Source organism: Cavia porcellus, unplaced genomic scaffold, assembly GCF_034190915.1.
Source record: "Cavia porcellus strain 051 isolate PalLab524CR breed Dunkin Hartley unplaced genomic scaffold, mCavPor4.1 scaffold_21, whole genome shotgun sequence".
In the NCBI taxonomy this organism is placed as follows: domain Eukaryota; kingdom Metazoa; phylum Chordata; class Mammalia; order Rodentia; family Caviidae; genus Cavia; species Cavia porcellus.
Window position 1 is genome coordinate 6866600 of NW_026947504.1, and position 70052 is coordinate 6936651.

Sequence of the window (70052 nt, forward strand, 5' to 3'; positions counted from 1 at the left end):
ATTATAGGTGAGTGCCACCATGCCCACCACATTAATAGTTTGGATGAAACAGAGAGAAATTTTTCATTGTAAGCTATCTTTTTTGTGTGTGGTACCGGGGATCGAACTCAGGACTTTGCACTTTCCAGGCAGGCACTTATGCTGCTGACCTAAATCCCCAGCCCATGTAAGCTATCTTTTTTCATATCACTTTGTGAAATGTAAGCCTAAGGAAAACAGCCTATTGTTGCTCCAGAATGAGTAAGCTATGTTCTCCCTGTGTTCCAAACTGCCAACTCCCAGGTGATTGTAAAATCAAACACTCCCTGCAGACACATGCGGACAATTTCCCCTGATTCTTCTCAGCCAAGGTTTATTACCATACGAGTCATGGTAAATGTCCCATTGCTAAGAAAAGTCCCTTTCTTTTCTTTCTTTCTTTTTTTTTTTTTTTTTTGAGAGTTGGTCTTACTATGTAGTACAAGCTGGACTTGAACTCACTTATGTAGCTCTGGCTGGCCTCAAACTCATGGCAATACTGTTTTAGCCTCCAGAGTGCCGGGATTACATCTTTTCCTCCTTTTAAAATGACTTCACGGCACATTTGCTTCATTCTACTTATAGGACACAACTTAACAGTGGCATAGGGTAAGGGGATGGGTTTGGTTTATGAAGTCATCTGTCCTTGAGCTGAACCTTCCCAGCGCTCACGCCAAGGCCAGGACCACAGTGATGTCTGTGTACACTGGGGCAGGCCAAGGACATCTATGTTCTTATTTTTCAGTTCTCGCCACTGGAGTTTCACCACGTTCTTCCTTTACAGATTTCAAACTTTGTTACTGGTGATGATGGAACACTTTTAGAGTCCCTTGTTTCTCTCTTCTACAGGCTATTTGGTTGCCTCAAGTCTATTTAATACTCCAGGAGCACAAAAGCAGGCTTACCAGTGTCCCTACAGCCTGGTTTCTCAGAGAGCTCCGCACAGGTGCAGAAAGACACATCCGTGCTTACCCAGGGAAAGAAGCCCCTGATGGTGAACTCAGTCAGGAAGTGTGCCTATCATCCGGCTGGGTGTAGTGAGGCACGCTTGTAATCCCAGCACTCCGAGGCAGGAGGACTACAGTTCGAACCTGGCCTGGGTTACTCAGAAAGACCCTACTGAGAAGAGAGAAGGAAGGAAAGAAAGAAAAATGTGTGGGAACACAGACCTTTAAAAAATTAGGTTACAGGCCAGAAAATTATTTTATTTTATTCTTTTGGTACTGGGACTCAAACTCAGGACCTTGCACTTGCCAGGCAGGTGCTGTGCTGCTGAGCTACATCCCCAGCCCCAGAAAATAATTTTAATGCAAGTAGAAAGGATCAGTCCATCTCTGCATCTGCCTCGCTCTTGCTCCACAGACTCTCTGTCCTGTGATTCTGAGCAGGCGGCCGTGACTGGAATGGCTGTCCTTGTGGGAAGGAGGTTCTTATATGGGAAGCTTGCTCCCAGACTGGAGGAACGCCAGAGTCCTTTAATCAGGGAGCAGACATGAAACAATAAAATAATTTATGTGTGGTTCACTGCCCCCACCAATCTCATTTTTTCCTCCTCAGAGCAGCTGCATCATCCTTGGACCCATAGGGACGCCAAAGTCACTTTTAAAGAACCTGAAAAACAGATAGATAATATTAGAGGAAGGACAGCGGAGGAGGGAGAAGAGTTTGAGTCTTTGAAAGGACCTCCTTTCTGGTTAAAGAACCAGGGCCGCTGGGCCAGGAGCGGGGAGGATGAATTTGGGGATGGAGGGAAGGAAGCAGAAACAGGCACCTTCTCCGCTGAGGGGCAGGCTTTGCTGTTATTCATGTTGATGTTCTTCATGGAAATGAGAGTGATGCTGTGTTTCTCTCCATTGGCAGTGGAGCAGCTGTGTTGGGAAGGGAGTCTGGGTTACAGAGCGCACAGGAAAGACAAGGGAGTCTGGGAACTAGGGAAGGGGGCTCAGCCTCAGATCTCCGTTTCACAGAAATCTGTACTAGGGAGGTGCACCACAGTGAAATGAGAGTGTGCTTTGACACCCTGAAGATGTATTTAAACCCAGTCTTACCTTTCAGATAGCCCCGAACTCCCTGGCTTCTGGGGGTCTGTAAAAATCCAAGGACAGAGACTAGGGTTACATGCTGTAACTCAGAAGAACTTCCCTGCCTTCCCCTCAAAGCCCACCCAAGGGGACCTTCCCAGTCATCAAGGGGCTTAGGTGCCATTCCCTCCATTATCCCAGGCTGGAAGACAGCCTTGGTCCCCCAGCGCAAGGGGAGGGCGCTGCGGATCGAGACAGGTACCTTCAGCATCCTTGTTCTTCCGACATTTAAACCTGAGACTGACCACAGCCACTAGGACAATCACTACCACCACCAGGATGACGATGAAGCTGATGACACCTGAACAGGGTTAAAAATGGCATGAAGAGAAGGCAGTGAGGGGACATCAGGAGGCAGCAACAGTTCATATCCCTGGCTAAGGGCTGCACAGATAGGCTCTGGGAGCAAAGGGAATTCCAGTTTTCTGCTGAACAAATGGCTATCAATGTGCTGTTCCTACCAGGGTGAGCTCCTCACCCAGCTCTACCCTCCCAAAACAACACAGAGGCCAGGCAGACAGAGGCCCACAAGCCTGTAATCCCAGCTGTGCTGGAGCCAAGCCAGGAGGATTGCAAGTTCAAGTCCAGCCTGAGCATTCTAGCAAAACTCCATCTCAAAATAATGCAAAAGGGGGGATGTGACACATGCTAGAGCCCTTGCCTAGCATGTATAAGCCCTGGCTTCCATGTTACATCCTCAGCACTAATAGAGAGAGACACACACACACAGAGACAGAGAGACAGAAAGACAGAGACAGACAGAGAAAATAGATGGAGAGACAGAAGACAGAAGGAGAAAAAGAAACTCAGCAGAGTCAATGGATGAGATTTGAACTTGTATTCCCAGGTCCAGAGTCCAGGTCATTTCCAGGGATTAGGTCTAGGGCTGTAGCCTAGAGGAACAGCTCTTGCCTAGCATGGACGAGGCCCTGAGTTACATCCTAATCATGAAAACATATTCCAGGGTAGGGATTTCTCCTACTCCCACCTTCCCCTCCTCTCTCACCAAAGGCAGCCACAGTGAGCACCGTTTCTGACGTGGGGCTGGGCAGGATGGTCAAGTCTCCCCTTGTCCTCAGGCTCATGGTGATTGCATTGGGAGTAGCATTTTGAGATGATTCTGAAATAGAATGGGGAGTGCTCACTTCAGCAGCATATATACTGAGTAAGAGTGGGGTTTGGCGCATCAGTGAAGGAGACTGACTCAGCCTACAAGAGAAGCTGGGCATAGTGGTACATGCTTGTAATCTGGTACTTGGGAGCCTGAGACAGAAGGATATAACTCTGGGAGTGTTAAAAATCCAAAGCCACAGGATAGCTGAGAGAAAAGGTTAGGCATGTCACAACACTCCTCTTTATTGTGAACACCTCCTCTTGTGCTAGCTCTGCTGTTCCGTAGGTGCCTTTGCCTGCACCTAAAACCAGTGGCCAAGATGGCGGCGGTGGGGGGGTGCAGACCTGTCTCCTGAGCCTGCCCTGAGGAGAGGCTGGGCCTTCCTCTACACTTTCTGCCTCCCTGCTCTTCCTTTTAGGGTTTCCTTGCCCCACCCCTCTTTTTTTCTCCCTTTTATGCTTTTTTCAGTCCTAAGTTCAGACTTGGTTTACCTTTACTGTGCCCAGGCCCAACCTTCTATCTCTATTTTGCTGAAACCTCTGTTTCTCACAAGCCAAGGCACCATTGATGTGGCTCTTAGCTTCAGGCCACTAGCACCTGGGGCTTCTGAGGAGGGGAAGAAGGAACCCACCCAGGCATAACCGAGGATGCTTCACCTCCTATCACCTGCCCTGGGTACTCACCAAGTTCTGATGTGCTCCTCTGCGGCTGGGATTGGGTCAGGCCCAGCAGGGACAGGGCGTGCCCATCCTCGGTGCTTGCCCTAGGTGTTCCAGCCTTACTCGACACCAGAGGGCCAGGTGAGGCCTTCTGTGTAGGTGCTGCGGGTCAGGGAGCATGAGCGACCTGTTCAGGGACTCAGCGGGCACTTGCACAGGGGGGCTCAGTAGCCCCAAATCCTCCTTTTCTTTACTGCTTCCAATTCCGGAAGGGGCTGTTCTTGGCTTACCTCTGGCCCTCTACCCGTTTCTCCACCCTCCACCTTCCACTTCCCTCCAGAGCTAGGCTTCAGAAGCCGCTCCATCTGGGAATGTCCCTGGTCCCCAAGTCAGAGGAGGCTGGCCTCAGCTGCCCCTGTTTGTAAGGACAAGTGTGGAGCTCTTAATGGCTTGTCCCTCTGCCCTGTCTACATTCTCCTGTGAACCATGAGGTCAGCTTCCCCCACACGCTGGGCCCTTCCTGGGTGGCATCTGTAGTCTCACCAGCTGAGTACCTGGGGTTCTGGTGCTGGACAAAAGAAGCTTAGGGGTGCCAGGCTCTGAGGAAGATTTGTTTCCTGCAAAGACAGAAAGAACTGAAGATGAGGCAGGCTTGCTGACACCACACTCCTTTGCCCATCTGAGAACCTTTGGGCTCCAGCCCTTGGCCGGGGGGAAGGGAGGAGGTATGAGCCCCTGCAGGTACCCGCACACACCTGTGGTTGGAGAAGTCGGCTCTGTGACCAGACTCTGACTGCTGAGGGTTCCTGAAACAGATCATGAAGGCTGAGTGGTCCTCTCTCATTGTTCTATGCCCCTCCCTTCTTTCATCCGATATTATCTGGTTTTTCTCCCTACTCCCCCTCGATCCTCAATCATCCGTCTCTCATCTTTCAGGGCATGCCAGAAAACAACCCCTCAGATGAGCCCCTAAGAGCTCTGGCCCAGGCCCAGGCTCCTGAGCTCACGGGCCTAGAGCTTCTCATACCACACTAAACTCCTAGGCCCAAATGCTGGAGTAGGCCCTTGAGTTCCCCCTTACCCTGAGAAGTCGGAGTTGTCATGGGCTGGGAGTTGTGGCCTACAAGAGAAAGCAAAACACACAGACTTGCTTGGGAAGTCTCCTGCCCAGCATCCTAGGCCCTGTGGCTGTTTAAACTCCCCACGCTGGAAAGCAGAAATACTCAGCAGAGGTCAAAAGGAAGTTATGGCGCTGACTTCCTATGAGACTGTGACTCAGGTGCACCATTACCACAGCCTTAGGGTTCCAAGGCCCAGGCCTTTCCAGTCTCTTCGGTCCTCTATGGGTACCACAGCAAAAAATCAGGGAAAGGTTGTTAGTGTCATGTCCACAGAGAGAGGGCCAATGACCTGCTATGTCTGGACAAGATCCCAAGACTCCAAGTCTCTAGATGTATGCTTATCCTATGCCACTGCTGGGCCATTCCTTTTCCTCTGTGAAGATTATCATCCTGGTTCTGCCTTACAGGGAGGGAAGAGGACAATGGGGAGATGAATAAGATACAGTTTGTGTTTGTATGAAGTTATCTCTGCCCCCCCAGCAGGAGGTAGGGGCTCATACTGGAAGCAAGTTCCAAGAACGTGCAAGAGGCGAGGACACTCTGGGAGGAGCTGCCAGTTTACTCTGGCAGGCAGAAGCTAGTGGGAAATGACCACCGTTGGCTAAACCAGCAGAGAATTCAACAAGAATCCCTGCTGGAAGCCCTCATTAGTGGTTCTGTGTGTATATGGCTGTCTCTGGGCCCCTCTGCAGATGTGTGCATGCTTGTGTGTCCCACAGCGTGTGTGGGACCTGAAAGGTCAGGTTGTGTTTGCTCGCTTTCCACACTGAAATCATTCTTGAAACCTGTGAACAATGTGAAGGCAAACAGCGTGGGAAGCGGAGCCGCCCAGCTGGGTCCCCGTGCTTCCACTGGGCTCGACCTCTCCTTGCCAGGGAAGCACTGCACCGTGGCCTGACTGGATGGAGGTGGCTGCGTGCCAGGGACCCACCCCAGCCTGCAGCAGCCGGTGCAGTCTGTTTATTTTCCTTAAACCACTGCCTTCTCCATGGGGTTATCATTCGGATAGTGGAGAATTCATTGTTTGCGAACCCACGCCTGCCCAAGCCCTGGGCCACATTTTTCCAGATGACATCTCTCAGAGCCCCATTTCTTGCAGGTGGAGAGTCCAGAAGAGAGTTAAGGCTTGTAGGAATCCCCAGCCAAAGACGGCCTTTTCCTTCTGGGTACGGCCCTGGGGAAGCCCCTCTCATCCCAGTCATATCCTGAACACTCTTAGTTACTTAGATACCATGGCACAGAAGTATCTAAGTGCCATTAGTGATGGGAAGTCACAATGTACCGCTTTTCTGCATTTATCTAGGGGAAAAACTATCTAGCAGCATGGGAGGATTTCCGAAGTCACAACATCAAGCCTCAGTTGCCTGCCTTCTCTTTGCTTCCGTGACTCCCCCTCCACAACTTGTCACCTGTGAGGATTCTTTGTGAGTAGGAGAGGGATACAGGGAGTAGGTTGGGTTCTTGAACCACTGAGCATATAGACACAAAGAACTGTGGCCACAAGACTTTCTCTGGTCTCTACTTCCTAATCCCGACCTGTTTTATTTCCTTCCCATCTAATCCTCCATTTCCCTGTTTTTAGCAGCATAGTTAAAAATCATAGATTTTAATGAATGAATTAATTTGTGATACTGGGAATTGAACCCAGGATCTTCACACTGAACTTCATCTCCCAGTCCGAGTATCATTTTTTAGATTGAAATCCTAGCTCAGTCACTCAGTGTCTGATTTGGGCTTTAGCTTTTTGTTCCTCAGAATGCAAGTGAGAGGCCAGGGATGCAGTTTAGTGGCAGAGCACGTGTGCTTAGCAGCGACAAGGCTCTGGGGTGGATTTCTAGCACACACGTGCACGCGCGCATGCACACACACACACACAGAGCCAGTATCAGTACTTCACAAATTATGAGGGAAAGAAAATGTGTATAAAAAACTGGGTATGGTGGCTCACGCCTGTAATTCCAGCACTCGGGAGGCTGAGGTGGGAGGATCCTTGTGAGTTGAGACCAGCCTGGGCTACAAAGTGAGCTCAAGGCCAGCACTTAATCCAGTGCAGTCACTGCCAGACATCTTAATTTTTGCCTGATTCTCTTGGATCCCCTGTCTACCCTGACTCTTCATTAGTAGGCCCTTTGTGGGTACAAATATACTCAAATGATCCTCAGTCCACCAACACCGAGACACCAGAGCTCTCCTGTATTCTCTGCTGCTTTAAGCACAGCCTCATAAATCTGTCGCAGAGCACCGGGGGTGAGAACGGCCCAAGGGAAGTTGCTGCCTGTGAGTCACAGAGTCCTGGACTTCTCACGGTTCCCAGAGGCTGCTTCCCAGGGAGAGGTCCCGAGTGCTGGCTGTGCCCTGAGAGCTGTTGCTTCCAAGGCATCTGCCCCCAGCAGTCTTCTCAGCTGACAGCCCGGGCAAGAACTAAGTTATTTGCCCTCCTGGATCAGTCAGGAGTGCTTTGGATCTCATCCGAGGGCCTCCTGTGATTTGAGCTGAAAGTCAGCGTTCAGAATTCCCAAATTAAAGACCACCACTAAGGCCAAGATGCAGGCAGTCTGAGGCCAGAATAGTCTGGAGAGTGACCGTAGTAGCCAGGCCTGCACATCTCCTGCAAAGAGCCTCACATCCAGACAGTGGCTTCCCACCACTGGGGGGGCAACCTTTGTTCACCCTGGAAATCCTCCCACAAATGGGATTAAACATCTCTGTTCAGCCCTGCCTGGAAATTCCCTTCCACTGATTCCCTCCAGGAAGGGCTGTGGGAAGGGATCCTGGATGGGGACCCCTGTGGTGGGTGTCCTGGAGGACCGCGGCAGGCGCCCTCTTACCTCGGAGCATCAGCAAGCCCAGGATGGCCCAGCGCAGCGGCGCGGCTCTGCGGGTGCCCATGTCAGCTGGCTGTGTGGCCGGCGGGCAGCCACTCAGTGCAGGCTCTGTCCATCGCGGGGAAGGGCAGGCGTGCAGGGGCGGGGTGGGGTGGGGGCCGGCTCTCCTGGAGCTTCCTGTCGAAGAATAGAAGGAAACAGATTGGGACCAGCTCCAGGGGCCCTCCACGCAGCCGGGAGGATGTGAGGTCGAGCAGCACCGCTCTGGGCTCCTGTCGGAGTCCCGCGTGGCAGCCTGGTCCATCACTGTCCCCTGGAGGTTGTCCTGGAGCTGCTCTCTGGGACCAGGTCTCCTCTCGCAGGACTGAGCCGAAGCTGCCACCAACCGCCCACGTGCTGTGGAATTCTCCGCATTCCTCTCCCAGGGCTCCATTCCGGGTGGGCCCCAGCGTCTTCCAGGGAGGCCTTGAGCATTGCTGTTTGGGGGGGGGGTGGCATGTTCCGGGCGTCCCTCACTCTGACGCGTCGCTCTCTTGGAGTTCGTGTTACCCGCACCCCTGCACACCCAGTCCTTCGTCTCCCGCGAGCATTTGTCAGCACCCCATGATATCCTTTCCTGTGGCTGCAGGCCAGCACTGTTACTTTTTCCAATACATCTAGGCCAGCTCAGTGCCTGCTGAATATTAAGCCCTCGTGTGTGTTTATTGACGTAAACTCAGAAAATATAAGCACAAACGGGTGTGGTGACCCGTGCCTGTGATCCCTACACTCGGGAGGCTGAGGCAGGAAGATGGCCACCAGTGCAAGGCCAGCTTGGGCTACATAGGGGGACCCTGTCTTTAAAAACCAAAACAAAAGAAAGAAACAAATGTAAGCACATAGGCTCAGTCTTACAAAGAAGCCTTCCTCGTTAATATCAACTGTATCACTTAAATTTTTTAAAATTATATCATAGTTGTGAATTTCTTTCCCAGTGTGTACGCCTTCCAGTCTGTGGCAATATTTGTATTTATATGTGTGGTTGGAATCCTTTTCTCTCTCTCTCTCTCTTTTTTTTTTTTTTTTTTTTTTTTTTGACACAGGGTCTTGCTATTAGTCCAGGCTGGCCTCAAACTCATGGCAATCAGCCTCCTGAGTGTTGCAATTTGAGACAGGTAGCTTTGTGGTTCAGGCTGGCCTTGAACTGACTATATGGTCCAGGGTAGCCTCAAATTTGTGCAGTCCTTCTGCCTAAACCTCCTTAGTGTTGGATTACAGGTGTGTACCACCATGCCTTATTTCTTTTTTATTTTTTAGTAAAAACAAAATTGGGAGGGGATGAGACAGGGTCTCGCTATGCAGTTCAGGCTAGGCTTGAATTCACTGTGTAGCCCAGGAACAAGCCTCCTGCCTTAGTCTCGCCAGTGCTGAGATAACTGACATCTGCCACCACACAACAATATTTTCTCAAAGAATACAAATTCCAGAAAATTGGAAAGTATGTCATACAGAACTTCTCCCACCCCAAATGTTTAAGAATCATACCAAATTGGGCATGGTGGCACAGGCATGTAATCCTAGCACTTGGGAGGCTGAAGTGGGAGGATCATTGTGAGTTCGAGACCAGCCTAGGCTACAAAGTGAGCTCAAAGCCAGCCTAAACTGCATGGTGAGATCCTGTCTCAAAAAGACAAAAATGAATAAATAAATAATCAGCTGAGTATGACAGTATTTTCTTGTGATCACAGCATTAGGGAGGCTGAGGCAGAAAGATTCCAAATTTGAGTCCTACCTGGGAATTTTAATAAGACCCTCCTATATCAAAATAAAAAATTAAACAAGCTGAGGATGTAGCTCAGGGCTGTGTCCAGTCTCTAGGACAGCACCACCACCACACACACACAAAAATCACCAGTAGAGTGTGCCTCACTACTTAGATAAGTTAGTGTGTGTTTCCAACAAAGAAGGACAGTCTCCTACAATACAGCCATCAAAATTAGGAAATTAACATTGCTATATTACCACTATCTAACCCTCAAAGTTTGGCCATTCAAATTCTGGCCACTGTTCCAAGAACGTACTTTATAACAGAAAGATCCTATCCAGAACTTATCACTGAGTGTGTCTTTATCCTTCTTAAATCTTGAAGAGTTCTTCACTTTTGCCGTCATTCTCAGGACCCTGACAGGTACTTTAACAGGGTAATGACTGAGCTATGTCTCCAGCCCCAAGATCTTAATACACTTTTACAAGTTAGAGTTTGGTTATTTTCTAGAATGACCCTCACTCTGAGGTTGTCTGATGTATTCTCATGAGCAGATTTTGGTTTGTTTCTTCGTCAGGAATGTCACAGAAGTAATGCTGCATCCTTTTCTGCATCCCATCAAGTGCTCCATTATTTTGATTTTTCCTGTTACTTACTCACTTAAGGTGATGTCTGCCCTGTATTTTTTCCTGCAGCTACTGTAACAAATTGCCTCACACTGGTGAGTTTAAAGGACAGAAACTTATCATTCATAGGTCTAGAGGCCAGAAGGTGAAATCAAGGTGTCAGTAGGGCCGTGCCGTCTCTGCGGGTTTAGGGGAGACTCTGCTCCTTGCCTCTTGCAGCTCCTGGTGGCGGTCAGCATTCTGTGGTGGGAATTCCTCCTCATTTTGCTCTGTGTGTCCTTCTTCATCACCATTACCTGCAGGCTTCTCTTCTGTGGGTCTCCTCCAATGCTTGCCACTGAGTTAAGGCCCTTCTGGATCACCTAAAACGACTTCCTCATCTCATTATATCTGCAAAGGCTCCTTTTCCACAGAAGATAATGTTCACAGGTTCTGGGGATGAAGATATGGGTGTGTCCTGTGGGGAAGCCAGTCATAGCCAGTTTTTCCCCACCCACCACCCGCCCAGTTTGTTTGAGGTTTTTGGTTTGTTTTTGAGGTTCTGAGAATTGGATCCAGGACCTTTGGTCTGAACAATATACCCGGCTCTTTTTTATTTTTTATTTTGACACAAGTTCTCGGTAAATCACTACGTTGCCCAGGCTGTAGTCAAATTTACAATCTTCCTGTCTAGGCCACTCAGAGTTCTAGAATTTTCTTTCTTTCTTTCTTTCTTTCTTTCTTTCCTTCTTTCTTTCTTTCGTTGCTGCTGTTTTTGAGACAGGATCTTGCTCTGTAGTTCAGGCTGAACTTGAACTCTCTATGTAGCCTAGGCTGGCCTTGAACTCATAGCAATCATCCTGTCTCAACCTCTCCAAAGCTGGGATTATAGACATGTGCCACCATGCTTTTTTAAAAACTAATACATATTTGCAATTAATCTTAGGGAGTATGTCTGAGTTATTTTCTCATTGCTGAGACAAAAATACCTAACAGCCAAGGTTAAAGGTTTATTTAGCTCACTTAAACTTTGTAGAAGTTTTTTTTTTTTTTTTTTTTTTTTTTTTTTGTCTTTTTCCTTTTTATCGGTACCGGGGATCAAACTCATAACTGCCTGCTTGCAAGGGAGGCGATGCCGCTCAGCTAAATCCCCAGCCCCTAAACTTTTGTAGAAGTTTAAATCTATAATCAGCTCGCTCCAGGGCAGGGGGTGTGGCTCCAGGGCAGCCGGGTGTAGCATTACAGAAGAGAAACAGCTCGTGATAGGCAGAAGATAGCAAAACACGCCAGGAGGAAGACAAGCCTCTTTTGTCCCTTATTTTGTATGCAGAATGCTGGGATTGGGATGGTGCCAAACCAATCAGTGGACTGATTTAGTGATCACCCACCCTTAATCCCCAGCGTCATGCACCAGATTCAGCCACCTCTGAAGAAGACCCTCCCATGACGGCATGAGGCGTTGGGGGACATCTAGACCGAAGCCAGAGTGGGTATAGGTACTTAATGTTTCTTATTCCCGTTCCCTCCTCTCCTTTCTCGTTCCTTTTATCTCTGGGTTCCATTTCCATTTGAAAAGATGGATTTTCCTGATTCCTATTGCCTATCTTTTATTTTGGTTTTTAAAAATTATTTAATTCGCTGGGGATTTAGCTCAGCAGCATAAGCGCCTGCCTTGTAAGTGCATGGTTGTGGGTTCAATCCCCAGTACCAATAAAAAATATTAAATTCTTTGGGCTTTTTATAAAAGAAATTTTGCAATATTTAATATTGTATGTCTGATTTATTTCACTTACCATTATGGTTTCAAGGTGCCTCATTTTCCTACACATGACACAAATTTGTCCTTCTTCATTGCAGAGTGGAGCTTCATGGAGTATAAACACCACATTTTCTTTATCCATTCACCTATTAATGGGCACATAGGCTGCTCCCAAGATCTATTTGTTATGAGTTGTATTGCTACAAATATAGGTCTCTTCACTTTTAAATTATGCTTTTGCATTTGTAATAATAGATATTTTGTGGTTAAATACTTAGAAATTAAGTAAATAATTATTTTCTCATCAGTTTTTCCACACATGAATTTGTATGGAGGCTTGTATTCCTGTTCGTAAATGGGTTATAGTGTATTCCAATAATTTATGAATTTGTTCCCCAAATTGTCCCTGTTTTGGCCACCAGGTGCCTCCTAAATCTGGTCTCTGCATCCTTCTGACATAGCTCCACCGTTCTAGTTCTTTCTAACAGGGTGACTGTTCCAGGTTCACGTTCCCCAGCCCTTGGAGAAATGTTCCCTGTTTCTCCAAGGAGACTACATGTCCTTTACTGGCAAATGGTGATTTTTTTCTCTATTTTGTATTATGGCACTGGAATTGAAACCAGGGTCTTCACACTGATCCACATCCCCAGACATTTTTTTTGGTTTTTTAATTTTGTATAAGTTCTCACTAAATTACCCACACTGGACTCAAATTTGTGATCTTCCTGCCTTGACCTCCCAGAATACGAGGATTACAGGCATGAAGAACCCTGCCTGGTGCAGATAGTGTTTAGAAATGGATCTGGATGGTAGATGTGCTCGTGAGTACTCAGAGGTGGCTTCTCCAAGCCCCCTCTCTTAAACCTGGCTTCCATTCTCCTCAGTGTGCGTACTCATGTGACCACCTTCCCAGCAGGAACGGAGCCACCTTCCCTGTGACCATCCTCCGCACATGGCGTTCCGCACCCACTCAGGCTCTCAGACACCAGCCTGGGTGGCTTTAGTATATCAGATAATTGTGTGGCCCTCACATGTGAAATCAATTTTAAAACATTCTCATTACCCACAAAAGAAACCTCACTCCATTTATAGACTTACAGCTTTTTTTAAAGAGAAAAAATTCAAAACAAGATAATTAGAGGGTAAAAATGGCTAAAACATTGCATATTGTTATCTTTAAATTAGGTTACTCAGAACAAAGATATCTGCATTTAATTGTCTAAACAGTATTAGCATAAAACTTTCTTTTCAATGAACTAAGAGAAATTAGTAGTATAACTATCTTAACTATCTCATATATATAATATAATAGATGTTATATGATATACACATAATATATACATATATAATTTCTTTTTTTTTTTTTTCTTTTTCCTTTTCATCGGTACTGGGGATCGAACTCACAACTGCCTGCTTGCAAGGCAGGCACTTATGCCGCTGAGCTAAATCCCCAGCCCCACATATATAATTTCTTTCGGCTTCTCATGCTAGGGAAACAACACAATGTTTATACATGTGACTATGATTTATTTCACTTAGGAGTGTGGTCTCTAGTTGCATCCATTTACTTATAAAAGTCTTAAATTTATCCTTCTTTAGGGCGAGTAGTACTCCATTGTATAAAAATACCATACCTTGGAGGCCAGGGGTTTAGTTCAGCAGTGTAAGTGCCTGCTTGGCAAACATGATGTCATGAGTTCAGTCCCCATGAGTTCAGCCCACCAAAAAAAGAAGTTTTTTTTGAGGGGCTGGGGATTTAGCTCGGCGGCATAAGCACCTGCTTGGCAAGTGCAAGGTCATGAGTTCAATCTCTGATACCACCAAAAAAAATTATTTGATTTGAGCTGGGTGTGGTGGCTCATGCCTGTAATTCCAGCACTCGGGAAGGCTGAGGCAGGAGGATCATTGCAAGTTCGAGACCAGCCTAGGTTACAAAGTGAGCTCAAGGCCAGCCTGAACTGCATAGAGAGACAATGTCTCAAAAAAACAAGCAAACAAAAAAAAAAAACGTTTTTTATCCTTTCTTCAGTTGATGGGCATTTAGGTTGTTTCCAAGATCTGGCTACTATAAACTGTGCTGCTATAAACATGGATGTACATATATTACTGTGGTATGATGCTTTTAATTCTTTTGGGAAGATACTCAGAAGGGGAATAGCTAGGCTGAATGGGGCCTCCAAACCTAGTTTTCTGAGAACTCTCCACACTGATTTCCACAGTAATTGCACCAGTCTGCATTCCCACCAACAATGGAGAAGGGTTCCTTTTCCTTCCCCCACCCCGCAGCCCCTCCAGCATTTGTTACTGGTTGATTTCTTCTTCTTATTTTTTTTTAATCGGTACTGGGGATCAAACTCACAACCGCCTGCTTGCAAGGCAGGTGCTTATGCCGTTGAGCTAAATCCCCAGTCCCCTGTTGATTTCTTGATAATAGCCATTCTTTCGGGGGTGATGTGGAATCTTAGAGTTGTTTTAATTTGCAACTGTCAAAAGACCAGTGATGTTGAACATTTTTTCTTTTTTTTTTTTTGTCTTTTTCATTTTTATTGGTACCAGGGATCGAACTCACGACTGTCTGCTTGCAAGGCAGGCGCTTATGCCGCTGAGCTAAATCCCCAGCCCCTGAACATTTTTTCATATATTTATTGCTGTTTGTATTTCTGTTTCTGAGAAGTATGTATTCATCTCAGATGCTCATTTTTGGACTGAGTCTTTAAATTTGGGAAGTCTGATTTTTTTGTTGAGTTCTTTAAATGTTCTGTAGGCTCTTTACTCTGTTGATGGTTTCTCTTGCTGCAGAAGCTTTTCAGTAGGATGGAATCCCAGTTGTTGATTCTTTGTGACAGTTCCTGTGCAACTGGGTTTTGTTCATAAAGTCTTTTGCCTACACCAGTGCCTTCAAGAGTTTTACCCATTCTATCTTTAAGCAGATTTAATGTTTTTGTTTTAATATTTATATCTTTTTTTTATTTAAAGAGAAAAAAGAAAGGACATAAAAAAAACAAAGCAGTAAAAGGGTACAAGTAATAAGAATATCAAGAAAAAAATATACAGTAAGAAATCACTAGTTTAATAGATTACATATTGTCTTCTTAGAAACAGTTGTCCAAATTACAAAATTAAAGCATATAAAGTGGACATTCATACAGTGATATTGGAGACAGTTCCGTTCAATGATCCAGCAAAAGCTCAGTAATATGGTTTTCCATCCTACATACTCAAACATAGCTGCGATTATATCCCTTAGTCTGCCTTCCTTCCCTCTCTTTTTTACAATAGCAATTACACTTTTTGGGTATACCTTTGATTCATTCCAAGTTTAGTTTATTTATTTATTTATTGTCTTTTTTGAGACGGGGTCTCACTGTGCAGTTCAGGCTGGCTTTGAGCTCACTTTGTAGCCTAGGCTGGTCTCGAACTAGCAATGAAGGGCCCTGGTACCTTCCTCCCCCACTCGGAATGGCCCACAAATGCTTTTCTTTGGGCTCCTTCTGCAGGCACCATACCCTGGCTTCCTTCAGTGGGCACAAGGTAAAGGAGGAAGGGCTGTTCTTTGTCTCCTTCAGGCCAGCAGAGCTATTTGTGCCCTTCCTGGGGATTTGGAAAGGAGGGGCAATCCCCAGTGTCAGGCCCTGGAGGTCAGGGGCCTCCAGCTTCAGGAAGGATTTACGGGCAGACCCCAAAGTCTTTTTATCTTTTGTTCCAGAGCTCAAGTCTCAAAGGCCAGAATTTTGACTGGGTTTGGTGGTACACCTCTATAATTCAACACTCAGAAGGCTGAGGCAAAAGGATTGTTATGAGTTTGAGGCCAACCTGGTTTATAAAGTAAGCTCAAGGCCAGCCTGAACTGCATAGTGAAACTCTTGTCTCAGAAAGTCAAAAAGACAAACAAGCAAACAGAGCTTTTGTTCTCTGTGAAATAAGAGCAGATTCTGGCTGGGTATGGTGGTGCACGCTTACAGTTCCACCACTCAGGAGGCTGAGGCAGGATTATCCCAAGGTCAAAGCCACCCTTGGCTACACAATGAATTCCAGTTTGGCCTGAATTACATAACAAGACCCTATCTAAAAAAATACATAAGTAAGTGCAGATTTTGATCATCTGAGCCGTCTGTATGCACCCTAATGGGCCTCATGATAACAAAATCCAGAAAGTGCTGGGTGTGGTTGTGCAGACCTAGAATCTTAGCACTCAGGAAGCTGAGTCAGGAGGATTACCAGTTCAAGTCCAGCCTGAGCTACATAGCAAATACAAATTCAGCCTGAACCACATAGTGAGATCCAGAAGAACCACCACCCCCATAAAAAGAAAAAGAAAAAAAAAAAAAAAGAATGCTACTCAAATATAGTGCATTAATACTATTTTCCAAATATATTAACCACCTTTCTGTCTCTGGGACAAAATACTTTACATGCACAATTCAAAGGAAGAAAAGCTTATTTTGGCTCCATTGTGAGTTGCAACATTCAGTCCCTGGTCATCTGGCTCCAGGCAGAAGCATCATGGTGGTATCCGGGAAGCAGAGGACAGGGCACGAGCCCGACAGAAAGGGGCTGGGAACAAGAACACGCCCTTCCGGTCTGACCTCCTAGTGACGGACTTCCTCCAACCAGTCCCACCGCCTAGCAGCACATTTGACTGTGAACTCCCCAGTGGATTAACCCATTGCTGAGGTTAGTGGTCCGTGATCTAATCACCTTCCAAAAGCCCTACATTAAGTTTTGGGGTCATATTTTTGATCCACACGATAACGTAGGAGGAGGGCAACTCAACAGTGAGTGTCAGGCAGTGGTGCACACCTGCAATCCCAGCACTCGGGAGGCTGAGGCAGGAGAATACCTTAAGACAGAGGCCAGCCTGGGCTACTAATGAATTCAAAGCCAGTCTGAGCTATAAGCAAGACACTGTCTCAGGTCACGCGTGGTAGCACACACCTGCAATCCCAGCACTCGGGAGGCTGAGGTGGGAGGATCATTGCAAGTTCAAAAACAGCGTGGGCTACAAAGTGAGCTCACCACCATCCTGAACTGCATAGGGAGGCCAAAAGAGAAAAAAAAAGACACTGTCTCAAAAACAGAACAAAACAACAAACCAGTGAGTGTAGAGATGGGAAAGTGCTTGAGAGAGCGGGGAAGGTAGCCCGCTTGGTGTCAGACATTCTACCCTCCTACCCATTAATTCTCTCTGAGGCCCTTTAGAAGACACATTCAAATTGGTGAGTCAAGGAAAGGGAAAGTGCCCAGTGACTGAGCCACCGCCCAGGACTCAGCGGCCTCCCCGTCCACCCCCTGCTTCCCAGCGCTCCACCGCCCAACACCCATCCTCTTCCATGGCCACCTCCTGCAAGCAGCTCCCACCAAGCAAAGGGACTCTGTCATATGTCCGTATGTCCGCTGTCCAGAACCTCCTCTGTTAACCCCTTTGCTGGTGTAACTAAGAGTAACAACCTGCTTCCCACCAGCATGGAGAAGTATATCCGTTTCAGAGTCCAACAGAGGAAAGACAGGAAGAGCCTCACCACCATCCAAGCAATCGCTGATGATTACAATAAAAAGAGACTGGTGAAGGCGTTTACAAAGAAATTTGCCTGCAGTGATACCATCATCAAGCATCCAGAATAGAGAGACGTGCCCAGCTGCAGATTGAGCAACACAAGAGTGTACGTACTGGTAGAGCCTGGGCTGGCTAAGGATGCTCTGCTGAAAGTTTGTGGCTCATTGAGGCTTAAGTGAGGATTTCCTTGCAATGAGTAAAATGTCCTTTATGTCTCTTGTCAAAGTTTAAAAACCTTACAGCCTGTATATTGTGACCATTTGGGGTTTGCTTTCACTTGGGCTAGTGTCACTGCTTCATGGAATAAACTAAAAACAGCAGAAAGAAACAAAGATAGAGGAATGAGAAAGAAAGAAAAAAAGCTGGGTTTGGTGGCACATGCCTGTAATTCCAGCACTTGGGAGGCTGAGGCAGAAGGATCACTGTGAGTTTGAGGCCAGGCTGGGCTACATAGTGAGACCCTGTCTCTGAAAATCAGAAAGAAAAAAGAGAGAGAGAGAGAAAAGTAACAGAAGGGACCGAAACCAGGCTTTTAGACTCAGGGTCCCAGCGGAGTAGCTGCAGGCACAATGGCACACGTGGCTGGAGGAAGCAGGAGGAAGCAGTGGCTTAAGTCCTGGGCTTGGGGCAGACTCCAGATCCCCTGAGCTAACATCTAAGTAGGCTACAATGAGAGGCAGAGAATGCTTGCAGTCTCCCTTGACAGGGAAGGGCTCGGCAGGGGCTGCAGAGCAGCAGCGGGCCTCTTATATCTAGGGGGGTGGGTGGGTGTCCGCTCAGCAGCCCAGGGACCAGGGCTCAAGTGAGCCTACAAACTTAGTGGGGTCGCTGAAAGTCAGGGTAAGGGCAGCTTGGCCAAGGGAAGACCAGGAGCTGGGACACATCACCTGCTCCACCCCGCCCAGATGGGAGCTCTCGGGGGGCTCCTAGTCTCCAGGCCAGAAGGAAGGTGACAGTGACTACTAAGGGCAGGCTGAGGGCTGGCTCATCCCATGGTGCCACCTGGGACCCAGAATTGTAACAGCTGTGCCCAAAGAAAAGAGTCTGATGGGCATTTTGTGTGGCTGACACTCACAAAGGAAGTCACTTTCAGACAAATGCAGAGAGACACGGGATTATTCTTTGTAAAAACCAAAGAGAGCAAAGACTTGAAGGAAGAAGAGTGCTTTGCATGGGAAAGACAAGCGTCAAATTCCCTCAGGTGGCCATCCCTGGAGTGACAGGAGGCAGGAGAGCAGGGAGTGGGGAGCTTACAGTTTATTTGCAGTATTTTATTTTTGTATTAGTACAATGTTGTTTTCAACATAAACTGACAGTTTTGAGAGGAGGACCCAGAGCCAAAACACAGGTAGGAGCGAGGAGGGCCTGGGCCTGTATAACGGTCTGCAGCCTGCTCTGGGTGGCATTCTGCCCCGGCAGTGCCGCGTGTGGCAGCCAGCCCTCCACAGCCTGACACAAAGAGAAGGGGGCGCCACAGTCTCAGATGCCGCCAAGTCACACAGACCGCAGCCTCTGCCCCCGGAAGGGGATAATTAGGAAGCCATTCCTAACAGTAACTTCTGTGTATCCAGAAGGGTGGCCAACAGAGATGATATTCCTATCACAGAAGCAGGAAGGAGAAGACATTTAAGCGTTTGGGAAGCTTCTTCGAAGCCACGGAATTTTCTTGGACCATCACAGACCTTTAATGTCTGTAGACTGGTGTTAACAAATAGCTATGATGAAACCAAAAGCCCAGACTGAACATGACAAGGCTCTGCTTGAGTATTTAGCAGATATCACTGGTTGTGGACCACTGAATGACCTGCCAAAGTCCTGTGCTGCAGAGCTGAGATACTAAATGGACACAGAAGAGAGAGGTCAAGCAGAGTTTAAATGGTGGGAAAGGGTGCCTTACAAGGAAAGAAAAGCACAGCCATTGAGTTTCTTACCTTGGAAAATAAAATATTTAGAAAAAGAACATCATGTATGTCCATTACATTTATGATCTATAGATTGAATTGCTGAAATGGAGATACAAAAGGAAAAGATTTGGGAAGATATCAAAGAAATTAATAAGGGGAACAAGATGCCATCAAATGAAATGAAAAGTATAGTGAATGCATTCATTGCAAGGAGTCGGTGCTAAACACATTGTAACTTAAACCTTTTTACTTCTTCCCCCTTTTCCTTACATTTTAATTCTTTGTGATAAATGTTTGAGATGGTAGCTATACCAACTACCCTGATCTAATCTCTATACATTATATACATGCATTACAATGTTACACTGTGTCCCATAAATATACAATTATTATATGCCAATTAAAAATAAAAAGCGAAGCGCTAGGTGTGGTGGCTCATGCCTGTAATCCCAGCACTCGGGAGGCTGAGGCAGGAGGATTATTGCGAGTTAGAGACTGGCCTACGGTACAAAGTGAGCTCAAGGCCAGTCTGAACTGCACAGCGAGACCCTGTCTCAAAAAGACAAGAAATAAATAAATAAATAACGAGCCAGACAGTCAGGAGACTGAGGCTGTAGTATTGTGAGTTGAAGGCCAGCCTGGAATCTATAGCAAGGCCCTGTATCAAAATACAAGAAAGAAAATAAAGAAGAAAAAAAGAAAAGAGAAAAGTTTAGTTCTTAACATTTTAGAAATATATAGGGCAAACTACTAAGAGACAGAGCTGGTGGTTGGGTTGTAAAAATTTAGACTCCATATCTAAACACTGCATAGAGAATATGTGATAATCTGTACTGTCCAGTGCAGCTGAGACATTGCATGTGAAGAAGAAAGATCAAAGGCTTGTAGCTTCAGGAAATTGGTGGGAGTGGGAGGGTCAGCTGGTCCTGCCAGGGGCTGCTGGGGGAGCTGGTGGAGGAGGAAGCATGGGCATACAGCCGGCTCCTGCTGCTGGCAGGCAGAGCCGGAGGAAGTGCCAAGGAGGAAGATCAAGGTGTTATCAGAGCTCAGGGCTGGCCCTGGGGAGCCCAGATGTTCCCGGAAGTGCAGGCACGGGAAAGCGGTGAGCCTGTGTGCAGAGGGTGTGTGCCCTGGAGCCCCGCAGACGTGGCAGCTCCTGGTAGGGGCTGAGCTGGGGCAGCCAGTTCTTCTTTGCCCGCTGTCACCCTACAATCTCCGGGGAGCCCTGTACCAGTCCCAGATGATGCACCAGGTAGACTCTTGGCTCCCTCCTTCCTGCCAGGCTGGCCTGCCTGCCTGTAGGGGCCCCTTCCTTTCCCTGACCTGAGTTTCCTTTCTGTTTCTCCCTGTACATCCGGAGCTGCTTCACAGCCTGGCCCCTGCCTTGGGTGCCTGAACCTGCAAGGGAAGGGGAGGGGACTGGGCTTTCCCTGTGCAGGGACAGATGTGGGACATGGGATGGCATGGCAGTGTGGCTGGGGGATAAAGGGAAGGAGTTTGCCCTGAGCAGCCCTTCCTGGCCCCTGGGTGCCTAGGCCATGGGAGAGACAGGCCGGGACTCAGAACTGGGGGGAGCCCCCACCCCTGCGGGACCTTGGGCTGGGGAGGGGGAAGGCAAGGAAGAATGGTTCTTATCCTGCGGTGCCTCGCCAAGTCTGGGGTTACTTTTCAGCTTTTCTTACTTCATTAGTACCCCCCAACTCCCACTCAGCATCTAGCAGGGTAGAGACAACAGTAGGAACCACGTTCCTGAACTTTGGGTGAAGAACTCAAGGATCCCATCAGAGGTAAACGGCGTGGGATCTCCTTAGTATGACCCAGGCAGAACCAAGAAACCACTCTGGGTCTCTTTCTCCCCAGGCCCCCAAGATTTGATCCCAGGCCTGGGAGCTGGAGGATGCGGCTTTGAGATGAGGCACCTCCCGCACCTCACCCCAAGCTTCTGGGCTCCTGTTACCCCTTCATGTTCTCTTCACTGGTACCATCTTCCTGCCTTCCAGTGAGTCAGGAGTGGGGAGCCTAAGAAATGGGGCTAGAGCCTTAGACTGGGGACATGGATCCCTTTTCAGGATTTTAGGCCAGCTATTCACTGCCCAAGACACGGGGCAGCAGCCCCCGCCCCACCCCAGAACACAGGCTCTTTTTAAGGATCTTGCTGGAGACCTGGAAAAGGGGGCGGTGGAAGGGTCCTTGGGAGGCAAAACCTATATACCGGGCTGAAATGAAGTCTCTCTGCCCCTTTCTGAACAAATTTAACATAATACCTTCTCCCCCACCCCTCGGAGACAGGGGTCCGGCTATGTGTAGGGTGTCCTTGAATTTACTATGTAGCACAGGCTAGGAATTTGCAGTGATCTTCCTGCCTCAGCCTCACAATGCTGAGAGTGCGTGAGTTTGCCCACTATACCCAATTTCTGTTTCTATTTTGTCTTCCATTATCTGAATCTTTTTCTCGCCCTTTTCCTCTTTGATTTTTGTTTTGTTTGGTTTGGGGGACATTTTGAGATAGGTGCTTGCTATGAGATTCAGGGTTGTCAGACATGGTAATGCATATAATGAGACCCTGTCTCAAAACAACAACAAAAACAAAATTAAAAAAAAGATTCAGGCTGGGCGTGATGTCACACACCTGTAATCCCAATACTCAGGAGGCTGAGGCAGGAGGATCGTTGTAAGTTCAAGACCAGCCTGAGCTACACAGTGAGCTCAAGGCCAGTCTGAACTGTGTGGTGAGACCCTGTCTCCAAAAGAAAAAACAAAAAAATTCAGGCTGGCCTTAAACTCCCTGCAGTACAACATAGTCCAGGCTGGCCTTGAACTTGCCTTGAATTTGTGATCCTGCTGCTACACCTGTCTCTGATCCCCAGCTAGGATCACAGATGAAAGCCACCAGCTGGGATCTTTTTCTAAACTCTGTATTTTTCCCTCGCTCTGTATCCCTCTTTATTTTATTTTTGTTATTGTTGTTGTTGTGTGTGTTTACCTCTCTGGGTTGTTTTTTTTTTTTTTTTTCTATTTTCTCTCTTCCTCCACCTCTCCTTGGAGCTGTGACTCTCGGCTTCCTGAGGGTTCTATCTGTTTTGGTCTTTCTCACGAGTACATGGCCATATCAACCCCTCTCTCTGTCTCTCTCTGTCTCTCTCTCTGCCACCCACCTCCCAGGCTGGCCACTACCCTCCACCTCCTCTGGCTACAAACAGCTCAGCTGGGCAGGAGCCCCAGAGGCAGCTCCTGGAGATGCTGGGTGGGGCCGGGGAACCCCCTCGAGAGGATGGGCTGCCGCTGCTCACCATCATCATTGCCATCTTTGTCCTGCTGGCAGTGTGTATCGTGGTGGTGGTACACTTTGGACCAAGACTCCACCAAGGCCATGCCACTTTCCCTACAGAGCCACGAGCCCCAAAGCCAGAGGATGGCGTCTGCCTCACTCACTGGAGGCTGCTGGATGCCCAGGACAGTCCCAAAGAGGCCCAGCAAGGAGTTCCTGTCCTTGGCTCCAGCCCTGCTCCCAATGGGCCCAGGCCCAGCATGGATGAAGTCACATATCTGTAGGAAAGAGCTCTGGAGAGTTAGCCTGACCTGGCTCAGGCTAACTGGACCATGGAGTAGAGCAAAAGCAGACGAGCTGGGCGTCAGAGCTGCGGACGAACACGGTGAACTCACCTAGCGTGCCCAGTTGCCGACCGACGGGAGACAGAAAAGAAGCTCGAGGGCCCTGCCCGTGGACCTGCTGCTGTGGGCATTCCCAGGGCCCAGCGCCACCTTTACAAAGTTCCTCCCTCCTCTCAGGACCTCCAGACCCCAACCTCCTTCCTCGAGTCCCTGGCCCCAAGCAGGACTGTCAGAGAGAGGCCTGGAAGAAGCCCTGTGAATGACAGCCAGGAAGAACTGAGCCAGAGAACCAGTGGTCTTCTCTGAGAGTCTGAGGACCCGGGAAAGAAGGAAGATCTGTCACCTTTCACACCGTGGGGGCAGCCCTTTGGCTGTCAGGGCCTGGGCCCAATCCCCAAAGCCCTTGAGAAACTCAAGCACTGCTTGTATTTCCAAGGTGCTCTTTGAAGTCCCCTCTGACTTTCTTGCATCCCCAGGATGTGATGGGCGGGGTCTGAAGGCTCGTATTACCTCCCACTTGTCTGTGTGCAGGGGCTGTTGGGACAAGCCTAGAATCTACCATGCAACATTCACCAGATCTAGAACTTTCCAGCTGGTGGGAAAACCGGAAAGGAAAAGGAGTTCTATGGAAGCTGCTTGGCAAAGGAAGGATGAGAGGGACAGGAAAAGTCAGGAGGGAAGGAAAAGGTCGGGAAGTGCAGGCAGGGACTGGGAAGACAAAGTCAGGCCACCTGGTGGCTCTTTGCAAAGACCTTTCTCTGATACCTTAGAGCCCCATTCAAGTAGTCGAGAACATGCAGACGGGGCTGGGGGTGTAGCGCAGTGGTAGTGTCTCCCAGCGTGCACAGGGTCCCGGATTCAATCCCCAAAGCAGTGAAAAAGGCCTGGCATGAGGGTACATGCCCCAGCTCCAGGATTCTGGAAGGCTGAAGCAGGAAGATCGAAAGTTCGAGCCCAGCCTAAGTGACTTAGGGAGGCTATCTCAAAAATAAAAAATAGAAAGGAATTGGGGATATAATTCAGTGAGAAAGCCCCGGGTTTCCAGTGCTGGGTGGCGGTGTAGGGAAAAGACACTTACGGAGGGACCTCCTGTACTTTACTCTGGAGTCCTTTGGAGGGCAACTAGTCAACCCTTGGAGGCCTCAGTGAGAGCCCAGCAGCCAGGGAGGCTGGGAGGTAGATACTGCAGATGGAGGGAACAGACGTGGTGGTTACAATGTGTGCAGAAGATACTGCAGATGGAGGGAACAGACGTGGTGGTTACAATGTGTGCAGAAGATGGGTTTCCTTCAGGAGTCTGGTAAGAGGCACTTAATTAAAATGTTAACAGCTGCTGCCTTCTTTCTTTCCTTCTCTTTCTTTTCTTGTCCTCTTCTTTGTTTCTGTTCTTGTACTTGGAGTTAAACCAGACAGTACTGAACTACTTCCTCAGCCCTTGTCATATAAAGGACTTCCCTAAATTTCCCAAGCTGGTCTTGGATTTGTGATCATCCTGCCTCAGCCTTCTGAGTATCGGGGACTACAGCTGTGTACCAGTAGGCCTGGGAACAACTGCTGCTTCTTTTGGGTCTATGCTATGTCTCTAGGTCACACCTTAGAGGGCAACCTGTCTGCGGACCTAGAGGCGCTATACCATTCTTTTGTCACAACAGCCTTGAGAGGAGGTACTGTATTGTCCCCATTTATTCTTGGGCAAACCATGACTTGTTAAGATGCCCAGGCAGACACAAGAACTATGTGGTGGAGTCAGAATCTGCACCTGGGGCCATCAGACTTTATAGTGGGACACCATACTGAGGGCTGGTGGGCGGGCTGGTTTCTGGTGTAGGTGTGACTGATGTGGTGGGGGATCCTTGATTCTGACAAGTGAGGTGGCTGATTCAGCTGGAGGCAAAGGCACTGTCTCCCTTGGCTCATGTCCTTGGCTTTAGGACCAGCTAGTTCCTTCTTATTACTGGATCTGTGTCTGGAGAATTTCTCCTAAGTGATGCTGTACTCACAAATGCTTTCTAAACTTCTTCTTCTTCTTTTTTTTTTTTTTTTTTGTGGTAAGATCTCAGTATGTTCAGGCTGGCGTCAAACTCACTATGTGGCTTAGGGTGGCCTTGAACTTGTGGCAATCCTCCTGCCTCAGCCTCCTAACTGCTTGGATTATAAGTGTATGCCACTATTCCTGACTCTTATTTGTGATCCTCGTGGCTCAGCTTCCCAAATGCTGGGATCATAGGTGTGTGTTACCATGCCTATTCAAGATCTTGTCTCAAAATAAAAATAAAAAGGGCTGGGGATGCAGCTTAGTGGTAGAGCGCTTACCTAGATACATTCAAAACCTGCTGATAAGGGTCAGAATATAAAGAAATCACATAGAGAGCAAGTATCCAGGGGAAAGCCATTGCCACCAGCAGGGCCAGGGCAGGAGGCAATTCCAGACACCTGAAGGCAGCTTTCCTGGGAGGGTTGCCTGGTGGGAGGGCCGACAGTGACACTGGTGTTGCACGGAGGGAGGGAGCTGGGGAAATTCATACCCCAACCGCACTCTGTTCCTCTGAGCTGCCCCGCTGACCAACATAACCCAAAGCCAGAGAGCAGGGGAGTCTGCTCATGTTACCGGATGGGCAGCGTCCAGGGCAAAGGAAGCCTGAAGAGGCCAAGAAAAGATCCCTGCACAGCGCTTAAGCTTTCCGGCAGTCAGAATTTACACAGAACTTCACGTCTACATAGTCCCCGTGTGAGGCAGGCCCAGCAGGAGTTTCCCTGTTTTGTAGATGAGAAAACAGGCTCAGCAAGGTGAGCCTTGCCAAGCATACAGAACTCTGCTGGAGATACCAAGTCCAGGGAGGAAGTGGTTCTGCTGGACATGCAGCCCCTTAAGAAGTCCCCAGTCCAGAATCTCGGGGGCCACTGGAGCCTCAGGCGAGGTGACTCTCACTTAGAAGATATCCGTACGAAGCGGGAGAGGCTGTTCCATCTCACTGATGAGGAGCTGGGGCTCCTGGGACAGCGTGGTTGAGTGTGGCACTGCCAAGGTCCCCGAGCTGCCCAGAGTGACCTCCTCCCTTTCCTCCTGCCGCAGGTGCCGGAGAACCTCCTGGGACAGCAAGAAGCTGCTTCCCTCCGCAGGTTCTAGAATAAGAACATGGGGGAGACGGGTGAGGGCCTCCTTCCTCTTGCCCGCTAGAACACAGGAAATGCTGCAAATACCCCCCTGCCCTCCCTGCCCCCTCTTCCTGCCTGCCCCCAGCCAGTGGGACTGCAGTCTTGTGGAATTCTGCAACTGGAAATGCTTTGGATTGCTACTTTTTGTTCTGGTTTTGCTGAGAGTTTTACTGTGTAGTCCAGACTAACCTTGAACTCTCTACATAGCCCACGATGGTCTCAAACTCACCATCCTGCTGGTTCAGCCTCCAGGGTGCTCGTATTACAGGGAAACACCATCGTGCCCAGCTTAAAAGTGGCTTGCTTTATTTGTTTGTTTATTTTTAAGAAAAGGTCTCACTAGGTAGCTCAGGCTGGCCTTAGGCTCACAGTGATTTTCCTGCCTTAGCTCCCCAGATGCTGGAATTAGAGGCATACACCACCATACCCTGCAGAAGTGGCTTTAGTATAACGGAATTTCTACTTCTCACTTTTGGAAATGACTCACAGAAGTGGGCAGACACCTGCCCAAGGTCACACAGTGAGGGAGTGGCAGGCCAAGACTACAGGCCTGGTCCCTTGTGCTCTATATCTCTAGTCAGGGACCCATCCCTTTCCTGCATCTGTAGATGAAAGGAAGGACTCCTATATCCACCTGATTCAGCCAGAGTTTACAGCCAAAGTTCTCAGAAAGCAATCTCGTGTCCAGGCTGGCAGGGACAGGGCAGGACATGATTCTTCTGACCACTTGGGAAAGCCCAGACATGGGCTACCATAAGTCCTGACTCTGGGAGTCCTGGAAGCCCTGATGCCTCAAGCCCTCCAGCCTAAGAATCTCTTACCTTGGTAGACAATGAGGCGACACTTGTTCTGATATTCCGGGACCTCTGCCAGGATGTCTTCCAGTGTCCGGCAGAAGAGTTTGGCCTGCTCAAGCCGATCATCCCGGCTAAAGCCAGCCCTGCTGTCCTGTGACATTGCAAACAAGGTCTGCAAGGGGGTGGCGTACTCCAGAACATAGGCACCCACCTGGGGGAGGTAGAGGAAGACCAGATGAGCCGGCCCAGTGCTGTGGGACAGAGTCACTCTGATAGGTCTGTCCTATCTAGCCTGCCTTTGGCTCTGACATGCCAGGGTAGGGATGGGCTAAGTTTTATCTTTCACAGATCCTGCTCCTAAGATCTCAGGGAAAGAGCCAGAGAATGAGGCCATCAACTGCCCCTGCTGGAAACGCAGTCTCAGGACTGAGCTCTGAGCTTCAGCTATGGTCTGAGTTTCCCTAAACTCTCATGAAATCACTCAGATGTCCTCCCTGCCTTCGGGAAAGGCAGCTTGGCAGCCAGGAGCATGGTGTGTTCCATCTAGAACTGTCTGCTTTCTCAGTTACTCCTTTGTGCTTTGTTGTTCTTTTTTTAAGGTTTTGTTTTGTTTTTCAGTTTTTCGAGATAGGGTCTCAACATGTAGCCCAGGCTGGCCTCAAACTCACAGCCATCCTCCTGCCTCTCCTTCACAAGTGCTGGGGTTACAGGTGTGCACCTGTACCTGACAAATTCGTTTCTTTAAAAAGCAGGGCTCACAACCGCCCCTACCCCATGGAGCAGTGATGAGGATACAGTGGGGTGCTCATACCTGCACCCAGAATAGCATCTGGCGTCCAGTAGGTGCTCAATAAATGTTACTCATTATCACCCAGAACTGAATCTCTCCTATCCTTGGGAAACAAGCTGAGAGATGGGTCATGAATTTTTAGGTTGTTTTCTTTTTTTTTTCTTTTTTGTGGTACCGGGGATTGAACTCACCACCTAGTGCTTGCTAGGCAGGCGCTTATGCCACTGAGCTAAATCCCTGGCCCTTTTTTTTAAAGGAATCAAGGGGCTGGGGATTTAGCTCAATGGCATAAGGGCCTGCCTTGCAAGCAGGCAGTCATGGGTTTGATCCCTGGTACCGATAAAAAGGAAAAAGACAAAAAAAAAAAAAAAGGAATCGAACTTAGGACCTTGCACTTGCCAGGCAGGTGCCATATTACTGAGCTATATCCCCAGTCTCCAAGTCATGAATTTTTAGTCAGTAGCCAGGGCCCAGGGTTTTAAGCCTGATCCCTCTCTCCCTCTCCACAAACTCACCGGCTGCCCATTTTCCAGAAGCTCGTAGACACTGTTTGAATAAACTCGCCCTTTGATGCCAGCACGGTCAGCCTGCTCCTCAGGCAGCGCATGCAGGAAGCGAATGTTGGGGTCCACCCTGCTCAGGTCATCAGGTACCCCACAGTCCAATGGGCAGAGGATGTACAGCCTTTGGCTCCCTGTACCCCGAAATGTGTTGTTTTGGAACTTATTGTAAGCTTGGATCCGAGCCTGGAGCCCTGGGGTTAGGAAATGCAAGAAGTTATCCTGTTAATCCTGTCTCCTAACACTGAGCCGGTGGCCCTGTCAGGATGTGGGTGAAAACAACTGAAGGTTAGCTGGGTGTGGTGGTGGTGGTGCACATCTGCAACCCCAGCACCCAGGAGGCTGAGGCAGGAGGATCGCTACAAGTTCAAAGCCAGCCTGGGCTATATAGTGAGTTCCAGGACAGCCTTGACTAGTTAGTGAAACAATGTCTCAAAAAAACAAAAAACAATAGAAACATTAAAGAGTCTTATTGTTCAGGGGGCTGAGGGAGAGAAGAAGAGTCCCTGGGACCCTTTTTTTCTTCCTACTCCTGATATTTGATTCTCCCTGCTCTTCTGCCAGATTCCTGTGTCAACTTCATTCCTTCCCACTATGATTTTGGAGGCTCTAAGAGAGGGAAAGAGCCTGGGAAATGACATTTCCAGCCCTGCTAGGTGCAGAGAGCCAGGCCTCTAGCTCTACAACAGTTTACTCAGGAAGCCCTAGGACCAAAGGTAGGCAGCACTGAGATTTGGAAGAACCACAGCTGTGGTCTAGAAGCAGAGGAGACACGCATGGGCTGCCCAGTAAAATAGTCAAGATTCCAGGCTCCAGAGAGGCTTGGGTTCAAATCCTCTCTCTTCTCACTGGTCTCAAACTCTCACTGATCCTCCTGTTTTAGCCTCCCCAGTGCAAGAATCACACTTTCTTATTTCTAAAATAGGAGTGATGATCTGTATCTGATGGCACACGCTCCTGTGATTGCAGCACTCAGGAGGCTGAGGCAGGAGGACTGCTGTTAATATAAGGGTGATGCCTGTCCTTTCCTCACAGCCTAGAAGGTAAAAGATAAAAAGCATCTGAGGAGCACGAGGTAAATATTTGTCAAAAGCCTTCCAGGAAGTCCTTGGGCAAGTCACTGACTGGCTTCCAGCCTGGCATTCCTTATGGAAACCAGGTGTAATGATAACACACTTCGTGCTGATGGGGCTGTGTGAAGAATTCAGTGTTTTGGTAGACATGAAGCTGCTTTGCAAAGTAAAGGAGGTGCTGGATACACAGACTGCGTATTTTAGTGCCTGGGACGGAGGTACAGGGGTGGCCCACCTGGCAGGATCAGCTTCAGGTACCCAACGTAATAGGACCATGCCAGCCCGTGGGCCACATTGAAGTTTTGTTTTTCACAGATGGCAGAGATCTCAGCTGGAGCCAGGGGCTGTAGAGAGCAGGACAGGACTGTGGGGCCCCCAGCAGGGCACCAGTCCTCTGAGATGCTTTCCCAGCTTGCTTCGGCCACCTCTCTTCTCCCTTCAGTAAGAGGCTCCACCACCAGGATTCCACCCTTTAAATTAGTCCCACTCCCAGGCCTGGTTCAGCCACAGCACCCACTCAGCCAAAACTTCCCCCACCCTCTGTCCTACCTGGAGGCCCAGAAGGATGGTGACAGCTTTTGAGAGACCCAGCAGTGCAAGTGTCCACCAGAAGGGCTTTCCAGAGTCAGTGGGGAGGGAGCTGGACAAATAGCAGGACAGCAGCAGCACAGCCCCAGAGCGGATGGGGCAGCCCAGGCAGGCCCGCACGGCTTTCCAGGAGCTGCCCGAATACCTGCAGGGGGACGGCTCAGCCTCAACTCAGCCAGAGAAACTCAGGGAAGGGCAGGGCTGGGGAGTTAAGAGGGCGCGGCTTGTTAGGTACCCCAGCCTCCATGGGGCCGGAGGGAGTCACCTGGATTGGATGTGACACAGCTCCTCAGCCAGATAACAGACTTCTTTCAACAGCAGGCCCAGCTGCAGGGAGGCGAGGTACAACACCAGGTACCGGAGAGTGTGGTCCGGCGGCTCCCCCGTGCCCCACAGGATCACCAGACAGACCCCTAGCAGAACCAAAGCTGCCTGCTGGGCCCTGTGACCCCTGGGACGTGGGATGGATGGATGCAGGCTGGAGCACGGCATCTGTGAGCACAAGAACTCTATGGCCACATGCCCAACACTCTGCTGCCCTGCTGGGACTGTGGCCCTGGCAGGCACCTCTCTGAGCTTCCCCTTCCACGGTGCCTACCCGTTCTCACAAGCTGCGCTTGGGGGTGCTTCTCAGGGGTAGCCTAACTGCCCATCCTCCCCTGTCCAGGATGTTTGTTGAAAACAAAGTAGCCCTAACCTCAACAAGCTGCACCACATCACAGTGTGAGACCACAGGTATGGTTCAGAAAGAAGGCAGCAACTATCCCAGACCCAGGCCTGAAAGCGTTCTGTGCTGCCCAACCCACCAGGGGCCCTGAGGGATCTGGCCTGTCTTAAAATGCCGGCCCCCCCAAATTAAATGAAATGCATCCCAGAGAGGATTCCCCAGAGCTCAGGGAGCCAGGGCAAACCCAGCCTCAGGGCTCCCAGTGGGATGGTTCCTGACCCTACCTTCTGCCTCCTGGACAGTTTCTTCTTAGAAGACCACAGGCAGCAAAGGACCAGCTTGTACGATGGCCACTAGAAGCGACTGGAGCCTCTCTGGGTGCCACCTAGAAATGAAACATTAAAACTGAAAACTCTCAGGAACACTCCAGCCCTGGCACTCTGCCAGACCACAGCTGGGAAGAAGGGTATTTCCGGATCCTCAAGAAGGCCGGCTCTGTTCTGAGTCCTGACCAACCAGACCTGGGTCTAGGCTGTATGTAAGGCTGGGAAAAGCTTCATGCCATTGCCAGGGTGTTCAGAGCTGAAGCCATAGCCCTGCATACCAGGGTCCCTTCAGCCTCTAAGTTCCAGCAGGGCAGCACACAGGGCCACAGGCCATGCACAAGGGCTCCTTGCCTATGGATGCAGATAGCCAGATGCAGACTCGCTTCTCTGAATACTAGACGTCGGGAAGGGGTGGAGAAATAGGCACAGATATTTCCTGGAAAAGAGAAAGGGCCTGGGGGAGGAGCTAGCAGAGGACTGGGCCTTTGGCTCTGCGCTCTGGCTCTGCCCACAGAGGAGGCGGTCATCCCCACAACTGTCAGAGTTGTGCACAGGCGGCCTGTGTGGCTGTAACGTCTGTGGAGGGGGCTAAACCATGCCGTGCCAGGCCCGTCTCTACAGGGATAATGCCACAGCATTTCCCTATGAGCGACACACCTGTCTTTTCACCCAGCCCTCCCAGCCACTGTGTCGGGCAACTATAATTCTACCCCCACTTTAGATGTGGGTAATCTGAGGACCAGAGAGGTGCAATAGCTTGCCCCAGTGAGCAAAAGAGAGAGGATTTGAAGCCCAGCTTGTACTGCGCCTTGGTTTCCCGAGTCAGGATGCCAGGTGCCAGTGCCACATCCTATGTCTCCAATGTCCCTAGGTGGAGGGAGCGTCCCTGGCTGCTGTGCTGATTGGAGCACAGGGAGGAGTTCATTCTCACCCAGGTTAGCCTCTTGCTTGGGCCTTTCTCCACATCACAGGCAGCCCCAGGAAGACACATTAGGGCTTCCTGGGAACCCTCCTGTTACTAGAAATAGTTTCCTTAGCACGGAGGGGATTCCCTATGTTTTCTCTTCCCTAAAACTGGCTCACATAAAGGTCTTGATGAATAGATGACAAAATATTAATAATGATTACTCAATAGAAATAAAATTGGGGAAGTTTTTATGCTATCTTTTCCCTTTTTCTCATGAGGATAAATATGTATTATTTGTTTAATGTTTAAAGAATGCAGTAAAGAGCTATGTGTGGTGGCGCACACCTGAAATCCTAACGCTTGGGAGGCTAAGGCAGGAGGATCACTGCAAGGCGGGCTGGGCTACACAGTGAGACCCTGTCCCAGAAACCAAAAATAAATAGATACACCCAAGCATGCATACGTTTATAAAGTCACATTTATAAACTGCTATGATTTGAATGTTTTGTGCCCTTCTGAAACTGATGTTGGAGTTTAATCCTCATTGTGATGCATTAAGAGGGTAGAAATTTTTTTTCTTTTGTCTTTTTGAGACAGTTTTGCTATGCAGTTCAGGCTGGACTTGAGCTTGCTTTGTAGCCCAGACTGGCCTCAAACTCACAACAGTTCTGCCTCAGCCTCCCAAGTGCTAGGGTAAAGGAGTGCACCACCACACCCAGAAATCGGGCAGACATTTAATTTAACTCAGCCATGATGTTTAGGGGTGAGGCCTTTAGGAGGTGATTAGGATTAGACAAGGTCATCAAGTCATTCATGACTGAATCCTGGTGGCTTTATGTTTTTTGGCTGCAGGGTCTCAGTATATGGATGTATACTCACTATGGAGCCCAGACTGGCCTCGTACTTGCAATAATCCTCCTGCCTCAGCCTCCTAAATTCTGGGTTTACAGGTGTAGGTCACCATGACTGTCCTAGTGGCTTTAAAAGCAGGAAAAGGACTGGCGGAGACAGACCTGTGTGCTCCCATGTCTTGCCAGGGATGCCCTGCACCATTTGGGACTCTGCAAGCAAGAAAGCCCTCAACCTTGGACCAGAATCATGACTCCAAACAACCCTCTTTTCTTTATAATTGACCCAGTTGGTGGTACTGTATTATTAGCAATAAAAAACAGACTAAGATATAGGTCCTGGAGGTTAGGACTTCAGTGTATCTCCGTAGGAACACACTCCAATCCCCTACATGTCCGCGGTGCAGGAGGAGGATGGGAAGTGAGCAGGCAGTGGAGGCTGTGGTCAGGGCCCGCAGACCCAGGAAATGTTGCATCAGCTGCTTGTATAAAACTGACTCTGAACTCAGGCAGAAGGGTGGGGCCTTGTAGCCCTTCCAGATTGACCGTCGTCTGAGGAGGAAGCAGAGGGCTGTGGAGAGAAGTTAGGTGCCAGCTTCAGGCTCACAGGGTAGTGGTTGCTTCTCTCCGCCCACCCCAAAGGCTGGTCTAGACAGGCTCTCGGTTTCTATTTCCTGCCCTGTTCTTGCTCCCTTCCCTGAAGCTTGTCAAAAATGTTCTTAAGAAGACTCAGCCCCAGGCTCATTCAGGTGGCCTTTTTTTTTTTTTTAAAGAGAGCCACCACTGTATGTACCATTGTCGCCCTGATTGACATGTTTTGAAATTTTGTTGTAGTTTTTTTTTTTTCCTTCTTTTTATCCTTGAATAAAAATGGATAAAAAATAAATAAAGGGGCTGGGGATTTAGCTCAGCAGCATAAGCACCTGCCTTGCAAGCAGGCAGTCGTGAGTTCGATCCCTGGTACCGATAAAAAAAAAAAAGCAAAAAGACAAATAAATAAATAAATAAAGACACCACTTTGGTTTAGTCTCATCGATTTGAACCTATTTCAAGAAAATTTTGAATTATGTCCAATGCCATTAATGTAATTGTTACAATAAACAAACAAACAAACAAAAGCCAAGGATAGTAACCCATGCCTATAACCCCAGCATTGTAGATGCTGAGGCACGAGGATCATGAGGCTGAGGCTCGCCGAGGCCAGCAGGCCCCAGCCTTTTGGTATCAGCGGCCAGTTTAGTGGAAGACAAATTTGGGGTGCGGGCACAGATTTGGGGCGCGTCAGGCCCAGTACAACTACTATGCACTTTATTTCTATCACTACATTAGAGTCTCACGAGAGCGAAACGCAGACCCTTCACACGCACGGTTCACAGCAGGGTTCACACTCCTGCGAGAGCCTAACGCCACCCTGATCTGGCAGGAAGCAGAACTCAGGCCCTAAGGTAAGCAGTGGGGCAGCGCCAACACAGGCAGAGTTTTGCGCCTAACCCGCGCGCACCTCCTGCTGTGCAGCCTGGTTCCTGACAGCCCACAGCTCCATGCTCTGGGGCCCTGGTCTAGGCTGCATAGTGTGACCTGGCTTATGGGAAAAAAGGGCGAACAGAAGGTTGGGGTGAGGGGTGTACTTCAGTGTGAAAGCCCTGTATTGTTTACACACACACACACACACACACTCGATTAATTCATCAACAATAAAAACTGATCACAGTGGAACCAGGATCCTCCCCTCCTAAATGTGCAACTTTTGCCTGGTTATTCAATTTTGTTGAGCCTCAGTTTTCTCCTGCCTAAAGTAGCGACAGTAGCTAGGTATGATTGGACAGGCCTGTAACCCCAGCTAGTCAGAAGGCTAAAGAAGGCAGGAGAATCACAAGTTCAAGGCCAGTCAGGCAATTTAGTAAGAGACTTTGTCTCAAAAAGGGGGCAGGCGGAGGCATGCATGGTGGCCCACACTTGTAATCTCAGGACTGGGGAGGCTGAAGCAGGAAAATCACTGCAAGTTTAAGGCCAGCCTGGGCTACACAGTGATTTCCAGATAGCCTAGACTGCACAGTGAAACTCTGCCCACCCCCACAAAAAAAAGAAAGAAATTAAGAAAAGGGGGAAAAGGACAGGGCTGGGAGCGTAGCCCAGTGGGGGGAATACTTGCTTAGCATGCACAAGACTCTGAGTTTCACTCCCAGCGCTGCCAATAAAATAAACATGAATCAATAATAACTAAAAAAATGGAGAAAGTCACATTCCTGGACTCACCGCCTGTCACCTTACCTGTATCCTAGGCTCACTGTTACAGACACAAAGCCCTGAGGTTCTGTCCGGGCTGGCTCCAGGCCTGGCCGCCCCTCTGCTGCCTTCCATCGCCCATAACAGTGCTGTCCCTAAACCTCTGCTGGGCGGAGTGATGCCCTAGAGACATGACTGGGCAGGGGCTGGAGGGCTGCACTATGAGGGGTGGTCTTCAGGGCCCAAATCCTCCTGGGAGGAGCAGTCACCAGGTCAGCCCAGGTCAGCTTACTTATTTTGGCACAGTTTTACTGACATGTGTCACACATCACGTGGCTCACTTACTTTACAGTGCACAATTTCATGTTTCCTTTTTTTTTTTCAGTACAAGGGATTGAACAGGACTTTCACGTTTTCACGTGGAGCTATATCCCGAGCCCTTCTTGCTTCCTTCTTTTTTTTTGTCTTTTGTCTTTTTGAGCCAGGGTCTTGCTGTGCAGGCTGGCCTTGGGCTCACTCTGTAGCCTAGGCTGGTCTTGAACTTCCAAATGATCAAATGATTCTTCTGCCTCAGCCTCCTTTCTCTCTCTCTCTCTCTCTCTCTCTCTCTCTCTCTCTCTCTCTCTCTCTCTCTCTCTTTCACATTTTGAGACAGGATGTCCCCAAAATGCTGTGTTACCCACACTTGGTTTGAACTCATGATCACTTGCTTCTTCCTTCTGGAGTGCAGGGTTAGAGGCATTCCCCAACCTTCCTGGGGCCCTCTGTTTCTGAGAGTTCTTCATTCTTGCATTCCTCCAAAGGTAGACTGAAAATATTTATACAAAGTATCATTGTACCAACCATGCACAGACTTTTTCCTGTTATTGTTCCTGAAAAATATAGTGTAACACAGCATTTTCATTCAATTAGAGACTATAAAATCTGGAAATGGCTTAAATTAGTTGAAAGGATTTATGTTAGATTATATGCAAATACTATGTTTTATTTTTGTATTATGAGAGACTGAACTTGGGGTGCTTTACCACTGATGTACATGTCCAACCCTTTTTTTTGGTACTGGGAATTGAACTCATGACTTTGCATTTGCCAGGCAGAGGTTTATCTCCAGCGTTCCAGCCCTTTCTTTTCTTCTTTTCTTTTCTTTACTTTTTTCGCCCTTTTTGAGACACAGTCTCACTGTGCAGTTCAGGCTGGCCTTGAGCTCACTTTGTAGCCCAGGCTGGTCTCAAACTCGCAACGATCCTCCCACCTCAGCCTCCCGAGTGCTGGGATTGCAGGCGTGAGCCACCACACCAAGTGCCCACCACTCTATTTTATTTTATTTATTTATAAATAAACAGGGTCTCACTGTGAAGTTCGGGCTGATCTTGAACACACTACAGAGTCCAGGCTGGCCTCAAACTCACAGCAACCCCCCTCAGACTCCCAAATTCTGGGATTAAAGGTGTTTGCTACCATGCCTGGCTTTATTTTTTGTTTTGAAATAGGGTCTCACTATGTGGTCCACGCTGGCCTTGAGACATTGATCCACCTGCCTCAGCCTCATGAGTAGCTAAGTCATGTCATTTATATAATGGATTTGAGCCTTTGGATTTCGCTAGATTCGTTGACACAAATACCTCATACATATGAAGAGTAAACTCTATGCAAGTGGTACCTTGGTTCATGAACTTAATTTGTTCTATCATTCTAGAAAAGGTAGCCATGTTTGTGTGAGAAAGATGGCCACACTAGTATATGTCACCCAAGGCAGAGTTTACACACAACATTTTGCCAAATGCTTTGGTTTGTAAACAAAAGTGATTTTGACCTAAGGTACCACTGTATACACGTGGTGAGAAAACCCATGTGACAATTTTTTCTTTTGGTACCAGGAATCGAACTCGCGACCTCACATTTTGCGACCTCACACTTTGCAAGCCATGTGCTTGTGTCACTGAGCAATGTCCTGGGCCCCATGTGACAATTCATTTTAGTATGTTTGTATCATCCCAAAAGAAACCCTGTAAATGAAGCACAGGAGAAAACAATGTGATTAAGAGACACTAAACGTGAGGTGTGTGGGCCGCTGCTGGTGTTTCTCAGGGCACTGCTCAAGGCTCAGCACTAGGAAAAATATATGTGCATATATAATTACTCTTTAAAAATCTGCTGTGGGAATATATATATATACACGATAAAATTTTTCCATTTTAACTGATACCCACCCCCTTGCCTGGCCACCTTGTGCTGAGTTTGAGCCCTGGGAGCACCAAGCTGTATCTCCAGCACGCTTTATTTTATTCTGAGACAAGGTCTTGCTAAGTTGCCCAAGATGGCCTTGAACCTGTGATCCTCCTGCTTCAGTCTCTCAAATAGCTGGGGTTGCAGTGTGTGCCACTGTGACCCATGCCTCTGAGAGTGTTTTAGGTGTGTAACTTAGTAGAATAAACATACCTGCAGTGTTGTGGAGTCATCACCGCTGTTTCCGACCATCTTCATCATCCTCAGTACAAACACTGCACCCGTGAAGCGGCGCCTCCCTATCTCCCTTCCCCCCAGCCTCCGGTGCTAGCTAAGCCAACCTCTAGTTTTCAGTGGCTTTCATCATCATGTTTTACACAAAGTGCAATCACACAGTTTGATCTTTTGTGTGACATTTTTCATTTACATGTTTTCAAGTTCATGCACTAATAAATTTTTTAATTTAAAAAAAACTAGGAAAAAGAAGTTCACCTATCAACATATATCACAATTTCATTCCTTTTATAGCTGTATAACATTGTATTATACAATACATGACATACTGGTCAGCTTACCTATTGCTGGAACAAAATACCTCACACCCACAATTGTGCTTCAGTCCAGGTCAGCTGGCTCCAAAGCAGGAACATCAAGATAGGAGGGTGTGATGGAACAACAGTGTTCAACTCATTGTAGCCAGGAAGCAGAGCATGAGGGTTAGGGTGGGGTGTGCCCCAAAGACTGCTCCGCAAAGGCACACCCAAAGGACCCGCCTCTTTCAACTGGCGCACCCCAGCTGCACTTCCTGCTGTGAGCATCTCAGTGGTTCCCCATTGATAACTATCGTGATCTATTGTTTTTTGCAAGAGGTTCCTAACCTAGCCAAACTGGCAAGATTAGCAGGTACCTGGCCATGATACTAGGAATATTCCCTTATAAGCATCTAAGTCCCCTATTTGTGATTCTTTTGGATGTCTCACTGGGAGCACTCTGGTACTTCTCTGTTTGATTTTGAAGAACTACCACCTCTTTTCTATTTTATTTCTTGTAATGTTATTGTCATCGAATTTATGTGTGTAGCACTGAGAATGGAACCCAAGGGCACTCTGCCACTACATTCCCAGCTTCCTCCTTTAAATTTTTATTTATTTATTATTTATCTAGGCCAGGCATGATGGCACATTTCTGTAATCCCAGCCGTTGGGAGGCTGAGGCAGAAGGGTCAATGCAAGAGTTCAAGGGCGCAAGATAGATGATGAGGGCCACGCCCAGGGCCTGGCACCTGCTGAGCACCCTGCCGGCCAAGCTACTCTCCTAGTTCCCTCTTTTAACTAAGAAACATACATGAGAGAAGGGAAGTAAGAGACAGGGAACCTAAAAACAGAATTAAAATGTGTTATGTACATGCACCGACTCCCATAATGAATATAATCATTATATACTACAAACATGTACTCATAAACTTTAAAAAACATACATAGGCATATTTATGGGTATAGAAAAATAAAAACAAGCCAGGCACGGTGGCGCACACCTGTAGTCCCACCACTGTGGAGGCTAAAGCGTAGAACTGCTTGATTTCAGGCGTTTAAGACAAACCTGGGTACACAACATCACAAGACCCTGTCTCTAAAAAAAGAAAAACAGGGGCTGGGGATTTAGCTCAGCGGCATAAACGCCTGCCTTGCAAGCAAGCAGTCGTGAGTTCGATCCCTGGTACAGATAAAAAGGAAAAAGACAAAAAAAAAAAAAAAAGAACCTTGGGCGGGGGTGGAGTTCAAGGGAAGAGTATTTTCTTAGCATTCAGGAGGCCCTGAATTTGATTTGAGGGTGAAAGTGTAAGTTGCAGAACAGTGAATGTGAAATCCAAGAGTAGACAATCATACAGTATGCATTTGTAACATGCAAGAAGCTGGTGAAAACACTTGTCTTAGTTATTTTTCTCTGGTTGCTGAGACAAGATACCTAACACCCAAAATTAAGGAAGGAAAGGTTTATGTAGCTCACAGTTTGTGGAGGTTTCAGTCCATCATTAGCTGGCTGCAAGGCAGGGTGGACGGCACAGGGCAACACTTCAAGGTGGCAGAAGACAGCAAAGGCAGTCAGAGCAAATAGGTAAAAAGCTCTTCTCCAGTCCTGTAGTGTAAACAGGCTATCAGCCCCCCAGGGACGGTGTAGCAAGCACAAAATCTCCCTGCCCTCCTCTAGCTCAGGTTCAGGATATTTACAAAGTGAAGACCCTGGCCTCCCCCTGAGTACCTCATATAAACTTCTAAACTTCTCAAATTGACACAATGTATCAACCATAAGAGCTCTCAAATTCAGGGAAGGGGAACTGAATGGCTGGGAACAGAAATAAAGGGAAACTCACTTGTAACTGCTGGGCGGTGCAGCTTTTGGACTTTTAAATCTTTATATTGTGTGCATAGTTACCTATCTGAACATTAAATAAGACAGTAGAAGTCATACTACATATATTGTGATCTCATTTTCTCCCCTTCCTCTTTCTCCTCCTCCTCCTCTTTCTTCTTTTCTGTAGTGGGCACTGAAGGGAGGGTCTGCACACTGAGCTATATCTCTAACACTTTAGTTTTTATCTTGAGACCGTGTCTGGCTAAGTTGCCAGTTTTCCCAGACCAAGCTTGAATTCGCGTCGTTCTATTTCAGCCTTCCAGAGTGCTGGGATTACAGGTATGTGCCATCTTTAAAGCTGTAGATACACCAAAATGTTCAGAAAAGGTCCTGTGGGGTGTGGCAGTTTAAAAAGATGTCCACAAATTCTTTGATACTCTATCCTTTCAAGAGATGAAGTACAGTCAAGTGTGATAGCACAAACCCCTAATCCCAGCTACTCAGGAGGCTGACACAGGCGGACTGCAAGTTCAAGTCCAGCCTGTACAATTTAGTGAGATTAAAAAACAAACAAACAAATTTAGGGTGAAAGTGGTACTGGGGATGGAACCCAGAGCTTTCACACTGAGCTGTATTTCCACCCTTTTTGAATTCTTATTTGTGAGGCAGAATCTCACTAAATTAATAAATTGCCAAGGCTGGGCTCAAACTTTCAGTCCTCCTGCCTCAAGCTCCTGGAGAGCTGGGATTATAGGCTGGTACCACCGTGCCAGGGGGTGCCATCAAAGTAAAAGAAGGGCCGCTGTGTAGCTCAGTAATAGCCACCCCTGCTTTAGATCCTCAAGCAAAATTAACACATGAAGCCTAATTCCACTCTCAACTGTAGGAATAAAAGTAGATCACAGAAAGCTGGGCATGGGGCCACACCTATAATCCTCAGCATGGCAGGCTGAGACAAGGGCCACCAGAAGTTGGAGGCCAACCCGGGCTACGAGGCCGCCTCCCCTAAAAATGGAGGCCTGCCCACGGTACCCTCAGTGTAAATCACAATCGTACTTTGGTTCCTTCTTTGTTCTCTTCCTTGGATTACCGTGTAAGTTCAAAATCAGACCTGACTCTCCCAGCCACCAGCCTACCTGCCAGCCAAAGTGCTACCATCTGCGGGAACTCAGCTCTCAGTAAGGAACTTAGCTCAGTACTGAAGCTGTCATCAGCAACCACAGGCTGCTGTGAAGGACATCAGAGAGGACAAGGAATCTTGTAGGTCTTGGGACATCTGGGGACATCTGAAAATTTACACAGACACTTCAAGGATTTTGCTCACAGAGGTGCAAGACTGTCAAAGAACTCTGACCACAGATGTTTATTAAAAATCTTCCGGCCTGGGGCTGGGGATTTAGCTCAGCGGCACAAGCGCCTCCCTTGCAAGCGTGAGGTCATGAGTTCAATCCCTGGTACAAAAATAAACAAATAAGTAAATAAAATCTTCCTGCCTAATGTCTTCTGCCTTGTCTCCATCCCTATAGAAGGGACATGCTTCTCTTCGTTGGGGCAGATGGCCTGATCATTCTGCCTGCCTGCACCCAGGTACAGTAAATTCCACACCATGTTGCCTTTGCACAAGCCTAGTGCTCTCTGCTGTATGTCACACACCCACCTTGGGGAAACTCGACAGCAAAGCCCCTCAAGCAGTGAACTGCAGAGGTCCCGGTGGGAGCTCCAGGGCCTCCTACTATCCATGCACTCAGTCTTCCAGGGAGCCCCTGCCTGAAATCCTGGAGGAGTCTGGGCCACAGCCACGCAGCTCAGCCTCTTTCAAACTGCAGAGCCAGAGAAACCGAGACAAAAGTATTGTTTGAAGCTACTGTTCGGAAAGAATCTGTTACGTGGCAATAAATAAAATACTACTAAGTACTCTTATTTTACTTATGTTCTGGGGTGCTGGGGATCAAACCGAGGGACTCACATGTGTTAGGCAAGCACTCTACCACTTTTAAAAATTTATTCTGACACAAGGACTCCCTAAATTGCTCTGGCTGGCCTTGCCCTTGTGATTTCCCTGCCTCAGGCTCATGCATGGCAGGCATCACAGGTGTGCATCACCATCACCATGCCTTGCTAATAATTTTTAGATTTTAACTTGGTTTATCGTAGTTTAAATATTTTATTATGTAAATATGTGTTGGTTTTGTAATCAAAACTGAGAGGCTAGGACCAGGGATTTAGCTCAGGGGCATAAGCACCTGCCCAGCAAGTGTGAGGTCATGAGTTTGATCCCTGGTACCAAAAACAAAAACAAAAAAAAACTGAGAGACTGGATCCATGTTGTTTACCACGCACTAAACTAAATTCGAAATGGATCAAAAATCTAAATATTAAAACAGAAAAAAGGCTGGGCATGGTAGTGCATGCCTGTAATTCCAGTATGGGAGGCTGACACAGGAGGATCATTTAAGTTTGAGAACAGCCTGGGTTACAAAGTGAGCTCAAGCCAGCCTGAACTACATGGCAAAGACTCTGCCTCAAAACAAAACAAAACAACAAAAGAAAACAACAGAAACATTGAATCTGCTAGAAGATAGAATAGGTGAAGCTCTTGAAAATGTTGGTGTAGGGGGCTGGGGATTTAGCTCAGCGGCATAAGCGCCTGCCTTGCAAGCAGGCAGTCATGAGTTCGATCCCTGGTACCAATAAAACGGAAAAAGACCAAAAAGAAAAAAGAAAAAAAAAAAGAAAAGAAAAAGAAAATGTTGGTGTAGGCAAAGACTATAAATAAAACCCGATGCACAGGAACTACCACAAAGAGTCAATAACTGGGATCTCATTTTATTGAAAGTTTTTGCACAGCAAGAGAAGCCAACGACAGAACAGGAAGACAACCCACAACGTGGGAGAAAATGTTTGTCAGTCATTCCTGGGACAGAGAATTACTATCAAGAACATATAAAGAACTCAAACAATCAGACCTACCAAATTTAAAGACCTAATCCAAAAATGGGCATCTGAGGTGAACACATACTCTTCAGATGAAGACATATAAATGACAAATAAATATGTGAAAAAATGTTCAACACCACTGGTCATTCGAGGGTTGCAAATTAAAACAACGCTCAGTTTTCACCTCACCCCTAAAAGAATGACTATTATCAAGAAATCTGGGGCTGGGGATTTACCTCAGTGGCATAAGCACCTGCTTTGCAAGCGCGTGGTCGCTAGTTCGATTCCTGGTACTGATAAAAAAAGAAATCAACCAATAACAAATGCTGGAGGGGCTGTGGAGAAAAGGAACTCTTCTTCATTGTTGGTGGGAATGTAGACTGATGCAACCACTCTGGAAATCAGTGTGGGGATTGCTTCAAAAACTAGGATTAAGGGGACCAGGGATTTAGCACAGTAGAACAAGCACCTGCTTGGCAAGCTCAAGGTCATGAGTTTGATACCCTGTACAGAAAAAAAAGAACCAAAACAACCTAGGAGCCAAGGTCCCGCTTGACCCAGTTATTCCCCTTCTAGGTATCTTCCCAGAAGAATTAAAAACATTCATAGCACAGTGATATATATGCATCCATGTTTATAGGAGCACAATTTTTAATAGCTAAATTTGGAAACAAGCCAAATGTCCATCAGCCAAAGAATGGATTTAAAAGTTGTATTTTAGGGATATGACTCAGCCATAAAGGATAAACTTGAGGCTTTAGTAGGTAAATGGATTCAATGTGAGACCACACTCATAAGTGACATAAATCAGACTCATGTGGAGAATTGTATTGTCTCTCTAGTATGAGAAGCTGAAAGAAATTGCATGATAGTTAAGATAGTTATACTACTAATTTCTCTTAGTTCATTGAAAGGAAAAGTTTGTGCTAATAATGTTTGGACAACTAATGCTGAAATCTTGTTCTCTGAGTAATTAATTTAAAGATAATAAATGCAATGTATTAACTATTGTTAGTCTCTATCTTATTTTTTATTTTTTTCTCTTTAAAATAAAAATAACTGAGGGGCTGTATGTAGCTCAGTGGTATGGTGGTTATCTAGTGTGCTCAAGGCCCTGGGTTCAAGTTCCTACACCATTAGAAAAGAAAAAGAGGAGCCGGGGATCTAGCTCAGTGGAGTTTGTTCTCCAGTACCAAAAAGAAAAGAAAGCAAAAAGAAGAAGAGGGAAATGAATAAGAGGAAAATGGACATGAAGTTTAGCCTCAGTTCGCTAGGTCGGTAGCTCCGCCTCGGGTGTCACAGGCAGGCAGGCCTGAACTTACTTTGTTCTCTGCTCTGGCCTTAAGACCAAGGCCGAACAAATGCTCCTACAGAGTCATGAGCAGGAAACGGACACATAAAGAAACTAAAGCAACCCCTGCCTCTCTGGAAGTGTCTGAAGGGCTATGTGGGACACAATACACTTCCTCTTTGTGACTACAGATAGCAAAGCACACATCAAAGTGAGTGTCAAATTTTTGTTTGAACAGCACCTGCCTGGCATGCGCAAGGTCATGAATTCAATCCTGGTACTAAAAAAAAATTTTTTTAGTTTGAAATCAAGAAGAAACCGCTAATAACATAGCTTGCTGTATGAGAAAGTGAACTGCTAGCACCAAAGAGGGTTGGAAGAAGCTGCAGAAAGAATCCCAACCTGCTCAAACAGCTCAGCGGTGAAGTCCCAAGCTGCAGGCCAGCTGGACTGTGGGGGAAGGCGGAAGGGAGGGGCAGGCTTCTTTTCTACTTGAAAAACTTTCTTCTCCCCTCCTCCCTATCCCCTTCCTCTTCCTCCTCTTCCTCCTCGTAGACAGGGTCTCACTCTGTGCTGCAGTCTGTCCTTGAACTCGCTATGTAACCTGAGCTGCCCACAAAGCTTGGCGACCCTCCTGTCTCAGCTTCCTGAGTGCTGGGATAACCCATGTGCCCCACTCGGCCCGCTTTGGAATTTGGTTCTGATTCAGTCCTGATTGAACAAGGTGGTCAGAGTCACCCATCCACACTTCCCCATCCCAGTCCTTGTCTCCTCTAGCCAGAGAGAGGCCATGTGACTGGCGCTAGTGACACCTGGTGGCCACTTGGACTAAGAGACCTAGCTGTTACCCGGTTCACGGCTGTGTCTCAGGTCCTAGTAAAACACTTGGCACCCAACAGTCCCCCCACCCAGGGCTGAAAGAATAAATAAATGCAGACTAGGGAGAAGGAGATGCTGTCCACCTGGGCCTGGAGATCCACCAACAGGACCGACCAGGCTGCAGGGCTCCAGCACTGCAGCTGCTAAGGAGGGCCGCTGCTCGCTGCCTCTGGCTGCCTCTTCTGTGCCGGCCCTGTGCTCCAGGGGCACCACAGGGCACTACAGGCCACAAGAAGGAGCCATTCAGGAAAAGGCTGAAGTAAACTAAAGTGGCTTCTGCTCCAGTGGGTTGAACTGAAAGTGCCTGAGCAGAGCTGGGTGTGGAGGCAGACCCCAGTAATCCCAGCACTTGGGAGGCTGAGGCAGGAGTAGTGTTGTGAGTTCGAGGTCAGCAGGAGCTACACAGTGAGTGCAAGGCCAGTCTAGACTACATAGCGAGAGCTTGTCTCAAAAAGAAAAAAGTGTCCAGGCAGAAAGAGGACGCTGACGGCATGGGTCAGGGCTAGAGCACACGCTTAGCAGGAATGAGGCCCAGTTGTTTGAAGTGCGAGAGAGACTGAAAAATAAGTGCTTAGAACAGTCTGCAGCCAGGCATGGTGGGCATCCGTAAACCCAGCACAAGGGAGGCTGAGGCGGGAATGTCCAGGGTTCAAGCCCAGCCTGGGCTACATGGTGAGATTCAACCTCAGACAAACAAGGTCTAGCACATGATAAGCTTACAGTAAGACAGCTGTTACCAGCACTGTCACTCTAGTTATGGACCAATTTGAATTCTTACTGTGTTCAGCTAAATGAGGACATTTGGAGTGTAGGGAGCTGCTGAAACCGGAGATTCATCACGCTTTGGGGCTAAAGCAAGGCCAGCCCTGCAAACACAGAGAGCCCAAAACAAGCCACATAAACAAATTGTTCCAGCTCCAAAGATGCAAGGAGCCCAGGCTAGCAGCTGAACAAGTTGCTAGGCAGTGGGGTTGAAACTGACACCATCCTTCAGCGTTCATTTATAAATGAACATGCTAAGGTAATTGAGCAGTCTCTTCTCTCCCATTAGGAGAGAGGACTCTGCCTAATCCCAGATTTCCGTGTCCAGTCTCTATTTCTTCACCTTCTTGCCATCCTTCATGGTCTCCACCCCAGGACCTCAAGAGCCATGCAGGTCATGACACTGGAGAGTAGAGATCGGAGAAGGCCCAGCCACAGCGTAGGTCTGTGCTGGCTCCAGGAGTCATCGGCTGTGTGGTTTCCCTCAACTCCCTTTCTATGGGATGGCTCTGCAGGTTTAGCATGGCTTCTCGCTTTCAATCCTTGAGGTTATAATAAGTTATTTGTCTGGACAGGGCTTGGGTTTTCTCTGACATATCAAAACAGGTAAGATCGGGGGCCAGGGATTTAGCTCAGTGGCATAAGTGCCTGCCTTGCAAGTAGGCAGTTGTGAGTTCGATCCCTGGTACAGATTAAAAAAAAAAAAAAAAGAGGTAAGATTCAAAACCCTAGCAGAAAGCAGACATGATGGCACACACCTGTGATCCCAGCATTTGGGAGGCTGAGGCAGGAGGATCACCATCAGTTTAAGGCCAGCCAGAGCTACATAGTGAGTCCAAAGACAGCCTGAGCTATATATAGTAAACTATGCTCTGTCTCAAAAAAACAAAAAGCCACTGGGTGTGATGGTGCAGGCCTGTAATCCCAGCACTCAGGAGGCTGAGGCAGAAGGATCTCTACAAGTTTGAGGCCAACCTGGGTTACATAAGGGGGTTCAAGGCCAGCCTGCACTACATAGTGAGATACTACCTCAAACAACAAAATCGCCACAAAAATAAAAAAACAAAGCAAAACAAAAAAGAACAAAAAACTCCAGCAAAGGAGAAGAATGGATTCATGACGTCACAGAGAACCAGAGTTGATACATGGATCCTAGCCAAGTATGATAATGCCAACCCTTGGAAGGCAAAAGCAGGAGGATCATCATGAGTTTGAGGCCAGCCTGTGCTACATAGTGAATTCAAGGCCTGCACTACATAGCAAGACCCTGTCACAAAAAAGCCAAAGACAGACTCAAATTCTTCTAGGCATCCTTGAAAGGAGGTGCATCCCTAAAGCAGGCCCCATAATGTGCAGCATAAGGACTGGAAGGGTCCCTAGACCCCATTTCCCATCCACCCCAGGCTTATGCTGGCTTATGCTGAGCTTCTCCTCTTACCCCTGCTCCAGGGCCTGGAATTGCCGTATGCTTTAACCATGCCCAATAGATATTCCTTCATCCTGCACTCAGCAAGAGTTTATAGAGCCTTCTCCGTGCCTGGTACCACAACCAAGGCAGACCCAGCCCCTGCCACACACAGCCACATGCTGGCTGGGCAGACTAAGGAGCCAATGAGCAAAACTCACTCACTAAGTGCCAGTCTGTCTTGGAGAAGTCCAGGATTTCTGGAATTCAGGAGAGGGATGACCTTGAAACTCAATGTGAAGGAAGCAGATGTTTTTAGGTGAGGGGACGCTGCATGTAGAGAGAAAACAGCCTGGTTTTCTCAAGGAGCCCCAAGAAGTGAGGCTCTACCAAGAAGCGGAGAGATGCTGGGCGTATTTGCAGGGGTTCTGACTTGGGGAACTGAAGCTGAGATCCCAGAATCTGCGCATTTAACAAGTTTCACTGGTGATTTTGGTGCAGCTGAGACTGGATCAAGGTGTTGTGAAAGGTGGGCTTTGTGGTGCAAAGGTCAGAGGTTAAAGGGTGGTAGCCAGATGTAGGTGTTTGAGTCCCTCAATATGGGAAGTCAAACCCAGTGCCTTTAGACCGAGCTACGTCTGCAGCCCTAATTGTATTTTTTGTTTTAAGACAAGGTCTTGCTAAATCACTGGGTGGCCCAAGTTGGGCTTGAATTTACAATCTTTCTGCCTCAGCCTCCCAACATGTTGCAATCATATGTGTGCTCCCACCACCACCACTAGGAGGCCACTGCAGTGTTAGTTCTGGGAACCACAGAACCTTTACAGAGATCCTTCCTCCAGCTGCAGGGCAGAGGGTGGTGTTACATCCAGTGGAGGGCCGGGGTCCTCCAGGGAAGATACCCTCTACTGCCCTGGTTATCTCTTCACCAGCAGGAATGCAAGGCTGACTCAGAAAGTCTCTCTGAGGAACCCAAATAAAGTCAAGTAAAGCAGTTTTACTGATAATACTGCAAAGGTGCCCGGGATGGGGGCTGCCACACAGCAAAGGAGCAGGGAGAAGCTCAAAGACAAGCAAGGCCCATACCTATTATAGAGGTAAACTGATACGACTTTTTTGAGACAGGGTCTCCCTATGTAGTCTAGTTTTTCCTTGAACTCACTTTGTAGCCCTGGCTGGCCTACAACTCCCAGCGATCCTCCTGCTTCAGTCTCCCAAGTGCTGCGATTATATACATACACTATCATGCTGTGGCAAAGTGATGTTCTAAAAATAACTATTTCTTTGGTTAGTACAATCAGTCTAGCTTTTGTATCTGGGGTGAGCCAAGGCTCGTTGGGGCTATGGTCACATAGTAAACCGTATGCAAAGGTTCCACAAAAGGCAGTCTCCTCCACTACATCATGTCCCAAGCGAGCACAAGGTCATCTCTGTTCCTCTGACCACCAGCTCCTGGCCTAGGCTGCCTGTTCCTCTCCAGCTATTCCCGCTGCGAGACCGCTGGGCGCTGTGGCTTCCAGCATGGCAAGGAGTACAGACGGGAGATGCGGGCGAATCGGAGTCGTGTAGCACCTTGGAGACCCTTGAGGTCCGGGCCTTGGAGGGAAGGGAAGGGAGCTGACAAGGAGCAGAGGGAGAAGGGATCCACTATGGGCGCTGAGGGGCCGGTCCGAGGACATAGGTTGCAAGGTGGGAAAGGTGCTATGGGACTCTCGGTGACGCTGCACGTCCGGGACCCCGAGCGGGAGACCCTGCACCTCGGGGTCCGCCGAGTCCTCAGTGAGGACTCTGGACAGGAAAGGGTCCACTTCTCCCTCCATCTCGCTGTGGCTCCCGGCATGCCTCGCGGCGGTGACCTCATCGGCTGCGCTGATGCCTCGCCCTCGCTAGAGGGCGCTGCGCCCAGCCGCTCGCTCGCTCGCTCTCTCGCCGGCCTCGCACCGGAGCTGTCCGCCTGTCCTGCGAGCTCTGCTCAGCTGTCGCTTGGGCGGCCGGTCCTGGCGAGCAGGGTGGCCTCGTGTCGCCTGGATTGTAGCTCAGTAATAGAGCCCTTGCCTAGTATGTCTGAGGCTTTGGGCTCAAAAAACAAAAAGAGATACTACATACAATCACTGGAAGGTCTAAATGAAATATTTTTATTATAAACTAGCACCCAATAAACACAAGTGTTTTGTTCCTGTTGTTTGTTTTTGAGACTGTCTTGCTATGGGTTCAGGCGAGCCTTGATCTCACTATGTAGCCTAGTAGCCTAGGGTGGCCTCCAACTCCCAGTGATTCTCTTGCCTCAGCCTCCCAAGTGCTGGAATTACAGGCATGCACCACTATGCCTGGCTTTTTTATTTGTCTCTCTCTCTCTCTCTCTCTCTCTCTCTCTCTCTCTCTCTCTCTCTCTGTGTGTGTGTGTGTGTGTGTGTATGTGTGTGTGTGTGTGTGTTTTGGTTCTAGGGATCAAACTCATGACCTTGCCCTCACCAGGCAGGCACTTACGCAGGGTCTCACTATGCAGTGCAGGGTGGCCTTGAACTCATTAAGTAGTTTACACTAACTTCAGACTCTCCGGGATCTTCCTGCCTCAGCTTCCTGAGTACTGGGACTACAGGTATGCACTACCGCACCCATCTTGTTTCATTGTTTTAGAGAGGGTCTTACTATGTAATGCAGGCTGGGATTGAACTCTTTATATACCCAGGCTGGCCTCAAACTCGCACTCCTCGCAAGTATTGAGATAACAGGCTACCACGGGGATATGCCACTTCGTCTAGCTAACAGCTTTTATTTATTTATTTTTAAGGCAATATGGTCTTGCTTTGTTACCCATGCTGTCCTTGAACTGGCGGGCTCCAGATGCCATTCTCCTGCCTTAGCCTCTGGAGTAACTCATTTGGCATGATCCCTAATATACACTGTTTTTGTTTTTTTCTCAATATGCAGTTCAGCCTGGGCTTGGGTTCACTTTGTAGCCCAGGCTGGTCTCGAACTTGCAAGGGTCCTCCTGTCTCAGGCCTCCCCTGCCTCCCGAGTGCTGAGATTACAGGAATGCGCTACCATGCCCAGCAATATACACTATGTTAACCCTTCTCTCTGCATTACTGGGATATTCTCATGGGCCAAAATTCTTCAATGGCTTACTTACTTATTTTGTTTTTTGGTTTTTTGAGACAGGATCTTGCTATGGAGCCCAGGTTCACCTTAAACTGGCTGGGGTCCTCCTGTCTCAGCCTCCTCAGTGCTGGGATTAAAAGTATCCATCACACCCATCTTTGATGGCTCTGACTGCCCCCAGAATCCAGTCCAAACCTTTAGGTCGGCCTGCGATACCCTTTCACAGTCACATTTCCTTTCATTCCCCATCTCCTCCTCTCCCACTTCCTTTGTTGGACTTATCATAGACACCTCTGTACTTTGACCCAAATACCCTTTTCCCACCTTCTCTACCTATCCAGGTCTTTCTCATTGTTTGTTGTTGTTGTTGTTGTTTTGGTACCAGGAATCAAACTCAGGACCTTGTGTTTGCCAGGCAGGCGCTGAGCTACATCACAGATCCTCTGTCTCACATTTTGAGGCCAATTCAAAAGCATTATTGGACTGGGCATGGTGGTACATGTCTGTAATTCCAGCACTCAGGAGGCTGAGGCAGGAGGATTACTGTGAGTTTGAGGCCAGCCTGGGCTACAAAGTGAGTTCAAAGCATGAACTACAGAGTGAGATCCTGTTGCAAAAAAAAAAGCATTGCTGGACTGAGAGTGCAGCTTACCTGTAGAGCGTGTGCTTAGTAAGGAGGAGGCCCTGGATTCAATCCCCAGAACCAAAAAAGCAAAATGAATCCCCTAAAACACTTCTTCACTCCCCCAACATTATAGGCAGTTTAACTGGATAGCAGTTAATACGCAGTCAGAGAGAGATTGGGTGGTCAGTACAAAAATAAAGACATCAGAACTGTTGCTGGAGACAAATTGGAGTGAACCAGGCCTCAGGATGGGGCCATAAAGCCAGGCCTGAGAGATAAACAACGCCTTGAGATTTTAATGCATTTAGCACCACCTGGTCCAGTGGGCCCAGACAGGCTTCAGACGCATGATGAGTGACCTATACTCCAGACGCATCGGGGCTTAGACTCCCCTCCCTTCCCAAAATGCCTTTGTTCTCTCCATATACCCTTGCCTCAGTACTCATGTTCCTATTGATTGATGTTACCTAAGCTGCTACACTTGTAATACTGTTGGTTGATTGTAGTTTGACCCACATTGTGACTTTGATGTGTAAATTACCCCTGATCCAGGGGCTCCTTTTTTTTTTTTTTTTTTGTCTTTTTCATTTTTATTGGTACCGGGGATCAAACTCACGACCACCTGCTTGCAAGGCAGATGCTTATGCCGCTGAGCTAAATCCCCAGCCCCCCCTTCTTTCTGATAAAATCCTCCTAACTTCTTTCTTTGGTTTGTGACTTCATTCCTCACTCAGTATGAGATCATGAACTCTGCACATCTGACACTAACTGATGGGGAGGTATTTTTCTCTTGTCACCATGATACTGTCTTAAGATGCCACAGCAAGCCTTACCAAAGCCAGAATAAAAGGACTAAGAGACAGTACACACAACTGTAAATTCAGTCTGCCCTCTGTGCCATCTAGTTCCATATCCATGGAGTCAACTAACCACTGGTGGGGAAAAAAATACATGTATATCATATATAATTTTATGTATATGTAATTTTTTCATGCATGTTGCCAGCACTCTGGGAGCCTGAGACAGGATTGTAAGTTCACATCATCCAGCCTAGGTGACTTACCTTTTTTTTTTTTGTTTTTTTTAACAGGGTCTCACTGTGCAATTCAGGCTGGTCTTTTTTTTTTTGGTCTTTTTTTTCGGTACCGAAGATCGAACTCACGATTGCCTGCTTGCAAGGCAGGCACTTATGGCGCTGAGCTAAATCCCCAGCCCAATTCAGGCTGGTCTTGATCTCTTTGTTTTTTTTTTGTTTTTTTTTTTTTTGTCTTTTTCCTTTTTATCGGTACCAGGGATTGAACTCACAACTGCCTGCTTGCAAGGCAGGTGCTTATGCCGCTGAGCTAAATCCCCAGCCCCGGTCTTGATCTCTTTATGTAGCTCAGGCTGGCCTCGAGCTCCCAGTGATCCTCCTGCTTCAGGCTCTAAAGTGCTGGGATTACAAGAGTACACCACATCTTGCCCATCCTAGGCAATTTAACCATTTAGCAAAACGAACAAACAAGCAAAACAAAACACAAAAAATCCAGGCATATGGGCCAGGGATTTAGCTCAGTGACATAAGCACCTGCCTGACAAGCACAAGATCGTGAGTTTGATACCTGGTACCAAAAAGAAAAAAAAAATCCAGGCACAGTGGCACACACCTGTCATCCCAGCATGCACGAGGCCCAAACAGGTCTGTACTACAAGGCCAGTCTGTACTACATAGTGAGATCCTGTCTCAAAAAGCAAAAGCAAGGGCTGGAGATTTAGCTCAGCAGCATAAGGGCCTGCCTTGCAAGCCGGCAGTCGTGAGTTCGATCCCCAGTACTGATAAAAAGGAAAAAGACAAAAAAAAGCAAAAATAAAAACCTTTCATAGTCCATGTGAGCCTAGATGAGTATCATGTTCCATCTCCCTACACACAGCGTGGGTTCCTCACCTGAACAGAGGACAATGGGGGGCAGAGGAAACCCCAGAAAGACAAAGGCTTCTCTAGTGAGGCAGCTGAGGCCCCTGTCCTGCCAGGGAGTCCTGAGGGGGCCCAACTGGAGAAAGGGACTGGGACATTCATCTTGGAGATTTATTTGCATGAGAATAAGGAAGCATCAATTATCTATAGCTCAAAAAGGGAAGATGTCTCCCAGTCCCCTCACCACTTCCAGGTCATGTCCCCAAGCAGCCAGATCAAAGACACAAAGGACATGGAAGAAGAGTATCAAAAAGGGACCACGAAAGTCCACGAAAGCCTGCCTGCCTTCCTTCCTTCCTCTCTCTCTTTGTCCTTTCTTCCTTCCTTTCCTTCTTTTAGAGACAGGGTCTCACTGTGTTTTCTAGGTTGGCCTTGAACTCATCATGTAATGTAGGTTGGCCTCAAACCTGTGGCCATTCTCCTGCCTCAGCCTCCCGAGTGCTGGGATCAGAGGTGGCACAAATGGCACACGCCTTCTTTCTTGTACTTGCTTTTCCTTTGATATGAACTTAAAGATGTATGACAACTTCTTACCCTGAAGTTCACTGGGCCACCAAAAGACAGAAATCTACCTAGTGGCTAACTACAAAATCAATCCCACGGATGCAGGAGAAATATAACTCTCAAAATGCTAGATGTCAGATGTACACAGAGGTCAGATGTGTTCCCTAAAATCAAAGAATGAATTCTAAGGAACAAGGGAGTTTAAGAGTCAGAAAGACTACCTGAACAACTATTTATAAGAGGACAATATGTAATTATCAACTAGTGATTTCTTAGTTTATTTTTTTTGAAATTATGTATTATTTCTACCCTTTTCTGTTTTGTTTATTCTTTCATTAAATTAAAAAAAAAAAAGAGTAGGAAAGACTGATTGAGAAACAACAGGAGGGATCCCAAAGTGAGCTGCCACTGAAGCCCCTTTGTCAGGGACAATTTATACAGCAAAGTCACAGTGTGGGTCAATTTACAACCAACCTATAAGTTTACAAGTACAGCTGCTTAACTAATTTTTTTTCTTTTTGAGACAGGGTCTCACTATGTAGTTCAGGCTGGCTGGCCTTGAACTCACTTCGAAGCCCAGGATGGCTCTGAACTCACAGAAATCCTCTTGCCTTGGAAAAAAAAAAAAAAAAGAAATCCTCTTGCCTCAGCCTCCCAAGTGCTGGGATTATAGGCACTCACCACCATGCTCACCACGCTTAGCTAATATTGATCCAGTAGGGAAGGGGTCACAAAGCAGGGATAGAGGGGAACAAAGGTGATTTTTGGAAAGGGATGGGGCCAGATACTGGAATTACTGGGCCAGGTGATACCAGTCACAGTACTGTCTGAAGTTAATTAATATTTATCCCTCAGGAAGGCATGCAGACCTGGTCACTGTGGTGTTATCTTGAGGCCTGCCTTCAACAGATGCATCTCCAGCTTTGGTTTTGTCCTTGTCTTTTGCACTAACTCTCAGGAGGGCCCGTCCCTGTCTGACTGCCTATTAATTTCAACTAATTTAGCTGCCTGTAATATAATGCCATCAATCCCCAGCTCTTGCTGAACTTTTGCCAAATATGGGCTTTTCTGTTTATTACAGGATTAACACATGCTCATTTGCAAATAAATTAGAAACCACAGATAAGCAACAAGGTGAGATACTGTCTATAACGTTTTCTTTAAAAATGACAAATTAGGGGCTGGGATATAGCTCAATGGCACAAATGCCTTAATGGCAAGTGTGAGGTCATGAGTTCGATCCCTGATCTAAATAAATAAATTAATTAATGACAAATTAAAGCAGCTGCCATCTGAATATTGGCTCCTGCTATTTATGACTTTGTTACGCTGCTGTTTCTGATGGCTACCGACTTAAGCATGGTTATATAGGCTCAGTCCCCCATTAGTTACTAGACACCAAGCTTGTTTCTGTTTCTAAATAGCATTTTCAGGACCATCCTTGTAAGAAAATCCTTGCTGGGCTTGGAAACTTTTGTAGATGTAGAATTACTAGTTCAGGGAGGTTTTTTTTAGACAGGGCCAACTCACAGTGATTCTTTGCTTCAGTCCTTCAAGTGCCACCAATGCCTGTGTCATCAGATCCCAGGAGCCCAGTGAGGAGACGCTGCTTATGCAGGTGAGCCACGGCAGGAGAGACAAAGGCAGCTGAGTTAGCGGCTTCTTCTAGGAGCTGATTCTTAAAGCTAGAAACCCACCGCAGGGCAGCTGGGCAGCCCACTCTGGCTTTCCTGTGTGATGCCGCTGTCCCAGGTCCCCGCCAGCAGGACTTTCCAAGGGCTATTTTTTAAGTACCAAGGATTGAACCCAGAAGCAGTCTGTCAGTGAGCTACACCACAGCGCTTGTTAATTTTGGGATAAGTTTTAATTATGTTGCCTAGGCTGGGCTTGAACTTGAGATTCTTCGGCCTCAGTTTACTGAGTAGCTGGAAATACAGGCCTGCAGCACTGTGCCCAGCCACAGCGATTCTCTAGCAGAACAGGAAAACTCTGTCTGTCTGTTTCTCTCTGTATATATATTAGTCTTATTTTGTTTTGTTTTCAGAGAAGGTCTTGATAAATCTCTAAATTGTCCAGCCTGGGTTCAGATTTGTGGTCCTCCTGCCCCAACCTCTCAGAGTGCTGTGATTACAGGTGAGTGTTACATACCTCGCTCAAAATGGAATGTTTTATCTCCAGGGAGCGAAGTGTAAGATCATCTCCATTTGGGACTAATGGTCCTAACCTGATGCTTCAAACCATTCCACTCCTACTTAGCCTCTCATGTTAGGTATTTGTGTGCATTACCTAATTTAATTCTCACCAAAGTCTACAGAAGTGTCACCTTTATTCATAATTTATGGATAAAGAAACTAAAGTAAGAAGGAAAGAAGTGGGACTGCGGCTACAGCTCAGTGACAGAGCACTTGCCTAGCATGCATGAGGCCTTTGGTTCAATCGCAACTTCTAGGGAAAAAAAAGTGCAGTGATTTGACCAAATTACTAAGCTACTAAGCAGTGGGACCAGAGCTCTGTTCCCGCCTTCAGCTCTGTGGGATAGGCTGTTTGTTTAGACTTTGTCACCTCTGCACACTTGGGAGCCACATCTGGAGAGGGCCAGTAGCTGTGCCCGGAGCTGGACAGACACAAACAGAGTCTCTTAGCGCTAGCAGTAACTTTGGGCCCTTAGGCAGGTTGGCATGACGGTGCTTGCCTGTAATTCCAGTACTTAGGAGGCTGAGCCAGAAGGATCGCCATGAATTTGAGGCCATCCTGGGCTACATGAGTGAGTTCAACACCAGCCTGCACTACTTAGAGAGACCCTGTCTCAAAAAAAAAAAAAAAAAAAAGGCAGAAATCTGTGTTTGGGGGTGTAAGCTTATGATCCCAGCACTGGGAAGGCTGAGGCAGGAGGATTACTGTGAGATCAGCCTGAGCTACTTAGTAAAATCCTGTTAAAAAAAAAAAGAATGTGTGTGTGGCTGGACTAGAAAAGATTGGGAAGGTAATCTCAAGGTAAGACTAAGGGGTGTCTTGCATAATTGGAGGGATGATGATAGGATGGGGGCATTGAAACTCAGTGGCTGGACTGGAACGATGTGGGAGAGGAGCCCTGAAAAACCCTGATACTAGGAGGCTGGGGAACTGGAGTGGGGGAGGACCGGGGAACGGGCAGGTCTGGAAGTGCTGGGAGCTGTGAGATGGAGCACAGCAGTTTTGGAGCCCAAGTTTGGGCCTTCAGTGCTGGTCAGGCTGTTAGGTTGCCTAGTCACTGAGCAGTTAAGGGACTTTGGCCTCCTTTTCCTTGAAATAGTATCCTGCTTCCAAACAGTGGTGGGGGGCTTGGTACCCAATAAGTGCTCAATCAGTGCTGGCTATTGTTAGAAAGCATGGTGCACTGGGGGCCATTGTCACTGCTTCACTTGGCCGCCTCCAGAGGCCGACCCCCATGAAGAGAGGGTTCAAAGGGAGTTCGGGATCCCTGAATGTGACAGCCCAAGGATCCTGGGGAGCCTAGCCAGGACAGCCTTTGTGATGATTATTAACCTCAGACGGGGGCCACCTCTTACTCAACCCCACTGCCCCCATCCTCTCCTTCTCCAGAAAGGGTCAATAGGCCCCCTGGGGAACCTGGGGGCGTGTACAGATCCCCCAGGAGGGAAGCCTCTTACAAAAGTCAGGCCAGGTGAGAATGTCTCCCTCCCTACCACAGGTCCCTTCCCTGACCCCTATCCCCATCTCTGCCAGCAGACAGCATCTAGGCCTCCAGGGACCGATGCAGGGCAAAAAAAGAGCAGTCCCCAGGCTGCCTTCTTATCCTCTTACCCCTGCCAGAGCCAGGGGGGAAAGAGAAGAAGCAACCAAAGGCCTTAAAAATGGCCTCCCGCACTGCACACAGAATGCAAGTGAATGATTTAAAATGGGCCGAAATGAACCAATCCCTCTTGGTTTGAAAAGATTTATTTCCCTATTGACAGCGGTAAATGGCTACTTACAGAGAAATTCTGAAATCTTTTATTGGGGACCTGTAAAAATAGTAAGTTGTAGCCACCTGGATAGGTGCCTAGTGTTCTTAATGCATTTGCTTATCAGGGTCAATAATTCTATCAGGCATTTCACAGATAAAAGCACTGAGCTCTGATTGGGAAAGGCCCTCACCCGGCAAAAATAAGTAGCAGTGCGGGGACCTCTGTCCGTTGGGCAACCTCTCTTTGAGCATCCACCTTCAGGAACGGGATGAGACAATTTTGAGCCTCTCCTGATGCCTCTGAGTGATTGTGGGTTAAATCTGCAGAATCTGAGGCTGGGGATTTAGCTCAGCGGCCTAAGCACCTCCCTTGCAAGTGTGTGGTCGTGAGTTCGATCCCCGGTTCCCATAAGAAAGAAAAAGGAAAAAAAAAAAAAAAAAAAAAAAAAAAAACCTGCAGAAATCTGGCCACCCTCAGAAGCTGTCACCTAGGATTACAGGGAGACGTAGATGCGGTTCCTTTCTGCCACTAATGACTGGGGGCTTCCAGGGAGTTACTAAAGGGACTGAAGGCCACTCAGAACAGGAGCTCCTAGTCAGGCGTGGTGATTCGTGCATGTGGTCCTGGCACTTTGGGAGGCTGAGGCAAAAAGATCACAAGTTCAAAGCCCCACTTGGGCAATTTTACAACTAAGCAAGAATCTGTTTCAAAATTTTAAAATTTAAAAGGGGCTGGGCAGGAAATACAAAAGAAAAGACAACAAAAAAACCCCCCCAAACTCCTACTGTGCCCTCTCCAGGGCCGGTGGCCTCCCAAAAGAAGCCACAAAGCATGGGATTTGCACTCACAGGGTAGAGGTGGAAGCGGCAGGAACTGCAAAAGCACCTACAGTCATTCATTTTTTGAGACTGGGTCTCACTATACAGCCAGGCTGGCCTCAAACTCCCAGTGATCCTCCTGCCTCAGCCTCCCAAGTGCTGGGGTCACATATGTGCACCACCACACCCAGAATTCATTGTTTTTGTTTTGTGGTGCTGGGGAGTGAGTTATATCCTAGCCCTGATTTAGATTCCTAATCTTATAATTCTCATGCTTGGGGTTCCCAGGAGGCTACATCCCTATTTAAATAAGGAAGAGACCAAGCTTCAGAAAGATAAATGTGGGGTCCAGGGTATAGCTCAGTGGTATAGCACCTGCCTGGCAAGCATGAGGCCCTGAGTTCAATTTCTGGTACCAAAATCCAAAAGAAAACAGAAAGATAAATGCATGCAAGTCTGTGAGCTGTGGATTCACAGTGCCCCAGGAGGTGGAGGGAGGTCGCTGAGGAAGGGGGAAGGAAGGGGCGGGGAGGGGATGGAGAAGAATGAAGCTACCTTAGGTGCCCACACCAACTTCCCACAATGAATGTAACTGCTGTGTGCCATAAACAGGTATTAAGAAAAATAAAAATTCCAAAGAAAAAAAGGAAATACCCATTGCCAATAAGCACATGAAAAGTGTGTCTGATCTTGCAATAAGGTGTTTTGTGCACAAGGAAACAGGTGTCACATACCACTGATGGGAGGTGTTAGTCAGTAGAAGCTTCTTAGTACACCATTTTGCAACATATATAAAAAATTTTGCTTGCGAACCCCTTCACTCAGAAAGACCACATCTAAAGGCCAGGTGTGGTGGCACATGTCTGTAATCCCAGCACTCAGGAGGCTGAGGCAGGAGGATTACCATGAGTTTGAGACCAGCCTGGGCTACAGAGTGAGTTCAAGACCAGCCTGAATTGCCTTAAACCAATGTCCCCTAACGCCCCCCCCACACACAAAAAGGACAAGCAAGGAAAAAAAGATCCCATTTGAGTAATAATAAACCACAGTTTGTTTTTTTAATTTGCAAATTGAACTCAAGACCTCACACTTGCCAGGACAAGTTTATACAGCGATATACAAATGAAAAGAAAAAGGTCTAGAAGGATCTATGCCAAGCTGATAACTATATATCCTTTGGAGTTCAAGAAAAGGAACATTTACCTCCTCCTCATTCTGAGGATGGAACCCAGGACTCACACTAGAGAAGAATTTCACCACTGAGGTGTTTCTGCACTCCCCTCCCCCACTGTTTCTCCTCCTCCTCCTCCTCCTCTTCCTTCTCCTCTTCCTCCTTCTCCTCTTTTTATTTTTAATTTTGAGACAGGGTCTTGTTAAATTGACCAGGCTGGCCTCGAACTTGCAATCTTCCTGCCTCAGTTTACCAGTACCTAGGATTACAGGTGCACACCACCATGCAGGTGGAACTTTAACTTTTTATTTTATACATACTGTTTTTATTTTTGAGGTGCTGAGGATGGAACCCAGAGCTTTGAGCCTGCCAGCCAAGCGCTGTACCAATGAGCACATCCCCAGCCTGAATTTACGCATGCATTTTATTTGTTTGCTTGGGTTTTTTTTTTTTTTTTTTTTTTTTTTTTTTTTGTCTTTTTTGAGACAGGATCTCGCTATGCAGTTCAGGCCGGCCTAGAGCTTACTTTGTAGACCAGGCTGAACTCGAATTTGCAATGATCCTCTTGCCTCAGCCGCCCGAGTGCTGACATTACAGGCAGCGCGGCCATGCCTGGTTTATGTGTGTATTTAAGAGAAAATGTTCCAGGGTCGGGTGGTCCATGCCTGATACCCCAGAATTCCAGAAGTTGAGGCAGGAGGATCGTGTCGAGGCCTGCTGGGGCTAATGGCGAAGTGGCCCGTGTTCGGATAACGAGTGGCCGAGTGCAGAGTGACCCTTCGCCCTAGCCCCCGCTGGCTTCCCTCACTCACCGTGACGCTGCTTTTGCACGCAGTGACCTGTGTAGATAATGTTTTCCTTATTTCTGGCACATGGTGAGCCCTTCATAAACACTGGCTGTGGCTTACGGTGCCACAGCCTCGTCCTCCAGGCACTCTCCCTGCGTGGCTCAGGTCTCTCCTTCCCGCACGCTTCAGTGTTCAGGCCAGCAGGCCCAGTTAAAGGAAGGAGCCAACAGCTGGCAGCCCTTCGGATGACTCCCACCCTGCCTTTCAGTCTTGCAGCTGCGGCCCCAGGCGCTGTGGCACAGATCGAAGGCCCCGTGCCCAGTCTGCATTCCTGACCCACAGACAAGAGAGACCTTGTTTCTTTTCAATTCTGGAGATTAAGCCCAGGCCCTTACACATGCGAGGCAAGTACTTTGCCACTGAGCTACATCCCCAGCTCTTCTGAACCACAGAATCCGTGTGTGTGTGTGTGTGTGTGTGTGTGTGTGTGTGTGTGTGTATATATATTTGTGTCAGGAATCGAACTCAGGACTTCACATTTGCCAGGCTGTGCTGCTGAGCTATCTCCCTGGTCCTAATAATTATTATTTTACATTACTGAATCGTGGGGTCACTAGTTACACAAGGATAGTAGCTGGAACACTCTTCTGCTAGAAATGAACTCTGAGATTCAACTAATTTAGATCTTAGACCCAGTGCCTACATAGCATAGGGACAGCACAAAATAGCTGCTCAGCCAAACTTGTTGAATGAAAGAAGGTATCTGTTGGGGGTCGCAAGATGATACCCTAAAGTAAAGACCTCAGAAGCAAAGTTTCTCTCGAGTCTCTCATTTCTTCCTTCTCACCCTCCCCAAGAGCAAGCCATGGAGATTCCTCTTCTCCAACCCAGGTCATGGAAATCAGGATTCCTTCCATGAAGCCTAAAAATATTACTCTAACCTTTCTTCCACCACACACACATCTACTGCGTTACAGCTGCTTATAAAGAAAGGGCAGGGCTGGGATTTAGCTCAGCAGCATAAGCGCCTGCACCAAAAAAAAAGAAAGAAAGAAAGAAAGAGCATCGTGGAATACACCGAGAGTCCCAGCACTTGAGAGGCACTTGAGGGGCTGAAGCATGAGGACAGCTGTGAGTTCAAAGCCAGCCTGGACTATATAGTGACCTCAAGGACAGCTCGGACTATAGTGGACCCTGAATTAAGAAACAGAAAAAAGAGGGGCCGGGGTATTGCTCAGTGGCATAACCACCTGCCTGGCAAGTGTGAGGTCATGAGTTCAATCCCTGGTACCAAATAAAAGATAGGGCAGGAAGGGAGGAAGAAAGACTGACTTTCATTCCAGAGGGTTCCTGCCCCCCACAGCTGGGAGAAAGAAAGGCTACAACTGAGGAGTCAAGGAGAATCCAAACAGGCCTCGCTGCCTCTTCCCACTCCTCTTTCCCATTCATGTGTCTACATGGCTGGCCATCATTAACTCTAAATATAAAAATGGAAAGTTCATCATGGGGTTTAGTAGTGTCACCTAAATCTACAATTAAAAAATTTGTGGGGCTGGGGATTTAGCTCAGTGGCACAAGTGCCTGCCTTGCAAGCAGGCAGTTGCAAGTTCGATCCCCGGTACCGATAAAAAGGAAAAAGACCAAAAAAAAAAAAAAAAAAAAAATTGTGTGCTTTTTGTCTGTTAATCTATCTAGTGCCAATTTATTCAGTAGTTTATTTATTTTTGAGAGCCAAGGTCTCACTATGAGGTCTAGGCAGGCCTAAAACTTGTATGTAGCCTAAGATGGCCTCAAGCTCATGGTAATTCTCCTGCCTAGGCCTCCCAAGTGCTGAGATTACAAGTATGTACAATCATGCTCCAGCTTATTTCAGTAGATTTCAAGATTCAAAATTAATTTTTTTCTTTTGGGTTGTTTTTTGAGACAGGGTCTTACTATGTACTTTAGGCTGGCCTTGAACTCACTATGTACCTACAGGGATCCTCCTGTCTCAGCCTCCCAAGTGTTGCAATTACAGGTGTGGGCCATCACGTCTGGCTCTTGCTTGTCCTGCCCAGGCACTGCTGTTTCTTGTCTTTTTTTTTTTTTAATCGGTACTGGGAATTGGCACTGCTGTTTCTTGTTTTTTTTTTTTTTTTTTTAATCGGTATCGGAAATCGAACGCACAACTGCCTGCTTGCAAGGCAGGTGCTTATGCCACTGAGCTAAATCCCCAGGCCCCCAGGCACTGCTGTTTCTACAACCTTTCCTCTAAAACCTCAGATCTGGATTAGGACCCCTCCTTGGTGCGAGATAGGTCCCTGTGCCTACGCCTACTAAAGCTTCAATTTCTTCATCTGGAAACTATGTAATATTTGAAAAACAAATATAGTACCCACCTCATGGCGCAGTTGGAGGATTACAGAGAGAGAAAGCTCAGGATAAGAGACCAGTAGAAATGCTAGTTTTGTTGTTGCCTTAGGATTTGTCCCAGGGGCTTACATTTTCCTATGTGTTTGTCTCTGTATGTGTAAGGAATGGTCCTGAGGATTGAACCCAGGGCCTTCACACTAAACTGTAGAGCCAGGCCTCTCGATTTATTTTTATTTATTTATTTTTGTTTGCTTGTTAGTTTGAGACAGGGTCTCAAAATGTGGTTCAGGCCCACCCTGAACTCACTGTATAGTCCAGGTTGGCCTTGAACTCATGCTAATCCTCCTGCTCCGCCTTCTGAGTAGAGGATCACAGGTGTGCACCACCGACCCCCACTGAGGGCTGGGGGTTTAGCTCAGGGGTAGTGTGTGTCCAGCATCCTGGAGGCCCTAGCTTCTATCCTTAGCACTGAAAAATAAAACAAAACAAAAACCATCCATTTCAGTGGAGTAATGGGATTCAGATTTTCTGTTTCCCAATGTTAAACACAGATCAAGGATTGGTGGGTGTTTACCAGCCTTCCTACCTTGACTTTCCTTTCTGAAGCCAACAGGAAGCCTTGACTACAAACAGGGGAATGCAATCCAGTGGTCAAGCCACACCACTTCCTCATTTGTTCCGTGGCCTTAAGCATGTTACTAAACCTCTCTCAGTCCTTTCCCCACTATGAAATGAGGAACATGAAGAATGATTATAAACAAACACAGTTTCCTACTGGAGTGATGAAAAAATTTTAAAAAATTGATTTGCAGTTGTGATTGTGAGACAGGATATTAGGGCACAGCAAAAGCTGGCTGGGGAAGCAGACATGAACTGTTAATTATAAGACGGTGGTGGGTTACAAGATTCCAGACACATATGCACAACAGTTTGCAAAGCCTTACACGTAGACTTACGGATCTCTCACAAGATTTCAAGCAGGTTTTCAATAGGATGGCCTAGACCTGACTTCAGCCTGAAATGTGGGATCTTAGCACTGCCTCTCAGGACCTGAATGTAGAAGTTCTCATGGGTTTCCTCAACATTTGAATCGTATAAAAGAAAGACATTATCATTTAACTGTGGGAACTAATTTCTTTTTTAATTCCATCTGTGACCCACTGGTTGTTCAGGAGGATGTTCTTTAATTTCCATGTATTTGCAAAGTTCTTGTGGTTTGCTTTGCCATTAACTTCAAATTTCATTGCACTATGATCTGATAATATGTATGGGATATTTTCAATTCCTTTGCATTTACTTAAGCATGTTCTATGAGCTAATATGTGGTCTACTTTGGAGAACATCCTGTGTGTGGCTGAGAAGAATGTATATTCCAATGCTGTGGGGGTAGAACACTCTGTAGACATCTACTAAGTCCATTTGTTCAAAAGTTTTTGTTTCAGTTCTAATATTTCATTGTTGATTTTTAGTGCAGTTGATCTATTTGTGACAGTGGAATATTGAGGTGCCCCATTATAATCATGTTAGTACTTATTTGATTTTTCATGTCCATTATTATTTAATGTAGTTGGTTGCACTAGTATTTGGTACATATATATTTATAATTGTTATCTCTTCCTCTTGGATTGTTTCCTTTATAAGGATGTAGTGACTTTCTTTATCTCTGTTTTTTTTATCGGTACCAGGGATCGAACTCACGACTGCCTGCTTGTTGCAAGGCTTCTTTGTCTCTTAATCATTCTTGGCTTAAAATCTATTTTGCCTGCAAATAGAATAGCTACCCCTGCATTTTTTGGGACACAATGAAAGCAGTCCTACAAGGTCAATTTTTAGCAGTGAATACCCATATCAGGAAAACAAACAAGCTCAAATAAATAATTTAATATTGAACCTCTATCTTCTAGAAAAAGAATAGCAAATCAAGCCCAAAGCTCATACAAGGGAAGAAATTATAAATATCAGAGTAGAAATTAATGCAACAGAGACTAAGGAAACAATACAAAGAATCAATGAATTGAACAGTTTATTCTTTGAACTTTTTTATTTTGTAGGGGGTACCAGGAATCAAACTCAGGACTTCATGCTTGCCAGTCAGGCACTGGACCACTGAGCTAAATCCCCAGCCCCTACGGTTGATTCTTTGAAAGAGTAAAGTTTACCTGTAATTCCAGACTTGGGAGGCTGGGGCAGGATGATCACCTTTTGACTGAGGTCACCCTGCGCTACATACGTGAGTTCAAGACCAGCCTAAACAGCATAGTAGGACCTGTCTAAAAAACAAAAATTAAGTAAAATTGACAATCCTTCATCAACCTTATTTTTTATTTTTTTGTCTTTTTCCTTTTTATCGGTACCAGGGATCAAACTCACGACTGCACACTTGCAAGGCAGACGCTTATGCTGCTGAGCTAAATCCCCAGCCCCCATCAACCTTATTAAAAAAGGAAAGAAAAGACTCAAACCCACACAATTAGGAATGGAAAGGGTGAAATCACAACAGATCCTACAGAAATTCATAAGATCATCTACATAGCCTTTGAGAACCATATTCTTTGTTTTTTTTGAGAATCATATTCTAAAAAGATGGTAAATGGAGAAGAAATAGATTTCTAGATACATTTGATTTACCAAAGCTGAATTAAGAAGATATAAAAACTCTAAATAAACCAGAATCAGTCAATGAAATTGAAGATATAATTATAAATCTACAAACCAAGAAAAGTCCAGGTCCTGAAAGAGTCTACGAGAACTTCAGAGAAGACGTAATACCACTACTTCTCAAGTTCTTTAATGAAACTGGAAGAGAAGTCATACTTCCAGATTCATTCCTGGAAGCAAGCATTACCCTGATACCAAAACCAGAGAAGGATATAACCAAAAAAGAAAGCTACAGGCCAATTTCCCTTATGAACATAGAAGCAGAAATCCTCAATAAGATACTGGCAGACAGAATGCAGCAAATCATCAAGAAGATTAAACACTGTGACAAAGTAGGATTCATCCATGGAATGGTCCAACATAAACAGATCAATAAATGTAATTCACCATAGTAACAGAGCCAAGGACAAAAACCATATGATTATCTCAATAGATGCAGAAAAGGCATTTGACAAAGTCCAATACCCGTTCAGAAAATTGGAATAGATAGCCTTTATCTCAAACTGATTAAAGGCATCTATGACAAACCAACAGCCAACATTATATTAAATAGACAAAAAAAGCTTTCACTCTAAAATCAGGAACAAGATAAGGGTGTCCACTGTCACCAGTCTTATTTAGTACATCCTGGAAAGTTTAGCCAAAGCAATCAGACAAGAGAAAAATAAAAGGAATAGGGATAGAAAGGAAGAAGTTAAATTATTTGTTTACATGATACTCTACATAGAAGACCCCGAGAACTCCACAAAAGACTTCTAGATTTATTCTACAAGATTTTGCTAAATCCCCAGCGCTGGGACTTCTATATTTAATAACCAAATTTAATAGCATAGCTGGATACAAAGTCAACGCTCAAAACTCAATCACGAGGGCTAGGGATAGAGTTCAGTAGCACAGTGCCTGCTGGCAAGCACAAGGTCCCGAGTTCAATTCTCCATACCACACAAATAACAAACTCACTGAGACAGCTTTCACAATAGAATCCAAGAATGAAATACCTAGGAAAGAAGTAGAAAAGTTTTACTTTTGTTAAAGATTAAAAAAAAAAACCCAAATTTCAAAACAAGATAGTTAGAGGGTAACAATGGTTCATACATTGCACATTGTTATATTTAAATTAGTTATTCAGAGTATAACCCATTGGCATTTAATTGTCCAAACAATATTATCACAAACCTTTCTTTTCAACAAACTAAGAGAAATCAGTAGTATAAGTATCCTTTATATAAAATAGATATTGTATACACACTTTTTTTTGCTTTCCCTTCCTTCTCTCCTCCATTCCCCCATCACAGTTCTCTTGCCTTTTGAAGCTTCTTCCCATCTTATATATCTACGGTACATCTGGATCTTATTTACTCTTTCAGCTTCTCACACTAGGGAGACAATACAATATTTACACATGTAAGACCTTTACTTTGAAAACTACAGTACCAGGGGCTGGGGATTTAGCTCAGCGACGTAAGCGCCTGCCTTGCAAACAGGCAGTCGTGAGTTCGATCCCTGGTACCGATAAAAAAGAAAAAGACAAAAAAATAAAAATAAAAATAAAAAGCCAGGCTGAACAACACAGTAAAACCTTGTCTCAAAAAAAAAAAAAAGTTAGATAGATTTAATGCAATTTCAATTGAAATTCCAACATCATATCTCACAGAATTAGAGAAAAAGATTCACAAAACTTATTTGGAACCAGAAGAGACCTAGAATAGCAAAGGCAATCCTGGATATCAAAGGCAAGGCAGGGAGCATCACAATTCTAGACTTGAAATTATATTATAAAGCTACTGTGATAAAAACAGCATGGTACAGCCCCAGAGACCAATGGGACAGACTAGAAGATGCACAAACAACTCCAGATATACTCAGCTACCTTGTCTATGACAAAGGTGCCAAACACACTCACTGAGAGACAGATAATAAGTGGTGCTGGAAAACTGGCTTTCTACATGCTGAAGATTAAAATTAGACTTTTACTATGGATTAAATTAAAATCAGAATTGATCAAAGAGCTGGGGATTTAGCTCAGTGGCTCAAGTGCTTGCCTGGTAAGTGTGAAGTCATGAGTTTGATCCTTGGTACCAAAAAAAAAAAAAAATTGATCAAAGATCTAAATATTAAAACAGAAATATTGGGGCTGGGGATTTAGCTCAGTGGCATAAGGACCTGCCTTGCAAGCAGGCAGTCATGAGTTCAATCCCTGGTACCGATAAAAACGAAAAAGACAAAAAAAAAAAATTAAAAAAAAAATTAAACAGAAATATTAAATCTGCTGAAAGACAGAATAGATAGAATTCTTGAAGACATTTGTACAGCCAAAGACTTTATAACAAAGCCGGGGGCTGGGAATTTAGCTCAGCGGCATAAGCACCTGCCTTCCAAGCAGGCGGTTGTGAGTTCGATCCCTGGTACTGACAAAAAAGAAAAAAATAAATAAATAAACCATATGTTTTGTGACCCAGCACACTTTTATTTCTAGTAACTTATTCTAAGGATATAGTCATTGGGCACAAATATTTTGTACAAGGATACTTCCTGCAATACTGTTTAGAATATTGAATATTTGGAAACAATTGAAAGGCCTTGCAATAGGGAATTGGCTAAATAAATATGGAAGGCTCTACAGCTACTGAAGATAAGACAGATTTTCTTCCCTTTTTTTTTTCTTTCTTTTTTCAGAGACAGGATCTCACTATGTATTCTAGGCTGGCCTTGAACTCACCAGGTAGACCTCTCTGGCCTCAAATTTGTAGCAATTATCCTATGTCAGCTGCTCAAGTGCTGGGATCCCACCTGTGTGTCTCCATATCTGGCTGTGGCAGGTTTTCAAGTACTGACACTGAAAGATGTTCATGAAATGTACATTTTTATTACTATGGAAAATGTTCAACATATACAATGTTAGGATAGATTATAATGATCATTCATTGTTCAGTTTCAACAGTTACAACTAACAGGCATTGGCCTTGCCTGTAATACCAGTCCGGGGGAGCTTCAAAGCAAAAGTGAATCACTAACTCATAAGCACTCTGACTTCATTCATGCCATTCCTAATTCTACTTGTTTACTTGTGAGTTTTTCTTTTTATGGGAATGGGGTCTCATCATTGACCTAGATCCACCTCTTTAATTTTCTGTTTTGAGATAGGGTCTCAAGAAGCCCCTAAATTACTCAGGGTGGATTTGAACTTTGAATTCTCTTACTTCAGCCCCTAAGAGTGCTGGGATCACAGGAGTCCCCACTATGTTTATTGTGTTTTTTAAAGCTAATCCCACATATTGTATTATTCCCTCAACCAACATAACCACAATATTAACATCACACTTACAAAGAGTTAATGTCTTCAAATCTTTAGTCAGTGCTCACATTTTCCGGTTTTCTCATAAGTTTCATTTGCAATAATTTGAATGAGAATAAAACAGGACCTGTACATTTTGGCTGAATAATGAGCATGCTCCTTCTCCTCTTCCTCCTCCTCCTCCTCCTCTTTCTCCAGTTTAAAGATTGAATCCAGAGCTTTTGCACTATGCTACAACCCAGTCTTTTTAAAAATATTTTGTTTTGTTTTGTGAGACAGGGTTTCCCTACATAGTTTACGTGGGCCTTGAACTCACTATGTAGCCAAGGATTTGAATTTGTGGTGATCTTTTTGCCTCAGCCGCCCCAGTGCTGGGATTACAGGCCACCTGGTGTGGCCATTCTTTTAGTTTAACAGGGTCTTGCAAAACTAAATTGCTCAGGCTGGCTTTGAACTGTAATCCTCTGCCTCTCAACCTTCTAGAATGCTGAGATTACAGGTGTGGACCACCATGCTCAATATGCTTCTTAAATATCATTTTTTTTTCTTTTTTTTTTCTTTTTTTATCGGTACCGGGGATCAAACTCACGACTGCCTGCTTGCAAAGGCAGGCGCTTATGCTGCTGAGCTAAATCCCCAGCCCCTTAAATATCATTATTGATGTATAATTCACATACCATACAATTCAACCACTTAAACAATCAGTAGTATTGGGGCTGGGGATTTAGCTCAGCGGCATAAGCGCCTGCCTTGCAAGCAGGCAGTCGTGAGTACATTCCTGGTACTGATAAAAAAAAAAAACAAACAAGATGAGATCCTGTTTTAAGAAAAAAGAAGGTGAGCCTGTTCTTTGGAATGTGTCTTTCAAGGTAATTTGAGACTTCTGGGAAGATGGCAGAGCGGTAAACAGCAGAAAAAACAGCCTCGTGGAGACTCACCATCCAGGAGCTGGAATGTAGCAGCATGAGGAAGACAAGGAGGAGGGAAGTGGGTCTCCTGGACTGAAGCCCACAGAGAGAGTGAAAACAAAACTTCAGTGAAGAAGGGGGCGGTAGCCAGTGGTCCCTTCTCCTTGAAACAGGACTCACTGCACGAGAGGAGCTGTTTGAACCTGCAGAAACATGGTCACAGTAACAGCTGGCAACCCTGGAGCCCTCTTCAGAGAAATGGAGCAGTACAGGCGGACGGGATGTGGGGGACTGCACTGGCTGGCAGTGAGTGCAGAGGACTTAGTCCTCTCCCAGGACAGAGCGGTTAGCTAGGAGCTATTTGGTGACAGGCTAGCTGAGCTCCCAACTCAGAAGTGCTACCAGCTTCATTTAGCAGCTCTCAGCTGGGCTCATATTCATGGAAATTGCTTGGGCTATGGCAAGTCCAATGAGTCTGGTCTTGGGGAAGGGCTGCTGAAATTATCCACTACCTAGCCAAAAAGCTACTGCTTGCTTGCTGGAATAGATCAGCACAATTCAGGACTCTGTCTCCACAGGTTGTCTACTAATGAAACCAGAGAAAATCTGAGAAGTGGACTGTTTTTCTTTTTTTTCTTTCTCCTTCAGTGTTTTTATGAGTGTGGAAGCGGTTCCTAACCTCTTTGTGGGTGTGGTTCTGTTGTTACTCATTTTATCTCATCTTTCTTTTCCTTCAGCCTTCTGTACCAGTTTCTTTGTCCTCTAACCCTGCTTTTCTTTTTTTCTTTTTTGGTGCCGGGGATCAAACACAACCTCCCGTTTACCAGGCAGGTGCTTGTGCCACTGAGCTAAATCCCCAGCCTTTAACCTTGCTTTTAACCTCTTCCTCTTCTTCCAATTCTCTATTTTCTCCTTAATCCATTTTAAATTTTAACTCCTGAGGCAAAATTGACACATTAAGGATTTACATATTGCATATAATTCTCTGGTTTGTTTTATATTTTGCTATATAATCACCAATCTAGTTCATACGGTTAAAAGTTGCAAATTAAGGTTAGCTCAGTTTGTTGTTTCTAGGCTGTGTTTGATGCTATTGATACCACTACAGCCAAAATTGATATAATTGTTCTAAACAGCTGTTGGT

The 70052-nt window shown here is 46.7% G+C and overlaps 3 protein-coding genes across 8 annotated transcripts; 1 reads left to right on the forward strand and 2 right to left on the reverse strand.

The window, feature by feature from the left end:
* Window positions 1–1202: 1202 nt before the first annotated feature.
* Ecscr (endothelial cell surface expressed chemotaxis and apoptosis regulator) lies at window positions 1203–8301 on the reverse strand. 2 transcript variants are annotated; one of them, XM_013141250.3, is made up of 10 exons: window positions 7822–8273; window positions 4954–4992; window positions 4628–4678; window positions 4427–4489; window positions 3897–4034; window positions 3106–3219; window positions 2302–2400; window positions 2067–2103; window positions 1790–1886; window positions 1203–1629 (listed from the first exon to the last, which is right to left on the reverse strand). In XM_013141250.3, exons 1-10 carry the CDS (start codon window positions 8249–8251, stop codon window positions 1621–1623), a joined length of 1077 nt encoding a protein of 358 aa, XP_012996704.1. In that variant the 5' UTR covers window positions 8252–8273; the 3' UTR covers window positions 1203–1620. The 2 variants fall into 2 exon arrangements, with proteins under 2 accessions (XP_012996704.1, XP_063088259.1); XM_063232189.1 differs by lacking the exon at window positions 3897–4034 and having other exon boundaries at window positions 7822–8301.
* An 11987-nt stretch (window positions 8302–20288) lies between these two features.
* Smim33 (small integral membrane protein 33) lies at window positions 20289–24460 on the forward strand. The gene is made up of 2 exons (XM_063232200.1): window positions 20289–20636; window positions 22547–24460. The coding sequence occupies exons 1-2, from the start codon at window positions 20625–20627 to the stop codon at window positions 22934–22936; spliced, it is 402 nt and encodes a 133-aa protein (XP_063088270.1). The 5' UTR covers window positions 20289–20624; the 3' UTR covers window positions 22937–24460.
* Window positions 24461–25668: 1208 nt separating this feature from the next.
* On the reverse strand, window positions 25669–37878 carry Sting1 (stimulator of interferon response cGAMP interactor 1). Of its 5 annotated transcripts, none has more exons than XM_013141188.3 (11): window positions 37736–37878; window positions 35618–35742; window positions 33207–33279; window positions 31232–31389; window positions 30912–31012; window positions 30226–30452; window positions 29922–30105; window positions 29608–29716; window positions 28255–28493; window positions 26974–27160; window positions 25669–26119 (listed from the first exon to the last, which is right to left on the reverse strand). In XM_013141188.3, exons 6-11 carry the CDS (start codon window positions 30450–30452, stop codon window positions 25926–25928), a joined length of 1140 nt encoding a protein of 379 aa, XP_012996642.1. In that variant the 5' UTR covers window positions 30912–31012; window positions 31232–31389; window positions 33207–33279; window positions 35618–35742; window positions 37736–37878; the 3' UTR covers window positions 25669–25925. The 5 variants fall into 5 exon arrangements, with proteins under 5 accessions (XP_012996642.1, XP_063088264.1, XP_063088265.1 ...); XM_063232194.1 differs by having other exon boundaries at window positions 31149–31389; XM_063232195.1 differs by lacking the exon at window positions 31232–31389.
* Between the last annotated feature and the right edge of the window lie 32174 nt (window positions 37879–70052).

Bases quoted from the DNA above. Each gene is read 5' to 3' on its own strand.
- Ecscr (XM_013141250.3), bottom strand. From the start codon at position 8,251: ATGGAGCCCTGGGAGAGGAATGCGGAGAATTCCACAGCACGTGGGCGG. The intron at 4,490-4,627 runs GTGTGTGCGGGT...CTGTCTTTGCAG, and splicing joins GCCGACTTCTCCAACCACAG to GAAACAAATCTTCCTCAGAG. The intron at 2,401-3,105 runs GTGAGAGAGGAG...AACCCTGTTCAG, and splicing joins GCTCACTGTGGCTGCCTTTG to GTGTCATCAGCTTCATCGTC.
- Sting1 (XM_063232195.1), bottom strand. From the start codon at position 30,452: ATGCCGTGCTCCAGCCTGCATCCATCCATCCCACGTCCCAGGGGTCAC. The intron at 28,494-29,607 runs GTGGGCCACCCC...TCCTAACCCCAG, and splicing joins CCTGAAGCTGATCCTGCCAG to GGCTCCAGGCTCGGATCCAA. The intron at 26,120-26,973 runs GTAAGAGATTCT...TTCTTATTCTAG, and splicing joins TCGCCTCATTGTCTACCAAG to AACCTGCGGAGGGAAGCAGC.